General features: G+C 37.5%; 1 long non-coding RNA gene across 1 annotated transcript; it reads right to left on the bottom strand.

Annotated features, from left to right (window-relative positions):
• Positions 1 to 45,237: 45,237 nt before the first annotated feature.
• On the bottom strand, positions 45,238 to 46,431 carry LOC117244920. The gene is made up of 4 exons (XR_004498889.1): positions 46,277 to 46,431; positions 45,829 to 46,020; positions 45,537 to 45,724; positions 45,238 to 45,348 (listed from the first exon to the last, which is right to left on the bottom strand). It is a non-coding gene; the product is annotated as an uncharacterized LOC117244920 (long non-coding RNA).
• Between the last annotated feature and the right edge of the window lie 25,658 nt (positions 46,432 to 72,089).

The following is a 72,089-nucleotide window of genomic DNA, read 5'->3' as shown; positions in this document are numbered from 1 at the left end:
TGGTGTCTCTGATCTCCCAGAACAGGTAGACTGAAAGGAGTACCTGGTTTACTTTTTATGAGTATGGGTCTTGCAACAACTAATACTATTCAAAGCTATTATGTTTGGATTGTGTGCTAAAAATACTATATTCCTTGTGTCTGTTCCCAAATTTGGAATTCTTAATGCATACACATTAAACTCTGAACCTAACTTGGTTAACTTGAATTTTAGGAGTGATGCATGCCCAGAAATCCCAAAACAATTAGAGGTACTTCAGGTACTTGACAACTTGGGAAACATAGCTTCTTCTATCTAGATGTGGATGCATGAGATAGAACCTACATTTAGGTAACCATGTTCAAAAATGCTCCTATTATTGAGGTTACCATCCGCACATCAGTGTAAAACATGCACAGTCTTTTAATACCAGGTCTATAGAATGTCCAGTTTTCATAATTATCAAAATGTATTGGCAGATCTCCATGAAAATTAGACTAAAAAAATTCCCATCTTCTCAAGGTTTTAAAAACTGCTTAAAGTCAGTAACTCCAGAGAACTCTCTGTCTAGCTGAAAGCTTGCCTGCTTTTGAAATTGTGAGATGGAATCTCCCCCAAAGGGGAATTAATGGGTCTCAGATCTGTTCTAGTCACACTGTCATTGCAGAACCAGCTCTAGAACTGGCAGGACACAGAAGAAGGCTCCTCACCTGTGTTTACAGATTATACCTACATAAACACACACACACACACACATGTGCCTTTATATATGTACACACAAATCAGAAAAAGAGTGTGAGAAAATAGAGATATTTTGCATAGCAATACTTGAAGGAAATATATGTCCACTCAAGTTTAGTATTATGAGTATCCACCCTAAATTATACTAGCCTTGTCCAAAGATCCACCAGCACCACTCAAAGCTCACAGAAACTGAACTGATGAGACCATGACAGTACCTGTATAAAAATATGCAAAGTAATCCACTAATTAGTGTTTGAATGTGTAATCTTTTACTAGGTAAGAAGCAAACTAAAATATGCTCTTTGAATACAGCTACACTATCCTTTAAATAAAAGGATTTTTATGCTATACTTCTATTCATATGTGAAGTATAGGCCCATCATAAAAATAAAGTGTTAATACATAAAAACGCTACAGTTTTTCTAATGAAAGTTGACCCTACTATCTACTAGTAAGTTTTCTAAAAAGTGCTTTCATGATGGATGTAAAGCATGCAACTTTGCAACATGGATTTAAAGATACAGATTTTAGCCTAAGCATGAATAAAACTGTTACATTAAAATATTGAAATCTTTCCTAACCTGCTGCAGCTGCAAAGAGACATTCCAAACCTTGTCCACAACATTTTTTCAAGAAGACAAGGTTAAAGAAATCTGTGTTAAAACTTCTGTAACATCTAATTCATAAAATTAGCTATTTCCCAATTAGACAAGAAAGCAGCTCCAGGAAAAGTGACATGTGAGTGTTTACTTTCTGTTTAAAGAGTTTTTTGATTAAAAGATATAGAAACTGATAACACAACAAAATTAGGTTTTGCTGTGATGGTCAAGTTAAAGTTTATGCTGTTGCTAGGATATACTGCCCTATCACAGCCAATCTTCATGGTGAAAATTGGTGCCTTAATTTCCCAGTGGTCCATGCTACTTCTGACTTAGGCCTCAGTCTGGTTAATCATGCTGTCATTCTCACTGCAGATTGCCTTTTGACATCTTCATCTGCAAAAAGATTCCGTAGTCAAGTCTGACTACAGTGAGTCAATTCAGTGTTTCACTGGTGGTCAAGGCTGAACCAGTGGTCAAGTTTCTTGTGAAAAGAAGAGATTCATGAAAGGATGAGGAATACTGTAATTGAAGTTATTTTGCTTGGCAGCAGCAGGCATGGACCATACTTGAGCAAAATGTAATAGAAGCAATGATCCTGTTTAGGCCCTGGTAGTGCCATGTCAGGAGCCATTGACACTGTTCCAGGAGTCAGGAGACAGAGTCTGACCCTGCTTTAAACAACAAAGCAAAGTGGCTTCTGATTTACACTTGAGAACAGAAGTGAGAATCCTGCTTGGCATTTCCTTATCTCAAATGACAGATCCTGTTGAGGATGTGTGTTTAAACAGTTTAGTTTCATTCCCTAAAAATTACTTTCTCAGATTTTGCTGTGATTTCTATTATAGTGTTCATAATGTGTGATCCATTGGTGTGAAGGATCACCTGTATAAATTCCTTCACAACTTTGTAATTGACTCCCTCAGCTACCTGCAGATTTGCTCCCTCTAAGGGAGTTCCATGGTGTTGTGAGATGTGAGATATGCCCAACAGAGCATACCCTGCAAAGACATGCCTGCTGTCAGTGCTGTTCAAAAGCCTTTCTGAGGATGAGTGACAGGTGTCTTTACCAGAAGAGAAACATGAAAAACTCTGCAAGATTCAAACAAGGTGACTTCTAGGAGGCTGAAAAGCAGGCATCTGTCTGAGGAATAAAACTAACGAGTATGTTATACAAGATAAGAAATTAGTTCAGTTAGAATATCAAAACAGACTGTAATTAACACATAATTATATCCAAACAACATGTTTGTTGTTCTTGTTTTTTTCCTAAACATGTTATTGCTTTCACTGCCATATAAGTTTAATGTGTCCACAAATTACATTAGATCCCCATTTCCACCAGAGAATATGAGCAGATGTCAAAATTATACCAGTGGAGAAATGCAACAAAACACTGCAGTGTTTTGCTATAGGTAGGAATGAACAGGAAGCATTTCAGTATTTTGAATAATTTATTGATGCTTTTGAAAAGCAGATGTGCTCTCATTAACACTGTCTCTCTGCCCTCACCAGCAAGATTTCTTCTGGTGCCAGTATTCTACTATTTTTTCCCACAATTATAAAAGTAGACCACTTACTACAGAAAACTACAGAGAAATAGTACAGTCAGCCTTGCAGAAGATTTCTCAACAAGTACTATTATTTTATTAGACAAGAGCAGAAAGATCATCTTATGCTCTTAGCACTTTCCTTGATACCTGGCAGGTATCCTAGCTGTGAAGATATCAATTACTGGTGAGGGAAAAAATTCCTTATTTGTAGTATATCAAATCAGCAAACTCTGCCATGCTTTCATACAGTGCTAATAGCTTCAGTAAAGGCATCTAAAATGAAAATTATCTTTCTTTCAGAAAGAGGAAATAGCCCTCAACATAATCCATATAAGAATTTGAAGTTTGTAGAAGACAATATAAGCCCAAATGAATGTGCCTAATGTAGGAGCTAAAGCGAAGTACACAGATTTACAGGATACTAGAACAGGAAGGTGAGCATGGGGTTGGCTGGAAGTGTGGCTAATAAAATAACTCAAATTATTTGGAATATATAACCCAAATTCAGAATGAAACCTGAATCTCAGTATAAAGATTCTGCTTTGCAAATACACAAAGTGGCAAATAAAAGCATGCATGTTTAACAAAGCATAGGAAACTGCTTGGCCAAAGAGTTTCCAGAAAGGATTTCCAGTTAATATCATTACAATTCCTTTGCTAATTGGTATAATCTCACTAAAGAGAGAAAGGCACTGCTCTTGTTTAAAGCCAGGCTAACACCAGTATTATCCCTCACATGTAATATTCACACACAGCACATATGCAACAGTGACATACATGTACTAAACTCTGAAACCAAGTGATAAATTGCATTTCTCCAGCACTTCTGATCGCCTCACCTGCACTCTGCCCACTAATCCATCTTTGCCAGGACTACCACTAACCTTCCAAACCTATCAGTCGCTTGCAGACAACCATCATTTTTTTCAGATAATAACCTGCTAAAAAAAAAATGTTTTTTTCCTTCCTACAAATGAGGAATTTGCCCCCAAAATGTATTGGTCTGAGGTTCAGGGCATTCTTGGAGCACTGACAAGTTTAAAGTCCAATATCTCAGAACACTTGAAGGTTAGAGCTGAGTACTTTATATAAATGGGGAAGAGGCACAAATTCACTCCCCTAATTGTTCAGTATAGGCTTGACCAGATGTAAAAGTTTTTATTTCAGCCATGGTTGGTTATAAGATGTCAATTTTTCAATTTGCAGTGCTGTGAAACACAGAATGGCTCTCAGCTCATGTTTAAAACCTCTAAAGTTAATTATTCAGGTTCTCTGCCTTGAAAGGCCTGTAAGATTAAGTTCACAACACTGAAGAAGGTCAATATAAAGGAAGTGAAGAGAAGGGCATACACACACAAAAACCTTAAAAGTTGCAAAATACATGTGCTGCTTTGTGGCCATATGCTTTACCAGTTTGAGTTTATTTACATCAGATCAACTCCAAGTACATCTGAAGTCTGTCACATCCTTGAAACTATTTTTTTTCCTGTGATTTTTTTTTTCCTCTGTGGCATAAACAAAATACCAGGACACACTGCCAATATTTCTAGTAACTGGGTGCATGTACAGAGAACTACTGAAATCAAGGTCTGTGCTCTGCCACTGGAAGGCAGGCATTTTATATTGGGAACCTGGCCTAAGCAGCATTGCTTCCACTGCACAAATAACACCAATGAAACCATTGCCTCCCTTCCACCTCTGGGTAATGTAATGTGATGGAGGGATATAGGACACCATAAAACATCAAACTGCCTTTAAGCACCCCAAAGCTCTTGCACACATTCCCAAGGAAAGCTTTTTCTCTCATCTCCTGATCTATGACCGGTGAGTTAGCACGATCCAGCCAGCTGGACCTGGGGGAGAAGCAGGCTGACACCTGCAGACCTTCTGGCAGATCCTTAGAGCACTGGGACAACAGTACAAGGGATGATGCAATTAACACTATTTATTTAATGACTGAAACAAGAAAATTAAGTGCCAGAATCAAGTTTTCTCATGACAGTATTTCACATCATTCATGGCCAGCATATTTTACCTATATCTGTTTCTACAGAACTCTATGTGAGAGTTAGATACAGGTCAATACCCCCTGAGACAATTCTATGCAGTTCTTTGGTTTTCCACGGAGTTAATTAAAACTAATTTAAATCTCAGAAGAAAGTTAAGGTCCTAGTTGATATACATATAGGTCTTCTTCAGAGGACCTATATGTAGACCTAAATTCTACAGCCCTCGGTCTGTGTTTAATTTTAGTGAGAGTTATATTTTCATAGAACATACATTTCCACAAGATACTGCAAACAGACCTTATTTTATTTATCATATAGGAGTGAGCAGTTAACAGAGCTGGGATTCACACCTTGAGATCAAAGGAACAGAGATATTTGAAACCTGATTCTTATACCATAAAAATATCTGCTCTGGGACATGCGCCGTATGTTTGCCCTCTCTTCTCTCACAAGTTATATTCTGTAATAAAACCTTTATCTTCTCAAGATTTCTGAATATCATAAATTTATCAGAAAACTCTGCTTTAAAAGAAAAAAGCTAATACATTGAACTCTGGATGACATTGATTGACTTTTAACAACCTTTCCTGGGCTTCAGCATGGTAGCAGCATTAAGGTTAGTCATAGGCACAAAGGTATGTTTAGACTCCAAAAAAATGAGTAGGTACCTATGGGCAGACCTAAAGCCAAACAGAAGGAAGGGATAAGAAATCTGTGACAAATAAACATTTTATTTGCTAATTGTTTAAACAGGAGTTGTTTGTAATTACCTAAGTTTTAATGGTTTACTAAAGGAAACAAAAATTCTTAGCTAACACTTTGCTTTATTAGAAGTGAGGAGGGTTGTAAATGCACTGTACTATTATCTGTGCCTTCCTTCATATGTTGTGATCATGTGTTCAGTAAATAGCACCCAGACTAAAAAGACCTTGTTGTGAAATCAAGCAACATTAACTCATTAAGTCAATAATTCATGGATTCTTTTATCTAAAGTGGCAACATCACACCATCAATTCACAAAACAGCCACTTCTCCGAAGTGTATGTGATGATAATAATGGATTTTCTAACAATACACTCTCAGAGCAAGGTCACTGCGCACAGATGCGGTGGACGCCATGATCTGACCTAGGTCAGCAAAACAAGCTTTATTATTGAACCTAATTATGAACTATCAAGATAATGGCCTAGTCTAAACTGTTTCCTTAGGGATTATTTAGAAACTAGTCAGCCATTTTAGGTTCAAATCTACTGTACAGCACTACCTTCCAACACACAGCAAATGCTAGGTACGGTATATGTACAGACACACTGCACACCCGTTTCTGAATGTCCCCATAGCTGCCAAGGACAGCTCAGGTGTGCAAAGCACATATTCAAACCAAACTGAACTCACTTTTTGATGGGGGAAATCTAGTCAAGTGAAAACAGAAAGAAAAAAGCATGTTTACAAATCCTCATGGACATCCACAAAGGGGTAACAATCCAAATTTTGTTTTTGGTTTTGCTTAGGTCTATAATTAAAAGCCTTTTAATACATTCTTATAATAATGCAATACTAATAAGCCAAGAGAAATGAAGCAAAAAACTCTTTGGAATGCCATTAACTGTTTTCAGACCAAACACAGTAACACTCATGATGTTTATAATCTATTTCGAATATATTCCATAAGAGAGGTCACGGATGAAAAGTATTTCATGCATCTTACATTTCCCATAACTTAAAATAATGCACGGGATCAATGCTGCCTAGCGTCATTTTTGCTCAGCTTGAGGGTATTTTTACTTCTTTCCCCCCCACCCCTAGAAAATAAAACATTTCAGCTGAGTTCACTTCTCCAGCCAGAAAAGTCATTAAAATGTTTCCTCCCCTTGTGTGCCTCACACTGTAATTCTCCCAGGTATATAGAACTGACTCATTATTATTTTATATTTCAGTCCATGTAATTATACCCAAGTTTCAGAAAGGAATAGTTCCTTGAGATCAGAGATCTTCTTTTGTTAGAAGTAAAGCCAACCTCTGAGTACTCCTAGCAGGGGAAAATTGATTCCCTCTATGATTCCCTCAATTATTTAAAATTATCTTGTTTTTATTTAAGGTTTTGATTCATATGATAAGAAGAGACCTAGTTTAGAGATGTTTGTTTTTCTAAGATCAGAGTTATGTTGCTGTGATAAACTTCTCACCTTTTCAGCTTCCAGTCCCAGTGAACCAGTCAACCTGTATGAATTAACATGATGTGATTGACCCTGTACCTTGCCTGTGGGTTTGTAATGAGATCCAACCCATGGGAAAACGTGTAGGGAGAAGGGAGGGGGTGGCTCAGCCTGAAACCTTTCCTTTAACTGGTTGGCCTGTGAACCCATGTGAACTGGATCTCCCAAAGAAGTCGTGGTTTGAAAGTAACCCTTTCAAATCACACTTGGAAAGGTTTGCATAGCACTAGTACTAATACACTGGGGCAATTTGCAGAAAATTTAGTATTCCTTCACTCCACACTGACAAAGACTGAATGTTCACAAGCTCTAGGCCAAAAGGAGCCATAAGGGAAAAGCAGTTTTTTTCACAAAAATCAAGGTAAAAGAAAGACTTTGTCATACATTGATGGAGAGTTTTTAGGAATAAATGTAAGATGGAAAGAAGGGAGAAAAAGACTACTTTCACAGGGGCACTGCTAGAAAAGTATATTATTTTTTAAGAAACAGACCTTTCTCCATTTCATATCCTGAATTAGCCAGGCCATGTTTATTCTGTATTATATATAATTCTATAGCAAGGCTTTTGAGTTTTTGTATAATTATTTAATACAGTCTGGAGGAATTTGAGAGTTGGTTATCAATAGCTGCTTAGGAGAACATTCTGAATCATGTGAGTTAAAGGCTTTTTAGCAGCATCTTTTAAAGATTTCTGTAATAATTTATATGCTTTTTCTATTAATATGGCAAGAAGAAAGAGCAGAAACATCCCAATTAGAATTAGAGGCACTGGTAGCAGCATTCTCACATGAAATACAGGTTAGACAGCAGAACTGGACACCAGGTGTATCATGTACCAGCTGAGTTACGGAAAAAATATCAAGCCTTCCTTCCAAGTTCTAAAGGAGCCCAAGCCATTATTTTACAGGAAGTTCAGAAGGAAAAACAAACATCAGTTTAAAAAATAAAAATTCACATAGTTATCAAAATATAGTTTTAGTAACTATAGTAATCTAGTGGTAGGTAAATGAAATTTGAAAACAAAGTTTTTCTGCAATTCAACATTCTGGAGCAATCCTGCTAACTTTCACACCCCTTGCTTTTGTGCCTTTGTTCCTCACCTTGCCACTATAGCACCACTTGCAACAAACAGCTGGAAATGAAAACAGGTGAAAGCTGAGGAATGGCACAGCAGGGAGACAAAGAGCCAATGTTTAATAAAGTTTTTGGGCACAAAAATTTCTTTCCTTCCATAGGAAATTGAATACCTCGGTTTTGCATCCTTGCACCAGCAAGCTGCCTCAATACTTTAGATTTTGAAGACAAGATGATGACTCTCATTCTTTTGCAGTGTCTTACTTTCAGGAAGCTGTACATGGTTTCCCTGCCAAAGGCTGCAGGGAGCGTGGTCTGTGAGCAAAACATCAGAGATATTAACAACAATCTTCTCATTCATTTAATTAGACTTCATTGTTTTCTTTGTGGAGCAATATAAAAACAGAGGGTGTGGAAGTTAGTGCATTGTTAATTAAAATTTCCAGAATCTTTCTACAAAGGTTATATAAAATTGTGATACCAAAGAGAATTTGGTACAGTAAATTTCTAAGATACAAATGATAGTGGGAAGCACTGAGCAGTCTTGAATAAATTTTAAACATATTAGTCAATCTTTTGTGTGTGCCCTCACCACTCTGGTTTTACAGGCACCCCCACCTTTGGGAAGCAGACCAAGGCTTTTCCATAACCTCACGATACACATGTGCTGAATCAGACCAACACATTTCTTCATACGTAAGTGCATGCAACAAAATCAATTGTCTGGAGCATTATCTGATGTAGCCAGCCAGTGGAAGGCACTTTACATTTTGTTTATGCCTATTCCTGCTCACTGTTTTAAAATAAAGCATCTCTAAATGGTGATAGCTTTTCACTATAATTCTGCTACATTTCTAGAGTCCTGATAAGGAAGGAAATGCTGAATAGACATGACTACAAAATGTTAAGAGGCAGAATACTATAAAACATTAAAAACTATGTGTCATTTAAATGAATTTCAAGGAATATATATTCTCTCTCTCCTACCTTGTCTTGACTACAATATTGAAAATAGAGGTAAGATTGAAAGGCATCAGGCCAATCCTTTGATAACAGTAAAGAGAAACTTCTTGACAGACTGGATTATACTTCTAACACTTCTTCCCACCTTCCTACAGTCCTTAGTTATTGCCAGATCCTTGCTGGAATCAACAGTTTTTATCTGATTGTGACTGTAGATAAGTATCAGGATAGTAGAGTTAGCAGCTACAATAAGAGGATACACAGCTTTTGTGCTAATAAGCACTTCTGTTTAAATGTTAAGAGCAATTAGTCCTTTTGTGTCAACTATTGATTATGCAGACTGATAGACAAAAATCCCACACAGCCTCATTCTTCTTTCTCCTGGATTTCTAAAGAGCAAAACGGGCTTAAAGCAATTGTAAAGCAGAGTGATATTCCATCTTTGGAATCAAGAGCAGCTTAGCTGTTTGAAAGAGCAGCAGTGATGGGTTTGACTGTGAGTGAGAAAAGCAATTTCTGATTTCAGTGCTATTTCATGAAAATGCCCAATTTTGATACCAGCTTTCTGGAAGTATGAAGAAGGTTATTTCATAAAAAATTTAAACTCTGAATAATTTTAGTTGTTTCTAATTACAACTTCTTTTGAAATTGACATTTTGGACAGTTATTCTACATGCATTCAATTTAAAAGTTGCTTTCAAAAGAATAAACACGGTTCAAAGTTTGTAGATTTAGAATCATGTTCTGACTTAAGCAAGGGGCACCAGTGTAACATTATCTCCAAATATAACTAACAACTTTATAGAGTGTATATGTGTCAAACTTCTTTATTCGCAAATCACAGAGCATCAATAAAATTATTTTAGAGGGCCTTTTATGAAAAAAAAACAACTTTAAATAAGTAACAACAAGCACATTGCAATAATACAAATGAGCATTCTTTCTAAAAAGTAAAAATGCTCACTTTAAAATGATGATAAAATAAAAAGATAGGGGTAAAATATGGATAAAATGATAAATCAAAATTTATAAAAACATATTATTTCAAAATAGCATTTGGATTTTATTTGCTCAATCACTTCCAGGTTCTAAATGCATTTAAGCCAAATATAAAGAAACACTGAAAGAGCAATTGCTTGGCATAAGAGCCTCAATTTTCATTGGTAGCAACAACAGAGGCAATGGTTACAGCAGGTGTTACAAGCCTATTATTGTATTAACAAAGTGCTTTTTATTCCTATGATTATTCCTTTAGGCATATTTCCATCAAAACATGGGAATCCTTGAAAACCCAGAGCAAGAGAAATTTGGAATTTAGTATATCCAAATTTTCAGCAATTTATTGAAGATTCCTTTTCAAGAGAGAAATATAATGTATATTAAAAGAAAAGCATAACCTCTTAAAATTTCATGTAATTTCAATGCAGCAAGGCATTTAATTTTGTATGTGACTGCTTTTTCATAGTTTTTATATTGCTGCACTGCTGCTTCACACAGAAGTGACTGTGAAGCTATTTCATGAACTACTCATTGATCTCTATGAATTTATTACAAACACTCTGGACCTTATTATAACAGCATCCTTGAAAGACAAGCATTTTGAATGTCACAAGGAGATGTTGCTGTAATAAAGGAGAATGTAATAGGCCTTCATGCACAGTATTTGTGAGCCAGAACATTTTCAAAGAGAATAATGTAAGTAAGTACCTTATAAGGAAGGTGGACCCTATACATATTGCAGTTTGAAGATTTCTTGATATAGTACATTAAATCTATAGAAGGATTCTGTCTTCAGACATACACAAGATCATATCAGCCTGTATCGTATTCATGTTTTGAAGAGAATATACAATTTTCCAAGAAAATTAATGCACTTTTATTACTATTTTACCTGCATCAAGATGAATAAATAGTACAAACATTTGGTGTACATTATCAAAACTGATGTGAGCATTAAATTACTGTGAATGCATAAAGGATTTTTACAAATTGATTGTAATTTAAACTTCTGGGGGTAATGTTATGATACTTCTAATTATATACATGTCTGGAATATCTGCTCTAAATTTGAGATGTCTAAAATCCTCATGTACTCTGGCCAGCATCTGAGCCCATAACACAAGTACTCACAAAAAGGAAATAGAAGAGCTAATTTTCTATTCAGATAGCAAATAAATATCTTCAGGGTTATCAGTATTTGACACATGCAAAATCATTGCCATGTCTTTTGGCAAGTACCTATTAGCACAGTCATTTATGAACTTTAAATGTTTAGTGTTGGGTCATTTACAGCTGCATTTTAAAACCAAGTAATCTAATTATATGACTCTGCCATATCTGATTAATGGTTTATTTTGCCAGGATTTCTTCAGCTTAAAAATACCTTCTCTATTGTTTTTCTTTCCATAAGCACTGTTGATCCCATTAATGAAATCTCTACTCAACCATTAGGTTACTTTTTGTAAGTGCATGCATTGGTTTTGAAAGCTGTTGAACTTCCAGATTTATGACACTGAAAATCTAAGCCATTGATCCACCAGGCAAATACATTACACAGAGCACTGGCAATGTACAGCAGCTACTTTACTGAAGAGCTATTTCAACAGGCTCCAGCCCTGACCTGGGGCCTGTCTCTATAAGGGAAAAAGAGTTGAGACTTCTTGAGTCACTTGCAGTCTGAGCCAGAAAATGTACAAATACCATGTATTGCTACAGTGATGGCAAGTTAGCAGAAGTGTGTACAGCTCCTTATTTAAAAACCTGGTTAGATCCTGGCATTCTCTGCAGCCAGAGTACACAGGACTACATTTGGTATGCTTTAAAAATAGTGTACATTTCCTAGAAATGTGGCAGGCCTTTTCTTGAAGATACACACCACGTAGTCAGAAGCTTGAGCAAGCTTTTAAATAATACATTATTGAGACACAGCTCTGAAAACATACTGGGTTTTGAAACTGGTGCTGAAATGGGATTGTCTGGAAGAAGAACTAATCCTTCAAGGGCAAAACCCAGATATGGTTGCTCTCAAAAATCTTGATGTCAAGTAATGACAAAATATAGGACAATATAGATAAATCAGTCTTGACCCACTGCCACTTTTCAGTGACATTTTTAGTGCTCAGATGGACAGTAATATCTGAAATGCAATAGCTAGCTGAACAGCAAACATTCATTAACTGAAATTGAAAGGCTTCTGCACAGATCCTAAAATACATAGAAAAAGTTGGATACAAGTTGGGTTTTAATAGCTCTTCATAATTTATCCAATGCATAATGGTTCCTGGAAGATATGTGCCTATCAAACTTAGTTTTATTCAGCTGTAACTCAGTGTTCAGAAGGGTACACCTCATGTCTGAAGGAAAGATTCTCTCCCAAGAACAGGCAAGAGATGTAAACATATTACATAACAAAAACCAATTGTACTTAATAGAATATATCTTGGGTGTAGGAATGACAGCTGTAAAGCAACTTGCTTGAAAGCTTTCATTGGGCTGTTTTGTTGGCAGTATCAGCTACATTTGAGACAGTGAAATAATTTCTGCTGGTGCAGGATTGTCCTGATGTTGCACAAGAGATGTGTTTGCTTGCATAAGCATATCCTGCATGAAGAGTCTAGAGCCAAGAAATTACTCTAAGAAAAGCAGAAACTTAACTCCTAAATTTTCATCTTCTCCAAACCACAACACAAATGAGAAAAATGCATGTACTTCCATTTTCTTATTCTGGAAAATCAAGTTAGGAAGGGCTTGGACAATAAATGAGACAGACATGATGCATAATTCTGACTGTCTGGGAAAGGTACAATTCACAACTGAGCTCAAAATAAATAAATAAATAAATTTATAAGCAGATGCCAAGAGCATATTTATAATAAATAAGGAATCAAGAATATTAACATGGCAATTCTGTAAGAGAAACTTCATGGGATATATGTTTATATAGAGTGGTTCTTCAAGAAGAAAATGAAAGATTTCCCACCAAAAAATCCTGATTCCTTATCAAACACTTAAAAAGGTGTTTAACAAAAGAATTATCTGCAGTGAATTCTTGTAGTATTTATTTCTATGTTCTATCTGTTGGAAGGTGATCAGAAAGGAAAAATATAGGATTTAAATTTGCCACTTGAAAGAGATGTATATAAATATTTAGAAAGAAGTATACATCTGTTATTAGACATTAGCTAGGAATGCATTGAAAATTTACTGTAAAAGCAGCAATTACAATTAATAACTTCTACTGAGGGAAGCAGATAAACATATGGCAAGAAATAGACCATTCTTAGATTGGAGACTTTTTTCCCTTGTGAACTTCTTCAAATGTCTGGAATTAGTTTCTTTTTTCTCTTCATTTAATGTAAGTGTTCTCTCACATTTCATGCAATTGCTTTACTAAAGAAAAATAGTAGCTTTTGTATAATGTAATTTAGGACAAATTAGAAGCTTTGAAATATGTTTTTGTCTTGAAAAAATGATCTTAATCAAGGTTTACCACTAATAAATTGGCATTAATCTCTGAAATGTTTTCCTGGAATCAAAGAGAAAAATCCTCATTTTCATAATGTATCATTCAACCAAAAAAAAAAAAGAGTAAATATAATTGCACTACCATTTCTGACTATTACAGTTGTAATGACTTCTGGAGAGTCTTTTACATGCCTACAGTTCCTGATCTCAGTAATGATTAGAGTCCTGTTGCTGTGAGAAGGCTGATTAAGGAGCTCACCTGGAAGTGTCAGGATCTCTCTCCTGTCCTGGCAGCACAGGAAGATCCATTTGTAAATTCCAAGGTTATAAGCACAAGCTTTCAGAAAACCTCATTCACCTTTTCAAATTGGTACAATTTATGAAAGTAAGTTTCTACTTAAGGGCAGAAGAAACTCTGAGTAGTTGTCTTGGAAGCAAGATCTAAGCTCAAATTTCAAGAGCAACTTTTTTTCCTAAAGAATTAATTAAGTTAAAACATTGTTCCTGCAGCCAAAACTTGATACACTGATGCAGAAAGATTAATACAGCTAAGCATCACAGAGATGAAGAATTTCCTTCTAATTAAAACTTTCTGGCAAGATAACTGAATTGCCCTCGTATTAAAGATTAATGCTTTTGATAGCTTTGATGGCTCAATATCCCCTGTAAATCATAAGAGTAAGATGCTTAAAAAATTGATTCAAGCTTATTAATTGCAAAAATAAAATATCACAGCATTTGCAGCAACTATAAAAAGTTGAGTAGCAATCATTGGAAGTTAATTTTTATTTCTTTTTAGCACGCTGCATTAGTGGAGTAACTAAAGCATTGCTGCCTCAGGGCTGCATTTTGCAGCTTCCCCATATGTCTAATATGTCTCTAATAGACAACCATTCACTGACCCATGTGGTTTTATGGAAACTGCTGTGTTTACAAGAATAAACTTTCCCTTCAGCACGTCTGCAGCTGGGCAGTAACCTGTCCTTACCCAGACAGGGTATATGCCAACTGGAAAATCAGCTTCCAGCAGGTGGAAACACAGAATCACTCCAAGGTTAAGCCCTGAGGATTTTTGTGTTCTCATTCCAAACTTTACTCCTTAACTATATTTATTTTGAATTTGTGGACTTTTCCAATGGCTAGCCAATAAAAGCAAATCCTTACTTAACATAAAGGTGTCTTCATTTGAATATGAGCAATATAACTTATTTCAACATGAATTCAGACTTTGCAAAATTTATATCCTGCCCTGCAAGAAGCCTTCCATTAGAAGTGCTTGAATTTGTGTTTGTGCTGAGCTCAATTCTTGGACTTTATGGGACTGTTTGTGGAAAATATTATACATTCTAGAGACTTTTGATTTTTTAGTTTATTGTTTAAGAGAATCATTACAAATCACCTGAAGATCTTCATACAATAAAATTCAAGCTAGAATTTGTTTAAAGCTCCTTCCTAATTTTCTGTCTTTTGACATACATGGTTAAACCAAGAATAGAAGGTGTAGAGGTATCATCAACCTGAACATACTTCCAGTTCACAGTAATTGAGAAACTCCCTAGAACTCTATTTAAATGAATTAAATTAAACTATTTAAATAAAATAAGTAGAAATTTTGTCCTCCTGGAGCAGGTGGTACATAACATTTCCAGGCTTCCTTTTGCAAGTGCCACTGGCTAACAGGTTTTAGAAATTTAAATTTAACAGGAATATTTTTTTATATTCCCTCATACTGCTCTTATTTATCAACTCTGCTCATGGAAAACTTACAGAAGCAATGCCAGGAATGCAATAAAAGCAGTCATTTTTCATCATGCAAATACACCAACTGGAGATAGAACATTTTAACCAACATGCTTTCTCTTTATTCTGGTCCATTTTAGTATTTTTTTTTCCTATATACTCCAGTGTGTTATATGTTTGTAATATTTTATATTATTAAGCATTAGAAGTAAAAGAGAGCAAAATATGCTAAAGAACAGTACAGGAGACATTGTAAAGTTAATTCTCTTGTGCATGATATGGAGAAAGAGAGCAGAGTGTGTGCATCAAGGCATATTCTGATTCCATGACTCACAAGGAAATTAAAGTTTATTGCATTCACAAGAATTAACCCATCGTTTTTACTTACAGAAGATCTTACTAGCTTTTGTCTTCCTCTCCAGTTAAAACAACACAGAATATCTTATTTATTTGTCCAAAGAACTAGTTACTGCATTTTGAAAATAACATATATTTTGGAAGTACTACAGAAGTTTCCTTGGAGTAAAGTTTCTGGTTTTAAGAGACCTAGGGGCCTGAGATAAAGGAAACCAATGAAAATTTTCAAACCTGAACCCAGTAACAGGCACTGATATTTATCTGTACTCGTTTGAGCACTTGATGTTCACAACCATTTCCACATCAGCCATTATAAGGTTGAATTTGAAGGCTGTCTGTATTTAATTGCAGAAGGAACAATAACCTATAGCCTGATCCAATACAGGTGACATTTGCCCTGTTCACTAGGGAGCATCTTTTTAGTGTTTGAAGGAACAACTGTCTGCTGCACTAATTTAATGGCTGCTTTGGAATGAATCTGCAGATGCAGTTATGTACCCCCTGGCCTGGTGCATGAAATAAAAAAAAAGAATCAAAAGGGATTGGCACTAAAAAGTGAATACAGGGAATAACACAAGCACCTGAGTCTTTGTGAAGATGTAGTGAATAGTTCTAGATCCCTAAAACTTGTGCTATAATGTTGTCTCTGCAAATGGGTCAAGGTCTTAAATATGTAAGCACAAAAAAATTGCCTTCAAATTTCATTTCTAATTTGAAAAGGTGACTCCAAATGGCTTAGAGTGAATATTTTCCTATTTTTTGTCTCAAATGCAGATGGAATTTAGCATAGCCCACTTTGACAATACCAGCCTGATCTTGTTTTTCTGGTATTTTTAAAATTTATTTTTAAAATTTCAATACTTGCTTATACATACAGGCATCCCCAGGCACTTCAAAGGTACTGGAGCAACAGGCTACATAATTTAACTTAAAGCAAGTTAGAAAGAGTAAAAATAATCCATAGTACTGCCTACCCTTTGGAAGTTCAGGAATACTTTCTTCAGCCTTTTATATTTATAGTTGGCCTATCCCAGCCTTTGGGGATTTAGATTCTACACTCATTGGATTGAATAAGACTATTTCTTCAATGGGGCCCATATGCCCTTAAAACTGTGGCAAACACCACCCCAAGAGTCCTCCTTGCAGGATAGATCTCCTTCTAATCAGAATTTTATTATCCTAATGCATATTTTTAAAATTAAGGTTTTTTTCTATTTTGGGTGTGGTCATACCACTGTTACAGAGCACACCTGAGAGCACATTAAAAGTCAATGGAGTAACTCCTACTAAATTCACTGGGCTTTGAAATCAATTTCTTCACATTGATTTCAAATGGAGCTGAAAGAGGACTTGTGTGGGCTTTATGAAGTTGGAATGGAGGAAAAAACTACTGCATTTGTTCTTATTATGATAAATAAGGTCAACAGAATGAAAACTGCATCATTTTTACAGCCAATAGCTCAGACTGGATAGTGTCAGCAGAGATTTCCTTATTTTAAATTGAGGGAAACAACAAACACACTTAGATGCCTGAAATACAATGTCCCAAAAACATACATTCAAAGAAGAAATGGAGATGAACTTCACTGTTTGGCTTTTCCTCAGACCAATATTTGAATGCACTGCAAAAGGTGATCAGGAAGAATTTTGCCTGAGAAACTTGGTTGTGCCCTGTAGTGTGAGTGGGGTTATGCTCCTTGTAAAATTCTTCCTTCTGAGAGGTGTGATGTGGATACACAGCATCCATGGAGAAGCAGGGAGATCATGGGTGTCAGTGACATACAAGGTACAAGGTCTGTCCATGCACCTGTCTAAAATTTTGCTTGCCTTAATCATTAGGAGCACCACAAGGTCTCTTAATTGAGTGCTCCAAATTTCTTCTTCTTGGGCTCAGACACCACCCTGTTTTCTCAACATTGCCACCCTTGCCTCACCACAAACCCTCCTTTTGCGATGGGGTGTCATTGCTCAAAAGTGCCACATTGTAAAAGGGGCTGTGTAACCACTGCATTTCCTGATTGAGAGGAGTTAGTCACTATCAAGGAGAACAGATGTAGGAGCCATACCCTGGGAAATGAAGACAATTAAAAGATCTGTCTTAATGTGGTCATTAAAGAGGGAAACACTCCCTGCTTATTGCTTTGAATCATGCAGAAGATATCCCCTGCCAACCCCCTTCCTACCCCTGAAGGAAGATGTGAGGCTGGAGATTATGGCAGGAAGAATATGAGTTCAAACAACAAACAGTGGGAAAGGCAACATTCCCATTATGCTGGCTTTCTAGGGATAGAAGACTTTTTGGAGAAGTGACCTAGATCTATTAGTAACAAGGCATGTTTCTCAAGACCCCAGAAAAGGTAGAAGAGAATGTTTATTTTAAAAAGGTGAAACAATCAAGGAATCTCACATTTTTTATAATTTAATCACAATGTTCTCAATTGGTTGTAGGAATAGCACCAGACACTAAGAACTGAAACATCAGAAAATTTAGCATTTCTCCTTTTTCTAGAAATGTCATGGAATGGTAAAGATTCAAGTGAAGCTAATACTCTGGACTGACAGCCCGTTTTCTTTTAAAAAATAGCCTGATCTGTCTGCAAGAATAGTCCCCAAAACTATATTCTTTTGTGACAGAAAGATTATTATTGTTTCATCTTTATTTCTCTCTAGGAAGAGGCAATTCATCTACAGCCAAAGTTAGAGTAGTGAGGAAAAGCAATCTCTGAAGTATAAACTAGATTCTAAAGTGTCTAAAGTATTAAGCCAAGTAAGGCAAACAGTGATTCTTAACTAAAAGAACTAAAAGTTCACTAAAAGTGAACTTTTTCAGAGTGTAGAATTTCAATGTCTTCAGTCAGACAGAACCCTAAAGACAAGTGGCTTTAGTCCTGTGGGGAAGCTGGAGAGCTCTGGGTCCACCTTACATGCTTAAAAATCTTTCCCTGGAATTCTCTTTTCTCTGTTTTCCTTGGACTCATTGTAATGATTATAATGCAGATTTCACCTGGACTGAACACAGACTAAGAAATTTTGATTATTAGTATTATTTGACACAGGGTCAAAGTACAACAAGGCATATTCATGGCAGGAAAATTTATTGAGAGCTACTGAATAGAAAAGGTACCACAGAAGCCTTTCTAAGCTATAAACCATAGGAGAACATATCCATTTAGTGAAGTATCACCACATGCTTGCTCTGTTCTGGTTCTTTTTCTTAGGTATCTACTTTAGGTTCCACTTGGAGGTCAGATAAAAGGCTCAGAATCACCTCGAGGCCATCTTGGTATGGCCATTATTACATTTCACCATTTCTCAGGTAATCTAAATTAGATACACAAGAAAACTGTATATTCTTCAGTACCAAATTGAAAAGAACCATTTTATTAGCACATAGCTGTGTAAATGAACAGGTTTTGCTGGTAAAGCACTAACAGACCCTTTGATATTATTCACAACTACCATCTAAGGTGAATAATTGTGGAATCAGGCCATCTGCCAGCTGAGAAATTCTGTCACTTTAACTATTACTTTACTTTGCAAGTTGACCTGTAATGAGATTCTGATGGGGACAGATAGAAGCTTTTCATCCAGCCTAACTCAATGATGAAAAATCATGGGTATGAAATTACACTTTTTTCATACCATTCTCCTGCTTCTTCTGCAACCCTGTAGCTTCATTTTTTAAGCTATTCATAAGAATTTTATTACAACTTAGGGTAATAAGTAAAAGGATTACCATCTGAATAGTAAGGCTTGCAGCACTCAATGACACAGGAAGATTCCCCTGCAAGGTTTCCCTTCTGAAAGGCAGTTGTGTTCCATTACCCAGAGTTTCCCACAGCTCATTCAATAACTCAAAGTCTAACACACCATCGCTGCCCAGTGCATAGAGTAAAAGCACACACAGCAAAACTCAGGGACTTTTCACAGAAGATCATTTGCTGGTTGTTGTCCCCTCTGTTTCTGCTCAGGGTCTGGTGGATCTTGATGTTCCCAGCATGAGAAGAGTTGGATGAGCAATGTGAGCTCAGCATGTGCTTCTTGCTTGCAAGGAGTAATCTCAAGAGCAGCCTGACACCACCATCACACTTTGGCACAGCTGATTTTAAGGCCAGCTTCATATTTATTGTCAAGATGGTTTTAAACTGGGAAGGACAGATTTCAGTTCTATCGCAATATTAAACAACGTAGAGGAGAAACATGATTATCAGCAAGAGGCCTAATTAATTTTATTCTAACCCTTACTAAGCAACAGAAGAAGTTGGCTTGGAATGAACTCAGGTGAAAATGTTTGATAGGTATTTTATTTCCACTTCTCTTCCAAAACCTAAAGTAATTATACATACAAATCAGAATATTTCATTTCCATCAGTCTGAAACACACAAATTCTATACTTTTTCTCCATGTATGAGAAGAGATGGTCCACAGACCCCAATACACAGCAGAAGATGAACCATCAGTTCTCAAAAAGTTCCTGCCACAATTGGTGGCTTTTGTAGTTCTTCAGAGGTAATGGTCTGGGTACTGTTTCTCCTGGGCAGTGTTCTCACTACCAGAAGTTGAATAGCATGAGGAGTTATATACACCTTTCTCCTGAGAAATTAGATTCTAAAAGGTACAATAGAAACAAGTGCAAGAAATTAACATAGCTGGTAAGAGGAAACATGCAAGATACAATGTAAACAAATTTATTCAGGTACAATTTTCTGGAAATATAAATACAGGCAATAGATCCATGAAGGTATAAATATTTCCATTAATAATTGTACAAACAGACCTGCTAGCACCTGATTGTCAACTGGGTCATTATTAGCTTTTTGCTTCTGAGCAAAGAGAGGTCTCCAGAAAGAGCAGTGTATGACAAAATTGTGGCCTTTTGTAGGAGGGAAAAAGCAATTTTTTTTTTGAGAAGACCAAGGGATTTTTTGTTTATTTTAAACACAAATTGTCCTTGGTCCCTTTGTTACTTCAGGGTAGTTCTCATACTTCATTCTTTGTTCAAAAGCAATGTTTGGGCTGGCTGCCTTTACGTCTGTTCATCCTCAGCTCTGCCAAAAGTTAGTTTTGAGCTGCAAGCAATTGACCACAGAGGAATAGGCTATCAAATAATTGATTTCTCAGAGCTTGTATGGCCTCAAACAGGTTTAGAGAGTGCTGAAGCAAGACAGAGTTAAAGGCTGTCTCTAATTCTGCAGCTCGTCAAGATGAGAGACAGCTTTATGGGCATTTCCAAAGGTATGGCTCTGCAAGCTGCCAAATGTGTGGGGACTCACAGCTGAGGCCTGGAAGATAATACTCAGTATAGTCACTCTCCACCTTTGCTGGACACAGTTTGCAGCACAGCTTTTGTTGTCTGGGCATTTTCTACTTCCTTTCAAAGCTGAATAAGCAGCGGGATTTTCCTACAACTTCATTGCTTTAAAAACCAAAGTCTGGGTTTATTTAAACACTAGTACAAAACACATTATCATTATGTCTCCAAGACCAATAACTCCTGTGACCAATTTCCATTGTCCGTAGGAAAATGTGACAGAATGGTTCTAAAAATTTCTCAGTGGAGGGAAAAGTGATAGATTTCCTGACCAAGTAACTATTTCAAAAGTTTACCAGTTGATTTAGTGAAGACTTTCAACTTGCTTAGTTAAATGATCTGTGGCTTAGTTTTCTTTAAAAAAAATAAATATCACCCTACTGCCTAAATGCTGTGTTATCATGCTTGCTAGCAACACCATTAGGGGTTGCTCTGACAGTCCTGGCACCATGACTGAAAGGTACCTGAGCTCTGAAGTGTTTTTTTGCAATGCTGAACAGTGAAGAATGCTACAGATTCACCTAAGGAAGCATTTCTTTGTCTATTGCTCAGGGGCATTTCAGAGTACATATCTCAGTATCCTTAGGCTCTTATTCAGCTATTAATGATTTCAGTAAAATGTGAAAAGCTCTGCAAAAGCTCAAGGCTCTTGTGATGGATAGAAATTTTGTTAATGTATGAATTAACTATACATGTGGTTTTTAAATTCAATTTAAGCCTGAAAATCTAACCTTGGGGGTTTGAAATAATGGGACATTAACTTCACTGCCTTTTACAAACTACCATGAAACATAAGTAAATGACAAAGATGAAAAAAATCAAAATGATAAATGTCTTATAGTTGGTATTTTTAAAAAATAATGTTATTGCCATTGAAAACCTAAGTGAAATGAATTCGGTCATTCCATCTTAGTCCCTGGTGGACAATAGTCCACATTTCAAAAGCATCACACATAATTTGGCAAAATTGGCAGCTTTGGCTCAGATGTGGCTTAGGGCTGAGTAAGCATGCAATTCCCCTAGTGAGAGTGCCCCTTTCCTTGAGGGTTAAGGTCAATGGCTAGTCACTGTGGGGTAGGAAGGTTGATATTGTCTGCTTGTATTCATCTCAACTACAGCCCCAGAATTTCAGCTGCTGGTGATGCACAGCCTCCCAGTGCCAGGAAATATATTATACTCCTCCCTTAAATATACATGCACCTTCCCTCACTTCCAGTCTCCCAGATAAAACACATACTTTCCCTTTCCAGGATAGACAGCCTTTCAGTCAGTTTTATAATCTTCCCCCTCCTCCCCTTCCCATCCCATAGTAATATTTCACCTTATACTAGATTTAAAAGATTGCCCATTCTTGACCCAGAATACAGCTGGGCAATATACTAGTTTAATGGCAGGAAAACAGGGGCATCAATGGAAATTATAGAAAATCAAATTGAACAGATGTCAGGAAGCACATCAGGCATTGTAAATGTGAGGGATGCCCATCAGACAAGGTTATGGAGGTGAAAAAACAGAACACGTGAAAAAAGCAGAGCAAGAATAAGAAGGCCAGCCCTCCCCCAGCTGCCAGTGACATGCTTTAACTGATGCATTGAGAAGGTTATTCTGTGCCAGCCTTCAAAGTGACACTGGAATCTACTGGCTTCTGTGATTATAAAATATGACAAACAAGAGTTACAATAACAATGTTGCAAAAAAAAATTAAAAATTAAAAAGTCCTTAGTTTCATTTCAATGGTGATTTATATCCACCCCTGAAAGTGTTGAGACATCTCTGATATCTCAAGAATCTTCCACTGATTTTAACCTACAGAGGGCCAGATTATTTTTTTTCTAAAGGTATTCAGACATTTAACACAGTAGATTGTGTCCACTGGGATTTTAAAAGAGTTAAACATGTAATTCTTACTAGTGACAGTTCTGAAATGCCCAGTGTCATCTCATCAGCATTCTTGGCATTTAAATAACTTTACAGAATTGGTTTAAGTTGAAGACTTTTTGCTTTTAGTATGGCATCTAAGGAAAATTGTAGAATCAGGTGCAAATACTAGTAACATACATGATCTTTCCTTCCAATCAGGCAACTCCACTCATTGAAATGATGTAACACTAGCACAAGTTTTACTTTCTCTCATCTTACTAAATCTAATTTAACTAGAATTGTAGTTGGTTCAGGTTTGGAAAAGAACAAATAGACCTTGTTCCATATTTTGAGACAATGAATGTCTCACTGAAAGTTGTGTTTAAGTCACAAGGTATTTTTTTTCATAAGATTGCCAAATCACATAATATTGTGTTGAATTTTCTGTCACTACCTATGTTTTTTAAAAGACCATGTAATGCACATGAGAATAATTTGCTCAGTCTCTGTCAAGAGCTGTATTAATACACATATATGAGAGACAAATTATTTAAATTGCTTTAGCAAGAAATAGTATCTTGCCCAAGCAGCTTTTAAAACAGCTTCTGTTAATTTACATATTTATTTTAAATAAATGAAAAAATAACTACCATATAGTTTTCCTACTTTGTGCTATTAAAACCTGATCAAATTGCTTCCCAACAGGAGGTCATTTGGGAATGTCATTCCACCCCACACCGGAGTCTCAGGGTGCTCAGATGGAAGGCAGGTACACACAGCTAGGCACAGAGGACTGATGGTCCACACAAACTGAGAGCAAACAGGGCCAGGGTGAATCTCTGCTTACACAGGTCAGGGATGTCTAAATAGATCAGAAAAATTTATGTTCATTTTAGACTACCAATTTGCTCCTGGAGGCTCTGGCATATGACTGTGTGCTGCTTGCAATGAAGTTCAGGCACAAGAGTTTAAAAAGGTCCTGTGGAACTAGGCAGGAATCAAACAGTGTTTGAAAGCAGCACTACTTACCTATATGCACTTAAAAATATGTAAATTATACTTCTGTATGAAAAAGTATCACCAATTAGATACTCTTGCTGAAAAGGCCTTTTAGTTTCCCCACGTATTGAGCAGCACTGTGTCCATGCTACTCATTCTCACTGCGTATTGTCAAGTGCCCTTGACCGTGACTTGGCCAGTCTTAGCTGACAACAGTTCCACAAAATACACATTTTACTAGTTCTGGGTATTTCAGAGTAATGACACACAGAAAATTAAAGGAAAGGACAAATTAGCATAAGAAAAATTGGCAAAAAAGTTTCAAATACAACTGTTTCAAACTTTTCTTTAAAGCCAAAATGTTTTGAAATTAGTAACAGAAGTTTCCCTTAATTGAAGATATAGTCAAGCAACATGCAGCTCAGATCTCAGTAGGAAGTTATGGTACAGAAATTCTTAAGTTTTAAGTGCACTAAATCATCCCAGAGCATTTTCCTTTCCACTAGCCAAATCTACCTCCTTGCTAGAAATGAGACTTGTCAAAATTGGGATGTCTGACAAATGACATCTCTGAGATCAACACGAGGAATTGCTCTCAAGAACACAGCTTTTTCTGCCCACTAAGTTCAAAAATCTGCTAAAAGATCTGGTTACTATCCCAAGGTTGAAGGTTGCTATCCACCTTGTTCATCATTTTGTTCATTACTTCCAGTTCTTAATTGTTTGGACCAAGTCAGGCCAGCTCATCTTTAATGGGAATAAAGAGTTAATCTTTTATACAAAGGACCCAGCTGAGTCTTTGTATGTGTTTGAATGTGTAAAGGGCTTTTGGCAGTTTAGAGTGTGTGTGGTGTTAGCAGGATTTAGCTCATTAGCAAACCACAAAGGCTCTGCTGACACTGTACTCTGGGTAAAATACATGAGGCCAACCTACACCCTGTGGACATGTACAGCATAACTACATAATAAACAGGCATTTATTAATAATTTTATCTGTCACACATGTAGAAGGAGAGGGTGAGAAGTCAAAAGCTGTCATATGTTGCAACTAAAGAGGCATAATTAAAATGATAAGTGTCATGTGATTATAACCCTTGAAGAATTAATCTAGCATGAAACAACAATGGTATAAATACAACAGCATATGTTCCAAAAATTAATTTCACATAATAGGCAGCTGATGTAAGCACTTAGACCCAATTATGTATGGTCATACAATAGCAGCTGATGCATGGAAAATCCCTTCTATAGTATATACTAGAATAATCCCATTATAAATGAATGAATGGAAAGACTCCTTTAGAGTCTTTGCCCTAGTGTGCACTTACAGACAAATCAGAATTTATGGAAATATTGTGTAGCTTTAAGTTCTCACTGATTTGTTTTCAAGGTTTAATTTTTCAAACCAGATACTTCTTCCTCAGTATCTTAGACCTTTTGCTGTTATGCAGAAGGTGGATTTGTGGTGACAGCAGTTACAACCTACATATTTATTTAGCCTCAAATTTAAACAATTTAAGCAAATTGATTTCCAAATTCCTACTTTATACAAATTAGACTTCATTCCTAATATTGTTCTACCCAATTCTCCCTCTGAAGCTGGATCAAACAGAATACTGTGAACTGCAGAAGTCAGAATTGAAGAGAATAACAACCAATGAATATTGTAGGATAAATCTTGAATATGGTTGCTGTGCTTATATTAGCATTTGCTTTAGTGCTATGATTAGGATTTTTCCTCAAAGTGAAAGTGTGAACAGTTTATACATATATCAAGCATGTTTGTGTTTCAGTTTACACTGATCATGTGCACACAGGCTTTGCTCTGTTTCTCTATTGACCTCAGCTCTGCTTGCGTGCAATGCAATGTCGCATCCCCAGTTTCAGCTTGAGAGCACAATGTGCATCCAAAGTTTTCAACCTGGAAGCACTAACAAGAATTCAGATGCACACAGATTACCTCCTGACAATGACAGAAATAAACTTATTCTAGAGAGAAACTAAATTTATCGATTAAGTTTTGGCCCTGAAATCACTTTGAATGCTTGTAAGGTCAATCACAATGACCTACCATATGTTTCAATAGCCTTCTGTTCTCTTTTGAATTACACAAGTTTTAGTTATGAAGCTGTGAACATTTCTACTACGACCACTGACCAATGACACTTCTTATGTTTCTGCTTAGAAAAGGTAGAAGCAAATTATATTCACTGTGTCTCTAGAGTCATATATTAAACAAGAGAAGAAACAATGGAAGTATTATAGTACCGTGACAAGTAAACAGTGTTATCTGCTCCCTGGAATTAATGTTGAACTGTAAAGCAACAGTAGTCTGGATGCCATCCTAAGCAAAAGAAATTCAGAGGTAGAAACAGACATGGAATTATCCATCCAGTTGATCACATACAAGTGTATCTGACAAATAAAGAAAAAGACAACACTAAATGAATGAGGTCTTCAGTAAAGAGGAGAAAAATTTAACTTGTCTCCAAGAATTCATTTACAATATATGCTAGTAGATGTTTTCACTTGGATACATATTTTGTTCTTTCAATGTGCTGAAGAATGAAAATGAATACATACAGTTCATTAAGCTGATTATTAACACAGTTCTTAGGGACTAAAAGCCCATCTGGACTTTAAATAAAAGCAGCAAGAGGTGGCCAGAACTAACACCAAACTATTTTTTTGTAGACAAACTCAATGACAGAAGTGCAAGTCCTTTTTGGGAAAGTAAATAAAATTCTGTATCTCTGGGGAATGCAACATTTTGTTGGCATCAGTGAATTTCCAGGTGAAAGCTGCAGCCAGGACCCAGGTGTGCTTTCATCTGTTACCTAAGTAGAGCTAACCCTAAAGGTTCCATAATGAAGAAGCAAGACTTGCACTCAGGGGGGTGCACTGAACCACAGGGGAGTGGCTTACTACTTTGGGGACTTGTGGATGGAGAGTGAAATGAGCAAGATGAAATAAAACACAAAAGTACCACAGCTCAAACCAAACCAGCAAAAACCACCAAAAAAATCCACCATGATATATTGCCTAATAATAAAAATTATTAATAAAAAATACATATTAGGGGAGAAAAAAAAACACTTGAGAGAAAAACAAAATCAGAGAAAGCCAGACACTTATTGTTTACCCTGAATAGGAAAGGACAATGTCTGTTTAAAGTTAATGCATTTACCCAGATTTTGAAATTTCACTTGACATTTCATTTCAGCCATTTGTAAACTACTGATTAAATTAAAGTTCTAAAAATATTGACAAAAGCAAATGACATAATACTACTTTAAGAGACTACTAGTCACAAAACCAGCCCTAGTTCCTGAAGGTTAGCACCTACCTTCTCTTGCTAGAATACCCTAAAAATGACACTTGTTTCCAATACAAAAGTGTTTCAACATACTACTTCTGGCAATCTGTGCAAGCTGTGCTCAGGCAAAAAGCCACACACAGGGTTTGTAGCCAAGACTCACAAGGTGCTCACAAGAGAAGATCTTTAAGATATCATCTCTGTACAGAACAGGCGAGGCAGCCCCCAACACACACCCACCAGGCTGCTGGGCTCTGCAGCCTTATAAAACATGAGATGAACCAGGGAACTGGTCCCATATACACCAGCTGGATTGCCCTTGTGAGGACCCATTCTGCCAGGAAGGGATTATTGGACTTTGCTTACTACTTTATCCTTTCTACTCCTGGACATGCCTTTAAAGAGAAAACCTCCACAAGGGTTCATGTACTAATACAGACATAAGATGGGTCCTATTCCTGTAAAGAGAGAAGTTAATGGAAGTCCCCATGAATGGGATGAGAAAATTCCCTTCAGCCAAGGATCTATTTTAACTCCTTCAATTTTCAGCTAATTTTTTTTTCAATAGACACAAAATAGGTCATTACCAAAGGGTAAAGGGAGTTTTTCCTATTTTACCCTGCCCCACTCAGGATTTGATGTGTGTGATGATGCACTGGGGGGCTGCGAGTGAATGGTGAGTACAAGTGACCTGGCATTTAAGTGCCTCTGCCTCAAAGTTAAGGAGACATTGCACATCAGTACTCCTGAACGAAATCTTATCTTTATCAAACAAGGCCACACATTTGGACCTGGAACTAGTAACAGCTGTACCTAAGCGAATGTTATTAAGAAAGGAAATAACGAATTGGGAAGTATTTGAAGTTCTGACCTTTCACCCCCAGCACTATGATTCAAGCTAACCCTGAAGACCTGACTATGATCTATCAATGATTTCTGGTTTAGATCCCCAATAGTTAATTTGTTTCACGCTGGGAGAAGTGGCTGATACATTTTAAAAACTGGACTATTAGTAATGGCACATTACCTATTTGTGCAAAATCATGCACACGAGCTTGCATTAAGCACTGAATAAAATAGCAATATATACAAGACTCTGGAAACACTAAATTGAAAAACAGATAAGAATTTTGAGAATATGAGTTAGATTAAATTATTTTTTCTCAGTAGAAAAGTCTGGAGCAAATGAGTAACAAAGTATCACTGGACTTCATGCCATTAAAATTAAAGTAATATCTAATGAATTTACAAGTAGCAGACACTTCAAAGGCCACTTTATTGCATCTTTCAAAAATATTGCTCCATTAGAGATGGATTTTACCAGTTAGAAGGGTGACATTACTCAGTATTAATGAAATATAGCAGAACACTTGACGATGTACATATTTAATTTTAAATGAAATATTTTTTTATGTTTTCATGGATAATAAAGAACATTCCCTTTGAGTGGAGAAAAATGCTAAGGAGCCAGAGGTTATGGGAGGACCATTTAGTGATGTTGTAAAATCTTGGCAGCACCAAAGTGGTAATAAGTATTACATGTTCCCTTCTTAATAATTGTAGAAAGACTACACACCAGAGCTTTATTCATGCAGTTCACTTGATCTCCTTTTAAACTGAATAGATTTTTTTCCTTGCTTCTCCTTAAATTTGGATGTTAAGTAAATATTTAAATTTTTTTTGTCCATGTCATAAAAACTTAACAAATTATCTAAACAAGTAGCCAAGATGAAGAGATAATATTTTGCCAGCAGCTTTCACCCTCTTAACTGTTGTTTAAAAAGAATACTGAGATAAAAAGGAAAGGTTATTACACTTGGACAACCTTAATTCTTCAGGGAAAGATGCAGAGTTTAATAACAGCAGTCAGCCATCTGCTGCTCCCAAGGTTTGCATGCAGATGGAGCAGCCTTGCAATTGTGTCAGCTCAGAGACAGCAGATATCCCTTCCAGGACTGTGAAAAAACCCTGCCAGGACCTAATCCCTTCTCACCAGCAGTCCAGGCTCAAGGAGTGCTGGGACTCTGGGTGCCGCTGCTGTGGACCTTTAATCTCCCCTTCACTAATATGGCTGCAGCAAGGCTGTAATCTCACGTTCTAAAGGATAGAATAAGTTGGAGTCTCATTTTAATGCCAATAGTTTAAAGAAAAGTTAACAGATTAAAGGTTCTTATTGCCTTCTTAAGTTTAAAAAGTAACTTCACACGTCACACAGCGTGACAGTTGGGAATGGAATGCTATAGGAGACACGTGTACCTGAATTGTTTTCCTACAATTATATTGGTTGTTAACAAGGAAAAGAGGTGGCAGGCTGGAAGCCCAGACATGGGGTGTAGACCCAGATCTTGGCCAAGGCTCCAGGAATTGACAAAGAGATGTGGATACATTTGAGATAGTCCAACAAAGGGTTCCAAAAGTGATCAAGAGTTAGAAAGGGCAGGATCTCTTCTCTAAGGAAAGGCTGAGAGATCTGGGGCTGTTTAGCCTAGAGAAGAGGAGGGTTGGGGGGATCTTATCAATGTATCTAAATACCAGAAGGGACTGCACAAGCAGGACTGAGCCAGGCTCTTTCCAGTGGTGCCCAGTGGCAGGACATGAGGAAATGGACAAAAACAGAAACACAGGAGGTTCTGTATGAACATCAGAAAATACTTCTTTATTGTGAGTGTGACCACTCATACAGATTGCTCTGGAGATTAAGGGATCTCCATTCATGGAGATATTCCAAAGCCACCTGGACACTGTCCTGGGAAACTGGCTCTAGATGGCCTCGCCTGAGCAGGGTGATTGAACAAGACACTTCCAGAGGCCCCTTTCAACCTGAACCATTCTACGATTCCAAGATTAATAAAGCTTCCTTAAAAAAGTGATAAAAGTTTATATTCATTGGGAATTTGGTTTTCAGGAGCAGAGTCTTACACACTGGATGACAGTTTCAGAAAGTGCTTTACCCAAGGAGGCATTGCACATTTCCTCATACAACCTCTCAGAGCTTTTTGATACCAATATTTCCAGCAAAGAGATCTCTGTAGACCATGGATAGAAAGAGGTGGAAATGTGTTTTTTTTTCCTGAAAGTTTTCTGCTGAAGTCAGTATATATTTTTGAGAACATTAAGCTGAGGGTCACAGTGCTGATCTATTTATTTCCACTTCCCATAGATTTTGCACAGAAATACTGGAAACATTTTTTCTTCAGGTTTACACATAGTGTGAACTCTTCCAGAGCAACAGCTAAAATGACCAGTGCAGTGTGGGAAACTGGAGCCAAGTCTATCCCTTCTCTTATGGAGCTCCCACACAAGCTATTCATTTCAGCAGCAGCAACACTGTTGGGGATGCTAAGGGAGCAATAAGAAATTTTCTGGTTTTTTTACACCTTTGCATCAGTACAAATGACACTGTGTATAGTATCATTCAAAGGCAAAGAAACTCAGGAATGTCAGAATTCCAAGGACAACTCATAGGAAAGGGGAGTAAATAAGTTATTATCATCCTTTTTTTTTTTATAAAGGTTACCATAGAAATGCAGAATTTGAATCTGAATTGACTGAGGTAACAATGAGAACCTCTGATATTTTAACTTGAGTTTTTCTAAGGTTTTCTCTAAGCCACACTGGTGTTCTGTAAAGAGGATTTGGAACATCCTACTGCGTTTTCACTTGCTGCTTGTAATAAAAACACATAAGTAAATGTCTCTTTTCAAAGTGTGGATGCCAACAAAAAATCTCACTCTGCAACAGATGAAAAACCAGTTGCTGTATACAACATGAAACAGAATTATTTTTCAATACTGAGACAGAAATTGTGATTCTACACACTTAGGGAACAGCAAGCACAGGGCTCCAGGAGTAACAGAAGCTAGTGAAAGGGTTGCAATTCAGTATTTCTCCAAACCCTTGACAAAGCACTGAGGCAGCATCCTCCTGGAGATTTGGGAAAGGAGTAAATACAATCTCTATTCATTTTGGGCTGTTGGTCTATGAAGTGCAGATGATTACCATTGCCTTCTGTAAGCCAGAGAGATATGTACTTCATCTGACATTCCGAGATAGTTTAAGTCAATATTATCATTGAATGAGACCCATTGATCAACCAAGTGAAGCAGCAAAAAATGGATTCCAGCTTTAGGAAAAATTCGCTTGGGAAACTGCAAGCCTGGCTTGACCTGGCTTGGCAAAACTGAATTCTTTGTGCTGGCTTATGACTGCAGCCTGCACAGCCAAATGCAGACAACTACAGCCCAGATTTAGAAGAATACACAGTTAAAATAGCTTCCTGACCAATATTTCACTTAGTCAGGTCAGTAGTTGAAGCTTGACCTGGCTTGAGTGGACTGAGCCAATAATAAGGTTTGATATAGCTATGTGGTCAGACAAAACACTAATTAATTACAGCCCTGCCAGAAGCTTGACTTTCTAATGAGAGGTTGGTTGTAGCATTACTGTTTCCCTAATCTCTCTTGCTTTTTGGTTTATCACACTTTAATGGAGAAGAAAAACAGATTAGAAGTAAGGAGGGGAAAGCGAAGGATGGAACTGAATCCCAGCTGGTCCAGAGAGCTCTACAGTGGTAGAAGTACCTTCTAAACCAAGAGCTGCTCTTTGTACTGACTGCCCAGGTCTGCCTCACAGACAACACTGTAAAGCTTTTTAAAGTACCTTTATGGTACACAGATGGCTTATTCCTTGAAGCAGCAGGGAAAAAGGTCTATAATAAATCATCACACAGGGCTCCTTTAAGGTATGTGATAAGTATGGTGAACTAGGACAGAATTCTGGATAATAGTAGTGAGACAGAAAACAAAAATAATGGTTGCATAGCTCAAATTAATGTATCCCTTTCTAATTAATGTAACCAAAAGTGCACTATGATAATTCTCTAGAAACATGAATATTTTTTTAAATTTCTTTCCTGCTGCACCTATGAAGATGACTACTATTGATCAAGGGCTGTCCTCAAGTGAAGCTATTTATTCATGTCCCACTAAAAAATATTGTAAGCCATTTATTACTAGTTAATCAAATGAACTTCTGTAAACTTCCAGTAATTTTATCCCCACCTAAAATAAGTGTTCTATTTTCAGCTTTCTTTTGACTCTGCTGAACAGCAGAGGGAGATTTCAAGCATTATCAATAGTGTGGGTCCCTAGCTGTAACAAATAACTACCACCAATAAAGCTATTTTTATACAACAGGCACTGGAATAGAGGTGTTTTTTCCATTTGGTACATGTTATATATTGCCTTCATTACCACAGCATCCAGGCAGCTTTCATTAATACATGAACTAACACCACTAAGTTGCCACATGCAGTTGGCTCCCCTGAGCATCTCCCAAGAGAAAATTGTGTATTCAACATGTGCATGCAACAAGAGTTTTTCTTTGTTCATTATTGACTCTCTTTACCAAGATGGTAACAATAAGCTATCAGCCTGCAATCTTACATATTCATAATCAAGTGTTTTATCACAATTACATCCCATTATAATCTTAGCTTTAGAAACTGAAAGAAAATTCAAATGCATTTTCTAATCATGCCCACTGTTCAAAGATATTCTCCCAAAATTTAACTTGTTCCTCAGTCAGCTGACATGTCCTAGACTCGTCTTTAGATGTTTCTTGTAGTGCAATAATTGCAGTAACAATCTCTACAGAGAGGAGAGCCCATTATTCACATTTACAGGCTATTTAAACATTGTTAGCATTAGATAAATGACAGCATGTGCTCGCTGCTGTACATGAGCCCCAATCCTGCATAAGGGGCCTAAGTCTCACTCTCTGACTCTGCTTCAAGTCTAAGCACTGCTCTGCTGACTTAATCCAGAAAAAATATTTAAAACATACATTTCAATTTTGGGCACTTTATTCAAATCTGAAGGCAACTAGTGACAAACACCCTAGAAGATTGATACGGTTTGAAGCGTGTTATGTATGGCTTTGCTCTTCAACTTGCAAGTAATTTGTAAAGCGGGTCTGTCCTGACTATGAAACATTGTATCAGTGTGATTGGAATCAATAGTTCCTGCACTGTCATTTGTCACATATTTACAAGCCTGAAAAATAGTTCATTTTGTCCTGATCCTATAACTCAAAAGATTGAATCAGAACCCTGGAGGGACCTTCGAGTGCGACACATTCATTACTGGTCACTAGTCTTTGGTGACGCTGCGAACACCACCACACCAGAAAGGGAACACGACTTAAAATTGAACCAGGGATGCTCCTGTATGTGTTATCTGTCCCAGTACATTAAAAACCTGTTGTTACGTTGTATCTCCACTTGTTTATTGTAGTGAACTTAAGAAACAAAGTTATTTGTACTGTAGTTGCTTTTAAGTTTTAACTGCCCTTTTTAGAGGAACTTCCAGAATTTTTACCTCAGCCTTTTAACATATTCCAGCTCCTGCAGTAGTTTTAGGAACAAGCCTTAGCCATGACATACTCAAACTCACTTAAAAGTTCTCTTTAAGCTTCCTTTGCGCTCTTGAAATCAGTTTTTTATGGGAAAAAAAAATTTGTTTGAAACTTTCTTTCTCTAAAGGTTTTTACCATTCACTGTGCATCTCCCCCTAATGCTGTACTTTGAAAGCTTGGCCGAGCAGCTGAATTTCCTCTTCAATCTCAAAGGCTAAAAAATAATTTATAGCCCTCAAGATAGTGTGGTACAAGTTCACTGCCATGAGGTAACACTCACTTTGCTGCAGGAACAACCTCAGATTCACTTTTACAGATCATCTACATGTTCTGAGAACTGCCAGGATCTCTGTGCTGTAGCTCTGAGCAGGAGGCAGAGATATTCTGTACCAACCTTATGTTAAAATGTGAACCCTGATACCCTCAGGGATACCTCCATCCACCTCCTGCTGCTTAGCCTGGAAGCCACCCTCTGCCATGTTCAAGCACACAGAACAGGAGGGATCACTAAGTGGTGCTCCTTGAAGATGGGGACGGCTTCTCACGTTTATACAGCTAACCCAGCTTCCAGGGAGCACACTTCCATTTCTCCCAGCCCTCTCTCACTCTGCATATTTGGCAAAGTATTGCTTGTTTGGGAAGAAATGCCCTTAGCATGGTCAAAAATTTGAATATCAAGGTTATCAAAACATGAAAGGCAATACTGGGAGCCTGTGCTCAATCATTGTATACACATATGGTCTGCAAATACACATGTGGCCAAGGGTGTTGTGTAGTTTTCTGGTAAACCACATTTTCTGATAAAATGTTAATTTTAATACATTCCATCAGATCTAGTAACTTAAGTGTAATACAGTAAGACAAAGTATGACCTGCACCTAGGAAAAAAAAACCAAACAAAAACAGAGTATTAGCTCTTGGATCAGATCTAAAATGTGAGTCCAACTCTTTGTATCAACAAAGAATTCAGTCACCATTTCAGCAAAAAGTTTTCTTGAAGTTATTATCTCTGCAAATTAACAAAACCATCAGAGTAACTTTTCAGAGTATGAAGCATACTATGTAAGAACCTCAGTTACAATAATTCTGCTTCCCAATTAATGAGTCACAAAGACAAGAGAAGAGGCAGTATCTGGAGAGGCTGAATTAATAGAACCTAAAATACAATTTCAGTAGAAAGAGGAAAGATTTATTAAAAATACAATTTCAGAAAAGCATCGCTTCACTTCTGACGCATATCTGATCATCTTCAAAAATGAAGCAACCATTCCAGTGGTGTCCCAGGAGAAAAACCCCTCTAATCAGAACTGTGAGCCAGGATTCCCTGGGCAGACTTTGCTGGGGCACTCTCAAGTTAGGTTATACTGGTGGAAAAGAGCTTTTTCCAGCTCTAACTTTTAAAATACATTGATAACAGTAGTACTTAACATTGCCTCAAAAAATTTTGAGATTTCAGTAATAACAATCACTTTGGTTTTCAACTTTTACTTGTGGTAATCAAGGGGTGCACAAGGCTGTTTAACATTTTTTACAGTATTCTATAGCACTGTAGTAGTATTTTGAGTGCAAAAAGAAGAGTAAGCAGAAGTTTCCACATGAAAACTACAAGAGGACAACACCTTTGATGGCTCACACAAATTTGATTCACTTTGCATTTTCACAGATACAAAAAGACTCTTCAGGCATGTTGGGGGCAAAAATGAATATAACACCTTATGACTAAGAAAATAGAAAAAAGCCAAAGAAATTCCTGGACCTTTACCAAGCAAGGAAAATTATCCAGACTTGAAATGGAATAGAGAAAGAAACCATCATGAAAACCGGGTTTACCATTTTACTCAACTCTTTCCCTCCCATAAGTATAGGGGAGGGTGGCCACAACTTCTCCTCTTTCCTCAACATTTTATCCTGCCTTGGAGGTGTTTATTCTTTCACCAAAACAGCATCCAATAATCTAGAATTTACTGCATCTCCAGCCCTGATATGGGATTTCCCCCTGTCCCTCTTCTCAGCAAGATTTCCCAACCAGTGCCAGCCAGCACTATACTGCCACCAACTCCTTCCCACTTCCTTCAGGATAATTGCCAGCTCCCTGCTTGCAGCTGCCTCTCTTACCTTTTCAGTCTTTTAACTCCAGGCTTGGTGGAGAGTAGATAAAATTCCTCTTGCCACATACCTTCTGTTTCTCTCTTTTATTTCAGCCTTTTTATCTCCAAGCACACATGCTTGCCCTTCTTCCTCCCCCAAAACTTCCAAAAATCTTTTTCTTTCAGCCCTTCTAGTTTTTGATAGGTTTCAGACACACTCCTCATAACATCTCCCCCACCTTTGAGGTGCCATCTGTATGGGTCAGCCTTCTCCTTTTGTTTTGCTCCAAGAAGTGATAAAGCAGGTCACAAATAAAAAGACAAGGTGACTGTTACCAAATATAAATTGTAAGAGTTCTTAGGTACTAAGATGTTTTTAGCTCAAGAGGTAAAAATATAACTTTCCAACATAGAAATCTTTGTATTTCTGCTAATTCTGTAAAACTTCTGCCATATTTTACACTGACTATAACCATTTGGTCAAAACTCCATATGTCCACAATAAAAGCTCTTTTTCTTGCAGCTGAAGTAGTAATGGAGTGCCAGGATAAGGTCTATTTGTTATTTATAAACCAGACAGCCCAGGTTTGCCTTTCAAGTCTGACTTGTGCAGTCTTAGTCAAACAAGTAACAACCTGCAGGCCACAGAGTGCTTCTCAGTACTGTGCAACCACTGCTAGACATGTACTGCACAAATTCAGAGCTGGTAGGTCACAGAAAGAGGGTAAATTAGAGGTATCTAAAGAGCTGAGAGTGTGTCAAAGTTAATTTTCTCCTTACAATGATGTTCAGAGCCCAAAATCAAATCAAATTGTCCTTGCTCTACCTGTTTCCAGAGTCAGTTTTGCCTGTTTCCAAGGTCTTCCTCACCCCTTGAAACTACATTTATGCATATCCTTCTTGTATCACTTGTCATTTGTCAAAAACATTAATAGGATTTCGAGCCTGTAAGCTTTTCTTAATCATCACTCGTGTTAATCTGCACACTTCCTAATTCTTCATCTGTTAGCCTTAAACATCTGATGCAGTTAAAGTAAATCTCCTCCATCTTCATTTGTAAAACCAGATGCAAAACAGTTAATAACTCTGCTGTTTAATGTCTTATCCCTTAATCTGTACTATAGCATCAACCCCTAAGAAGATCAGGTTTTTTAATATTTCTCTCCTGACTTTACAGCAAACAAGAACTCTAGCAACAGGTGAAATGCCTTACTTTAATTATACTTCATTACTTCTGAATTCCTGAGCCTTTACTTTTCATAAGAAACATCCAAGAATATAAAAATGAAGAAACCAAAGCAGGAGAAGGGTACTGCAGCCAGGGATGTGGAAACACAGGCCTGCTCCCTGTATTTCCACTACATTTCTCTGTATTAAATATTTTTTGTCATCGATTGCCTCACTCTGTTTCATCATGGAGCTTCACACTCCTTCAGTCCAGGAGGATTCAATTATATGAAGCAAATCAAGGGTGAGCACCCCCAGCACCCAACAGATCTCTTACCTGTGTTTCTGCCGCTCTCCTCAGACAGCCCAGCAGGCACCGCACACCACTCTGGCTTTCAAGGGTCCTTCTGCAGTCCACCATGGAAAGGCATATGATGGCATATTATCCTTTTATCCTTCTTTGTCAGTACAGCTCCTTGAAGTATTTCTTTTTCTGTCCCAGAGTCATTATGGTCACTAAGCTCATAAGCTACACAGAGAGAACTCTGTCTGGAGGATGGAGGAGACAAGAGGCTGCTGCTCACTTCAGTCATGATGGCCTCAGTCAGATGAGGAGCCTCAGCCATCATGCAGCCCTATGGCCCAGCAGAAACAGCCAGGAAAAGCTGTGCAGTCCTCCTTAGCAAAACCTTTGGCTTCTCCGTGGCGGGGCACAGCAGCCAGCCCTCAGTCTGGGACCCACCGAGGCCGGCCCCACACAGCTGCAGCAGGGCTGTCACACAGGGCCTGCACACACAAACCATTCCTGCAGAGCACAAACCAGCTCCCCAGTGCCTCTGTCAGCCCTGCCACTGTGGCACCTCTGCCCTCATGCATTTTGGCAGCCTCAGGAGCACACAAATGCCCACACTGCATTGCCAGGTCCCAGTCTCATCCCCCTGAGGGGATCCTCCTTGTCATCTCCCTCAGGGGCTCATCAATGCTGAACATTTTGTTCAACAACAACAACACTGTTCCAAGGGGAACACCTTTGGAGGCCCGTCAGCTCATTGGCACTTCCTAACAAGGTCTGTAGGAGAAGGATTGTGACCCCAGTGCCCAAAGCCCAGTTCTGAGGTGTCCCACAGGGCCTCAAGGTGTGTTCAGGGTGGCCATGGGCCTTGGGGTGAGTGTGGGCCATGGCTGTGTCCCCATAGTGTGTCTGCACCATGTGCTGGTACAAGATATAACAGTTCATCCACCAGGGAAACCATCTCTTCCTAGGTATGGCAACATAGGTAGCTGTCTTTAATCACTGTTTGTTCTTGTTTTATTTTTTTAAATTTTCTTTAAAGAAATTTGTGTTTTGAAAATATTTGAAATGTAGAAGTGTGATAGTGGGGATGGTACCAGCCCTGTCGACTGGTGAGGCCGATGAACACGCAGCAAGTCTGGGTGTCCCAGCAAGGAATGTTCTATCTTGTGCATTGCTTTCATGAGCCAAGATTCTCTGTTATACCTTCCTTAAGAATGGAATTTTTTAAAGTCACTGTTTGTCATCATTGTGGGACAATATAAGCAGCTGTTGCAAAACTGTTTTAAAAATAGCTGAAGATGGCTGTTAATATTCTCTTGGCACATTCAGAAAGAATTTCTTTTTCCATACTCTTTTCTCTTAGTTGGTATCACTCAATAGTAAACTAAGAAAGTAGAAAAGAATATTAGTTTTGTCTGAAATTGTCAAGAAACATGAAGATTCTTGACATGAGAAGTAGTCTAATAGATCTATACACACATATCCCCATAGAAAAATGTCATCAATTCCTGACACAGGAAAGGAAATATTAATAATGTTAGTTAAAAATAGCTTCTCAGAGTTATTACAGACATAGAAGTGACCTACTAACTTTTTTTCCAGTTGAAAAGTGTTTTCAGTAATTTCTGTTCTAATATTTTGGACAGCAGATGTACTGGGGAAAAAAACCTACCAATAATGTCCCATGGCACTAATGTATCTGCATAAAACTTCATTTTATGGAGAAGTAGAGCACCCACTTAATTCATCAAGTCACAAATAGTTGACATGTCTTAACAATGGCAATCACACAGCCAGACAGCCAGAAATTCAACACCCCCAAGCAAGCTAACACCAACCCATGAGTAAGATGTATTACTTACATCAGTGCTTTCTCTCAGTGTGAACTATTTTCTTTTACTAGCTTTAGCTGTGATTTCCTGTTCTTCACGTCTGTGGAAGATTTTATAAAGTATTTAATGAAATCAGAAGCAGTGGAACTGCTGTCCCATGCCCACACTTAGTCTGGGTGGGGAAGGAGGGTTTGCTGAACCTTGGTTGATGGGAGGAGGCTGTGACCACTCCTTCACTGCAGTCCTCCCTGACTTTAGATTCTGGTCACAAGCAGCCCCTCAAGGGTGCCAGCAAGGTGTATTTTGCTTGCACTTACTGAACCTCCATTATTTTCTTGTGACCACAGTGATAAGGCTGTGATCACTGTCATCATGGTATAATTACAAATGACATGATGCTTGCTATGGGATGGCTAGGATTTGCAGAAGTAAAAAAAGAGGGTTTTTTTGAGATGACCAGATTAAAACCATTCAGATATTTTTTCTTTCCTTTCAACTTCAATAAAAACAGATCCAATGGGTTCCAAACCTAAATTTTGTAATGTGTCCTGACTGAATGAGCAAAGGCCATTTTCAGTAACAAAGGTCAATGAGATTGAGTGGCCTATGGCCACCTGGGTAGATAAGGAACTGTGGTCAAGGTCCACGGCCACAGTGCTAAACTTAAGTGTAAACCCTGAGGTTTTAGAAAATGGATGGACTGTTTCAAGACAGTGTCCATCCATGGTCAGAAAATGCCATGACCTGCTCAGTTCAGCCAGCCTACAGAGGAGTGGTACCTGCTGAGATTTGAGCAGCATCTTCTACACGTATCTGACTTCCAGACAAGGCCAAGTGTCATGGCAAAGCTCACACTACATATTGCACCTAACAAATTCCCAGTCATAGCTTCCAAATTATGGATTTAGATAGAAAATTCAACAAGTCAAGTGGAGGGAGAGGACAGGAGGTGACTGGGTGTATGAATGTCAGGACTAAAAAGCAATTTCTTTTCATATGCAGTAAACCAGATAGGAAAACATCCTGGGGACAAAGCAAGCAGGAGTGTACTCCACACATTGAGTGATGAGGAGTGTACAACACCTTGGGAAGCAAAACAGATATGCCACCTCCTGATCATCACTCAGTCACACAAATACACTGCATCAGCCAGAGACTTGAGCCAACAGCAAAATGATTATCAATAGAGAAAGGGAAAGAAGAGCTTATCAAATCAAGAGCACAGCAAAGAACTTCACAGGTTGTGCTTGATTCCATTGTGTATATAACCCCATCCATTCAGCTATTTGTGAAACAGAAGCTTTCTTAGCTTGAACAGTGATTTCTCAGAAAGTCTTTGATAGGGCAAGCTCTCCAAAAGGAAGCAAACAGAAAGGAGAGGACATGAAGAAACAAGAATTCATGCCAAGCTCTATTAAAGGAGCTGAATGAAAGCTGGACAAAGCTTTATCATCTAAAACAATAATTCTTAACCTTATTTACTCCTGTATTATCTAAGCATTACTACACTGTAACTTGAAGCAGGAAAAGAGAACTCCCTGTGCTATATAGGTTTATTAACTGCCAGTCCTCAGGAGTAAGTTGTGACAGAGCCAGCATTCACATCAAGGCTTGCTTAGCTCCCAGGCAATGGCTTCTTCTCAGGATTGTGTTTCTAGTGCCACTGAAGGAAGAAAACCTGATTTTCCTGTTTCCCTCTTCTTTGCAGCCTTCTTTTAGAGTTTGCATTTCTCATGTAATCATATTGGTTGCACAGTAGCTTGCATTTGTACAGCAGGGAGAGATTCAGACTTTTTACTGTGCTGATTGTCTGTTAGTGAAACTGCCTCTCTGAGCCAGAACCCCTGCCCATGGGATGTTTGCTGCTGATGAGATGCCCTTCTCATGACTAGATCTATGACAAAGGTGAGAGAGATCCTTGGATTGTATAATCAGTAATGTGAAAGATGCCTTAGATGCAGGAGTTCATGGATTAGTTTTTATGTAGAGCTCATACATCTGCAATACCAGGGTGTTTAATAATAACACGTTATTATGTTTCTCCTGAGAAAATAACATAGGAGAGAGATGAGGTATACCTTCCCCTCCATGAGGTATATCTTCCACCTACACTCCATTTAACATTTTCCAAACACATTCAAAGGGGCCTAGCACTCCTGTTTATACACGGTTCCCCACTTTAATATTTGTCACTTGACTATTCACAGTGGGGATTTTGATACAAATAGCGATGCTAAACAACACATGTGTTTTAAATAGAGATGTGCTCCCAACAGAGTTGCAGCTAGGAAACTGCAGAGACCCTGTTAACTGAATTTTTATAAGCACATATCTCAGCTGAACAAAACTACAAGGTCAGTTATCTACTGTTTCTGAATGTCCTCAGTCTTCAAGTTAGCCACTTACTGTTCAGATCACAAATGCAGTGGCAGCATCTGTATGCACCAGCTCTCTCTCTCTCTCTCCTCGTGGATCAGACTTCAACACACTGTTTCTCAGCCAACTATATTTTTTCACAGGAAAAAATACTAAATATTCGAATAAAAATATTATTTCTCCCAAATATATGTGAAGAATTTAATGAATTTATAATAATTATGGCAAAATAATTGGAAAAAATTAGTTTTTGTAAAAATGAAAATGCTAAAGCCCCTTAAAGCCAATCATTTCAGTTTAAATCAAAATAGAAATCTTCACCATGCAGAAAAATGACAAAAGCCTCTAAATCTCTTCAGTAAAATCTGCTTCCACATTTTGACCGAAAAGTGCCACATCCAAACCAGTATATCTTTTTCATTCCAGTCGTTGTTTTGTTGTCTCCAATCTGCAGTGATGTAACGCTTCAGTGTACCAGCTCAGGCCTGGGCCTCACCTAATAGGAACTGCCAAATATGCCAAATAGTGGCAATTACCTGATGGCTTTGTGATGTGGACCATTGCCCATTAGGGACTCATCTTTGACAACCAAACTGATTTAACTTAGAATCTGAGGATGGATTATACAGAGCTTCCAAATACAAAGGTCTCTGCTGTTAACACAGTTTAATTGCTGCCATAAACATAAATACAGGCTTAAACTTATATTTTCTTATGGCTCATATGCAGGATGCAAAATATCTTGAATATCATGTTTATTAAACTTACAAAAAAACCCAAATTATATTTATTGTTAACATTTTTTTATATTTACTATCACATAGAAAAAAAAATTAATTGGGTAAGATATTTACTGCTTTCCCTCTTTATTTGATGTGTTATTTAGCTAGACACATATAATCTCCTCTCTTGCAGAAGCCCTGAACATCCCAGCACTCAGCCATGGACTGCTAGGATGAAGTTCCTCACAGAATGCACCCTGGGTTTTCTAGTTGTCGCATATGTTTAATTTAATTACAATTAATGAGTTACAATTTACCCTAAGGGAAAACTAGCTTTTGTTGACAAAGAGGTGTTTAGTGAATGGCATTCAAATTCTTGACCTAGACCTCAAATTAACAGGCTGTCCATTAAGAATGCATGAGTAGCTTTAAAGACTGCATTTATCTGTCATAGTCCTTTAAGTCCTGTGATGTCTTAAAAAAAGACAATCCTAACCATTCAGTACTACTAAAATAGATTCAAACTTTACTTTTGATGGTACTTTTTTCACTGCAGAATGTGGTTGAGTTCTATTGGATTACAGTCCATAAAGACATCACAATGAATTAAGTTCTTACTTTTAAACCCTGCTCTGTTTCTATTGCTGCACATCTAAATACTGATGCCACTTTCCTTCATGCAAGAAATAAAATAGAAGGACTCCAGTGAAGCAAATTATCAGCCACACTCTTGCCTATTACCTAAGCAGTGGGAAACTGCATTGATGTATTTTGAAGAGGAAGTGTGGGATCAAGTGCAATAAAATGATGGGTCAAATTTCACAGCTAAGTTAAGCAAACAATTAAAATTACATATCCTCAGAGATTCTCATTCTAACTACTGTAGCACAAAACAGTTTTTAAATCTAGTTTTTAAAATGTTAACTGGGTATAAAACTCAAGAATTCCAATTCCAAATGAAAGGGGAAAATTTTTTTTTACGGCATTTCAGAAATCTGTATGGTCAAATAACAATGTTTGAGTCTTTCTGTGATGTAGTAAAAAGATACAGTCTAGTTCAGCTTACATTTAGTTAAACAATACTTGTTTCACTCATGTATTATTTTCTTATTTCAGGGTAAAACACAAAATATCGGTTTGATTTTGCCAGATATAAAGTTGATCCTAAACTTTCAGGAAAGAAAAAAAAAATGTTTTGGGAAGAAGATTTGGGAAGAAATTCCTTTCAACCTGCATAATTTCAAAGGGTTTTACAATCCAGAAAGCTTTCATGCAACTCAGATATATTCAAGTCAAATTTTCCAAATGAGGAAAGCTGAAATGATTTATATCAAGTGCTCAGCATATGGTATTTTTGCACCAATATTTATTCATAAGTATCCAGATTTTCCCTTTATTTTGAAATGACTTTAACAGTATTAACTAGAAGTTAGTTTTTGGTAGTAAAAATCAAGCTAATGATGGATAAAAGTAAAAATGCAGACACTTGAAAAAGATGACAAAGTATTAGTCTTTAACAGCAGAGTACACATCTTCTACCAATATGTAGATCTTCAAGTACTCTATTAAGCCTGTGAATGAAGTGTAATAATAATGCAGGAAAATGAAATTATAATCACCCTGGGCTAACTGTAAAGAGGCAAACAAAACCCCAGCAATTTGTGATGTACAGTATGCAGGAATTTATGTTCAGCAAACTCCTATATCTGATATGTCACATCTTTCCCACATTCTTTAACTGGAAACTCCCTCATGTTTCATTGGCTTGTTAAAATGCATTACCTCATTTGGATTTTGTAGGCTATTTGGTAAGAGAGATCTAGGGAACAGAAGTCCATCAGTTTACCTCTATTTCCTACATATTCTTGCTTAGAGCACTACAGATTAAAAAGGAAGTTCAGGAATGGTTGGGTGTGAAATTACCAGTCTGTGAGGGTGCATTGTGTTTTAAGCTCACACACGTACAAATCTCCTGTCTATATTGGGAACCATTCTGAGAAAGCTCAGTTAACTGCTCTCTCAAGATATCCACTAAGAATCTCTAAGTGTTTGAATGGGAGCCCTTTGCTATTTAGATAGTGAGAGATAAGATTTCTTCTTTAAATATTAGCTGTCAAACTGTGTTATGTCTTATTATGTTTCATCAGATTGGCATTCAGCATGATGAGGTTTAACAGCACATGCTGATAATGCTCAAATAGTGTAACATAACTTAGGAATAAAATTAAAGGACAGAAGACTATTTTCAGCTCAGACACCTGCTTATCCATGTTTCAAGAGAGAATACAATTCAACCACAATAGGAAATTTAATTAATGTTCACAAAACTGGCAAGTTCTTTCTCACCAGCCAGCTAGTTTTGAACAGCATCCATAAAGACTATATTGGGGTTTGTGAATATTTTTAATCAACACAGTAATGGCACAGTATTTTCAAGGTGTGTATGTTCTGTAGCTCCCCAAAAAAAATACTGTCACCTGAGACAGATTCTTTAGGTTACTGTTTTGGGTGAGTACATAAGGGATGTGTTCTGTGTCCAGTACAAATAACAACAGTTTGAGAAGAAGTCAAGAAATGTTTCTAAACAGTTCAAACAGCCTACACAATCTCTCTTTTATTCTCCATTCTATGCATTACACTTATGATCATACAGCTATACACCCTTTTCATCAAGAAGGAAAGTTAGCAGTCCACAGAAATAACCTTTGAAAGTGGAAGAGACAGACTGCTGATTTTAATAGGTTACTCAAGCCTGTAGTCAAATTCTTCCCTAAACCTTGTTCCAGAGTTGTAAGAACTCAGTTGGACCTCAATTTTTACTATACTACTTCCATGCTAAATTTTATTTTCTTCTAGTTTTGACTGCTAATTTATTAATGTCAGGTATTTTTTTATTGCCCTCCCTTTTCCTTCTAAACCTCAATTACAGGTTGCATTCCAAAAGATGAATATTTGTGCATGGTTGGGAATTAAAACGCTGACCTTCGGTATATTTTTTTTTCCCTCAGTGTTTTTCCGACTATCTGCTCTGTACCTGACAAATGAGGCAGTGAGGACCCTCCATATTCTGTTTGGGGTCTATTGGCTGAGGAACTCTTGGTCATCCTACCTGCCTGACGTCTAGGATCATGATGAATTGTCTCCAACTCCAGCCTCAGATTGTTTTTTAACATTTAATTTAGTTTCTTCCTGTGCTTGGATGAACATGGCCATGTTATGGATTTCTGCTCTAATGTACACCAGCAGGTTGGAAGAACAAGCCTCAGCAAGCTGTGGAAATAAGAGAGGCTGGATCAATAGTCAAGGTCATGACCCTGGCTCTGATTCTGTACACTGTCCTGAGATTTTCTCCCCTTAAAAGCCTCTGACTGCTTCTAATGTGGATCCAAGTGCATATTGAAAGAGAAATTCTCAAAAATCAACCCCCCAAAAGAGTAGGTGTAGCAGGATCCTCTTACCTTCTGTATCTTAGACACAGAGCTGACAAGGAGTGTGTCTCTCTGAATTCGGTCTAAAAATAATGTCTCATTTTAAGTATCTTCCCATACAATCATTTTGATAAAAAGATAGGTCATTGCAAATTTTGTCATCTGGTGCTGCAAAAACATTCATTTATTCCTTCATTCATGGAGTGATTCTGATCCTCCTAAAACAATTACAGATGTTATTAATTATAATATGGTATTTCAATGAAGAGACAGAATTTAAATATAAAATAAAGTGTAAAAAATACTAATTTCACAAGTGTACCTTGTACCAAGTAGAAATGCTGCCATAAAGTGTTGTGATAAAGGATCAAAGATGCTAAGTCATTTGTTGAGCCTGCCTTTGTGCTGCAGATAGAGCTTTGAGTCTTCAAATATACAACCGTAATGCAGCAAGGCACATTTCTGAATGGTAGTAATTTTCCACTGCAGGATATAGTCATGCTGAGATTTAGTACTTAAAAAAAAAAGAAAGAGAGAAAGAAAGATAAGAAGAAAAAAAATAAAAAAGATTGCAAAGGTATTTAATGTATCACAACAGCACCCCCCCCATCCTTGATACAGATAAATTGTCATATCTGTTAAAACCCAGCCCACAATGATGGGCAGTCAATACAATAAACAATTCAGTCTCCAGTAGAGATGAGCAAAAGAATTTCTCATCTTCAGAAGCAACCTTTTTGTTGTTTCTGCAAAAGAGTGAAAAGAATTACTTTTCAGTTGGCCCCTGTTTCTGACTTTCACTTAGCAGAACAGAAAGCTGTATATTGCCACGGAGGGGGAAGGCTGAAGGTCAGTCAAGAAATTCAGCTTGTTGCATCCCACTGCCCTGGTCTGAATCTGATCCACATGCAGCAGCAGGGTGACTGCAGAGAACTGCAACAAATATTCAAAAAAAAAAAAAAAAAAAAAAAAAGAAAAAGAAAGAAAGAAAAAGGAAAAAAAAAAGAAGAAAGCATCGTTTACAAAGGTTTCCCTTAATAGCTGAAAATTGTTCACATGTAAACTTGGCATCCTAATCAAGGGAACAGGAATTTATAATTCACAGGGTAAAAATCAGGAGTTTGCTCAGTGTGAGAAAGAGGAAGATAAGTGAGCTTTATGAATTGCCACAGTAAGGTTGTCCAGAGGTATTTAGGTGTCTCATGGGATTTTCAGTCAATGTAAATTAGATGTGTAATGGTTTTGAAAAATCTCACTCTATGCCTATTGCATGTTGAAGTGCCAAATCTCTTCTAATAATAATCTGTGAGGCCTGTTACCCATTAAAAAGGAAAGGTAAAGAGCTCTGTTTGAGCTCTGGAATTGTCTCTTTGGTTCCAACTTCCAACTGTGAATTTAGGAATTTCTCTCCTAATATGTTGATGTGTAAGAAATCAGACTTGTCTCTTGAATGAGACTTTGTACCCACATCCCTGATGGTGGGACCACCAGTCTGTGCTCCTTCAGCAGTAATTTAACATTTTACTTACAAGTATGCACTAATATTCAACCAAATCTGATGTTACAGGATTATGAGGTATATCTGAATGAGGTGACTGAGGAGAAGCATGGAGAAATTAATTAAATATCATGAAAGAAATAAAGCCTTATTCTTATAAAAGGTACCAAATTCTGCACTATTTAAAACAGATGAACAAGAAACACTATAGAATCTGCAATATTCTAGTAGGATACAAAGACAGCTATAACATTGTTACTGCTATGGAGTTAAAGTTTCTCCTCCACTGTGTCCCAGTTATACTGCTCCCTCAGCAGACAGGGCTTAGTAACATCATAGATATAACAGGAAATAATTTACATGGATTTACATGGATGTGCAATGCAATTTCCTGTCCTGGACCTGTGTCACAGGTGGAGCACTCTGCTGCAGCAAAGGACACCCCTGGAAGAGATCTGGAATAAACTTTGCCCCAGTCATTCAAATGTTTTCTGAGGCATCTCTTGATTCTTACCTTGGCTGTGCCAACCTCCTCTCCACCATTGTTCAGGGCAGCTCTTGTCTGCCTTGTGATTTCTTTCTTATTTGCCAATGTATTTTGTTTCAGTGGTTCACTTGCCTGCTAAGAGAAATATGTCTTGGTAACATTATCCCATACTGGCAAACTGCCAACTACGAAATATATCTGGAAGAACTGAGCATAAAATAGGGGCAGTTTTGTTCCTTGATTCTGTCTTGGATGATCTATACTCTAGTGAAACTCAGATTTTCATAAGAAACCCTGTTGGTTGGGTCTTAGTTTTGCATATTCTGTGTTTGATTTTCAGGACTTAATTTTCCACCATTCTTGAAAACTTGAAAATATCTGCAGATGTTAGTAAAGCAGCATCATCCTTGTGTCCTCATGGGATTATCAAATTACCACCATATAGGTGTGAATTGGATCCTTAAGAAATAGCATATTTGATGATGGAAAAAGTATCTGAGAGAAACAGTGGGATCTAACGAATTCTAAATCTGTAGAGATTCAGGGAAATATAAAGGAAAAGAAAGGACAAATAACCTTAGACTAACAAAAACAATCAAGGATTAGAGAATGTAGATTCCCTAAGGAAATAACAGGCAAATGGTAAAGATGACAATGGCAAATATTTTCACCTTCCTTTACAAGCATAGTATAGAATGTGCACTGAAATATAGTAAATCAGCATTTTCACAAGTATTTTTTTGCATGAGCATGTATGAAAATGGTTTTTACTTTTCCAGAATGTTAGTTTCTTACTCTTTCAATTCAGACTTTGTTTTCAATGCATTTTGTCCCATTTTGACTATGAATACCAGTTATTAATATCTCAGTTTTATTCAAAGAAACAATGCCTTTTGTAAAATATTTGCTACTTGAAATTTTCCTCCCATAAGAGCTGTTGGAATTTGGTCAGACAAATGTGGAATCTAGGTGATATATAGGTGATTTAAGGTGATAATTTTGAGAATTAGGAATTCAATGGTAGTGTTATTGTTTAATAAGGTACATATACATCATGTTTATTGATCTGCATACACGAGATGGTCCAGGTTCCTTTCTGTTCCTGTGTGTGAGCTCTCTGAAGTGGCCAGTACTGCTCAGATGCAGCTCCTGCTAAGACCTGCCCCACTCAGTCCTGAGAACAATTGCACAATGCTACATGCTGCCCCTAAATGGTTTTACAGCAATAAAAGATGCTGAGGAGCCTCCCTTAAGAAGTCTGGGAATTAAAGCATAGGGAGTGTGTATTATGCATAACCACGTACCCTAAGATTTCTAAGCATATCTATCTGCCATGTACTTTTTTTTTATAATTTCAGCATCCCAGCAGACACAGCTCCTCTTTGATATCCCACTCTCAGCTGCAGTGGATGATTGCTCCCAGTGTTCCATAAACCCCAACTCCCAATTCCAAACACTTAACAAAGGTTTGCAAAACACAGTGCATGTAAAACATGTCAGTCTCCAAGATCAAACCAGGTATTGGCTATCCAGGAATTTCAGTGTGTTTGAGCTTTTCCTTTCACTGAGAGAGGACAGCAGAAGGCACCGATAATGTCACTCCTGGTGAGCCAGAGCCAAACTTTTTCATTCTTATACTATTTTCTGAATTAGTATTAAAGAAGAGAGTGCAAAAGTGTGTCTATTCTAGGAAGAAAAAGAAAAGCCCCATTCTAGCATCTGCTTCTGTCTCTCAAGTCCTTTTTATGCTACAGAGCTGGTTCTATCTGATGAGACATAATGTCATAATAAATCTGTCTAGCTCTCACTCACTCCACCAGAAAGTAGATCTTGCTTTTGACTGTATATGTTCTTTCCACTTTTTGGGTGACTTTTTTCCAATACTTCTAAGCAAAGTGCAGAAGTCCTTTTGGTCTTAAGATGTACTTCCCTTGACACTAGTTCTGCCTGTGAATTACATGCACAGGGGAACTTCTGTGCTGTACCTCAATAAAAAACAAAATAAAACTCAGCAGCAACCTCAGAAAATTTGTCCAATCTACCCTCTCATATACCATGCAGAGAACACAAAATGCAAAATTCTTCTTTTAACTAAGCTGTCCCAACACCAGCTGTGCATGGCCTTTTTGCTGCAATCTAATCCACTGTGGTTAAAAAGAAATATTAGAATGATGTTTTTATTAATATCGTATTAATAAAAAATACCTTCCAAGTAAAAGGGAAAGAATCACCTTTCTTGGGTGTGGATAAATTACTACCTCAAAAAAAACTCTTGTGATTTTTTTCCCAGCATTTTATCCTTGTTTCATGACTTACTGCCTCCTGTTTATGTCCCTGGTGAAACAATCAGAACCTGTGTATCTGAACTGACCTCCATCTCTCTCCTCTTGAGTACAGATGAAATAAGTGAAGAGATCACAAGATTAACTCTTCTGTCAAATGCACATCTTCTGGATGTTGTGAACAATATATACACAACATGCAAGGCACTTCTAAATCATTACTCTCTTTTGCTGTTAACATCATCTCAGTATCTTAATTAAAGTTTGCACTCTCATATTCCTTAGGTGCTGAGTTCTTGCAACATTTTCCTATTTATAAGCAAAGAAAAGTCAGGAAAAAGGCCTTGTATGAAGAAATGCAGCCAAGGAAAAACCACCAAGCCATCAAACTGAGAAAACTCTGTCTCACTTCTATGAAAGTAAGAGAAAACTTCTTATTTACCTGATACTGTATTTCTGTCAAAATAACAGCTATTCTTTATGTCTGTCTTCAGGTACCAGACTTAGATCAGACTCCTATAGGGAAAAGACTGTTCATGCTTTGTCTCTAGCTCCTTGTCTCCTTCACTGTAAATTCTGGAAACACACCTTTGATTGGGCACAATTCCCTTGCCACTCCACAAACCAAACTGAGATGAGGCCAATTATGGGAGTCTTTCATCTTGTAGAAGTGAGATATCAAAGAGTGTAGTTTGATAGAGGCAAAAACTTCTAGTGAGACATTATCACATGCATTACACTCACACATGGGACTATGGACATAAAGGATCAATGCAGAAAAGTACCAAAAGGTCAGTTTTCAAGATTTCCTGAATATTCAAGGATTCAGCATAGATTTCTTTCTGACTATTGAACAAAACCAATTTAAATGAAAAACCCTGCTTGTGGATTGCCTGGCCAACTTCCCAGACCTTCCACACTTGCTTTCATCTCATCAGCCAATAGTTCCTATATTTTCCCTGAAGTAGTAGTTTAATAAACATAGCTACAGGATTGTTTAAGGATAAAAGAGATCCTCTTTCAAAAAACAAAACTAAACCAAACCAACAACAGAAAAAAACCACAAAAAACACAAGAAACAAACAAACAAATGAACAAAAACAAAACAACAATGAAAAACAACCAAAAAAACCCCAAAAAACAAAACCAAAAAACCAAAAGATATAAGAGATCCTTCTTTAAGGGAGAAAAAAAGTTCATTTACTTTAAATTTTTGGGTCTACTGTAATTATGGCCTCTTAGGAAATATAAATTTTTGCAACTTTAGTTATATAAATAATTTCCAAACCTATTTTTCAAAATCATACAAGAAAATTAGGGAGTCATACATAAAAAAAGATGATTGTGAAGGGTGGCTTTACCTAGAGAAATTTTTGAAAAGGATAAACTTGACTGAAAATTAAAAATAGAGCACTAAGTCTTCCCTGAGAAGACGAACAGTTGTGTCCAGGAAGAATTTGTAGATTTGCAGAACTTCTTAAAGCAACTTTGGTCTTTCCAAAAGCTGCTTTTTGCCTCCTTTCTCTCTCCTTTTCCTATCCAGAAACACACACACAGAACAGACAGGGAGATGTTTGTGAAAACTGCCGTTTCCACAATCAAAAGTACAACATTTACTATGGCTTTTATCAAAGATTTCAATTCCCTCATCTTAAGGAAAATGACCCTTTTATTTTGTTGTGGACATAAAATTATGGCTCAGGGAAAATTGGAAGCATTTCTGTTGAGGGAAATCAATTTTCTCACTGCCATATATGATCAACATGTCACAGCCATCACCTAGATAATAATAGTAAAGTACAAGTAAAATGGCTGGTAATACTGGCTTCAGGAAAAAAAAAGAGCAAGATAACACCTTTTTTTCCTCCAACATGTTTTCAATAAAAAAAAAGAAGAAAGAACGCAAAGGTTTCTCCTGTGATCATAGCCTTTCAGAAAGAAAATGTTTTATTTTGTTTATTGATAGGCTGAAGTGTTGATGAATCTGATGAGAAATTTGGTCTTCCTGGAAAATAGTCAGCTCTTTGTGTAAGCTGTGCTGGGCCCTTTTCAATCAGCTTGTTAATGGGTGGCTAATGGTAAGGAGAAGTGACCAGCCTGAGATTACCCAGGAGTATGTTTATGTAGAGGCAACACTCAAAGCAGAGAAGCATCTTCTTAATTTGGATACTACAAACAAAGGAAACATCAAATTTGACCTTGCTGGGGAAATGTTAATGGCTTCTGCTCATCCTCCTTCTGCCACTTAGCATCTCTTGTACCCCACCTTGGGAAGCTTCCCGGCAGAAGTGTGCATTAGCAGAACTCTACCCTTACAAAACACTGGCCCAGGCAAGGAAAAAACATTACAAGTGATTAAATGGTCTTTTGATGTTCACTTCAACAGATGTAACAGGTCACCACAGCTAAGCACATCTTCAGTGATGCCATAATAGTATATACAAGGTAAATCAGAACTCTGTGAACAGTAGGAAATAGTTTCATGTTTCAGGCTGAATTTTCAGTGTTGTCAAGTGAAAATCAAGAAGTTACAGTTGCAAAGGTTAAGGACTGCAACACTGGAAATGAGAACACATGCCAACACTGATTTTAATTCATTGAAGAAATGTAAATGTGACGGAATCATTCAAACCTTGGTGGCAACTAAGAGTAAATAAATTCTAGGATATAAAATAATAATAATAATATCTGCTCTTCCATGTCTGTTGTACTTTGAACTTTACAAAATTTAGAGGAGATGATGTCATTCATATCATGTTTCCAGAATGGCAGTGGGATTACAGAACAAGCTGAAAAATTAGTGTAATAACTTGTAATGACCCATGCCCTCAGACTACCCGCTCCAATTATGTCCAAAGTATTATGATTATGTAGGGTGGTGTTAACTGGGATGATTACATATCAGGATATGGAAAAGAAATGACAGCATCAGACTTTGGTCAGTGTAAAGTACAGCTTTTTCTGACATACCTCTGCCAATAGTTTCTTTTAGAGAAGCCTCCATTTCCACTCAACATAAGTGAAACTTGTGCTTTGGCTGATAGATTCCCATGAGAATTCCTGTGAGAGGCAGTCAGAGAAAGGACCTGATTTGTATTCTTATTAATGACAAAACTGAGGAAGAGTTTTTCCACTTGGGTTTTCAGGCAGCAAAAACATCTAATTTAAACACTCTTTTAGTTAAATTCTTCACTAAACTGCATAAAAGCATTTATATTTTTGAAGGACTTCTTGTAAATTTCACGACAGTCTACTATGTCCTTGACTTAGCAAAATGTTTAAGAATAAAATTAATGTGACTCCTAAATACTTAAAATCAAGCATCTGCTTACTTAGGTGAGGAGCTCTGTGTAATAATTGATGAAGGTTAAACATTAAATCTTCCAAGTCTATCTGATCATTTTAAGAATATGCAGTGTCATGACATGCTTCAAATTTAAATACAGTCTGGAAATGCGTGTCTAAGGAGTAAAAAGTATAACTGAAATGTGCTAAAAATACGGTGAAGACCTTTCAAATCCTTTTTTAGCCTTTAATCCATTATTTAGCACTTCATTCTTTAAAAGAAACCTGCAGAGCTATATCCTCAGAAGCACAACCTTGAAACAAAGTGTTTTTAGACATGCACAGAAAGCATTAGCAGCTTTCATTGCAAAATGACACCTGTGTGCCTGTATGTCCTGATCCCCGAAGTCATACTTCACACTATAGACTTATTCATTCAAAAACACTTCATCTGATTTATATCAAAATACCTGCTCCTGCCTACACATATTAAGTAAATGTCCAGCTCAGACAGCAAACATTATTGTCTTGAAATCTTTCATTCTGGTATATTATCATACATTTATCATTATGTTGTTTCATACCCACATACCCATAAATATTTGGTTTTGGTTGTAGGCAGACCTGAGTGTCATGGAAAGCTGACCTGCAAGTAAGTAAGAGAAAAATCTTATCTTTGGCCTTGGAGAAAGGGAGATAAAAATGAAGGGAAAGTTTGAGCAGTGTGAGCAAAACTTTTTTTAAAGGTAAATTAAGTAAATGTCCCGTAGTCAGTTATTAACTTCACATGGTTAATGCTGCTGTTTGGTCTAGTAAGGTTATCTGCTGTAACATTTCTTAACATTTTCATAATGTTATCAAGAATTAAAAAGGTAACATTTATCAAACATTCACAGTGTCTGTGAGTCAGAACAAAGAGCAGCCACACAGTTGTGATAACGTCAGGCTGTCAGTTAGAAGCGAGTCCAAATACCTTGGAGATATTTGCTTTTGGATGATGCATTCTCTGTCATGTAAAAATGTAACTTTTCAAAGTACACATGTTACTGATTAAGTTAAAGACAGAAAATCTTATTTCCTTCTAATTACTTCTAAAGCCATATGCAAAAGATGGAGAAGGATAATCAACGGGATGATCCAGATAAAGGAGCCTTAACATGAAGAGAAATCAGAGGGTCCAATCCTCCAAATCCTTCTATGATTAGTCTTTAATCTGCAGTGAGATTGCTCATGTGAAACAGAAGTTACAGGACCAGATCTTAAATCTCCCAACTGCATCTTCCTAAGAGAAGAGGCAGATTAAAATCCAGACCTAATGTCTCATTGTGTCTGGCAGTATTAGAGAAACAATGGCAGCAACCACAACCATTGACTCTAAAAGACTTGTACCATTCCAGAAGGCTCTGATTTGGACAGTTAGGACTAATCCTCAATGCTGAGAAGGGAAAATTTTGATTACAGCACTTTGTGTTAAAACCCTTACCAATGAAGAAATTGAACCCATGCAAGTGATAATGCCAAAGACAGGCAAAAAGCTAGGACTCACAAACATTTTCACTTCAGCAAAGAGCATAATCTCTGATTGAAAATCTATAATTTTAAAGTAAGTGGGAAAAAAGAAAAAAAAAGAAAAAAAGAGAAAAAAGCTCTGCCAGTTTCTCTGCCTTCTTTTTCTAACATTTGCATCAATGGCTACCATTGCTGCCAGAGTGCTGGAAGTGTCCTGGGGCTAAGACTAAGACATTGTGTGCTGATTCACATTTTACATTTACAATTATACATGTGGAGGCTATTCCAAGAAACAGCAGTATGCAAGTTAGGGGATGGAGAGGCTTGGAAAACATGGAACTAAACAGCCTTGACTACAATTCAGATCTGTTTTAGGCTCACATCCAACCATTCATTCCCCCTTCAGGTCTGGGCAGATCCTGGTACTTCTGTATTAACAGCTCTCATCCAGATTTATTTCTGGTCAATAATAAATAACTTGGGAAGAGTAAATAGGTGAATAGAATTGCTAGTTACAATCTCTATCAAATTAAAAGGCATCAAATCAATATTATGTTTCAGTGGGACTCCACACTTTCCAATTCACTCAATACTTCCTAAAATTATAATTTCACTAGTTAATCAGGGATTATTTAAATTATATGTTAACAGTGGCTTTACTGTCAGTGTGTCTTCCAATATGTCCAGTAAATCCTGCATCAGGAACTGGGACTAGAAGGATGAGAGACACCTGCTGGTGTTCCTGCTGGTTGGATTCTTCACATCTCACCTTGGCTGGCAGACCCTCTTATGGCAGGAACCAGTAACCAGGTTAGCTCTGCTTCTGCCTCAGTAGGACAGGGGCCATGGATAAAGGGAGAAGCATAGGACAGCTCCTAATACTTCTAGCTGTAGAGCTCCCTAAGACCCACAAATATCCCCACTTCTCAGGAAGGAGAATGTACTTCTGCTCTACATTTTTCTTATTTCCCAGATTTGCTAAAATTTTAATGTAAAATACATGAAAATTATAGATAGCTCAGTGTCTTCTTTCTGCTTTGGCAAGATGTTACCAAGACTTCTTGATGTCCTGACTCATCTGTGGAATATAACAGGTCCTAGAATAAACCTACTACTCAGACCTGTAGACATTACCAATTCTGGTTCTGTTCCTTATAGGCACAACACAATATCCCTGCCCAAAATACATTGTGGGTTTTGTAGCAAAATGCAAAATAGTAGAACACCTTTGTAAATTTATTGGGTTTTCTAATGATGGAATTGAAAATATTTGCTATTTTATTTAATATTTGGTATTAATTACAATCATCTATATTCTCCTTTGAGAAGTCTTAGTCCAGGATGAACAATCGATTCCAGGCCAAATTCAGATCCTGGTTACACCAGCAAGTACAGGATAATATTTTGATTTCAGTGACATTGCTCTAGATTTACTCTAATCTAACCAAGATCATTACCAGGCTTTCTTTAAAGACATTGTTCTCTCAGATGCCTTTCCAGATTAATTGGCACAATTACATCCATCTTTCTCTCTTCCCCTCAGGTCGATCTGTTTGTCAGAGGGCTACAAGCTCTGTTGATTCAGAGCTGAATGAGTCCTGTAGGGAAACGAGTTACAATGCTCCTCCTCATCTCTAAAGGCCTAAACTCTTTTGGTTCTGATGTAGCAGTCACAAAAACACAGTAATCTTTCACTCACCCAGACTTTCTTTTCTTCATTTGAAGGGCAAGAGACACTTCCAGGATACACTGGGCTGTCTCTTCACATGTGAAGCCCTTCGTGAAACCCTCACATGCATTTACTACTTCTTCAGCTTCCAGAATAAAAAGACTATTGGCATTTACAGTCAGAAGCTAATCTTTCAATAGAGAATTGCTAGGCCAGAGGGGATAGATTAGTGATCTGAACATCGGGATCAAATTAAGCCTTGGTGCAAGAGAAAGCAACTCATCTGACTTCAATGGATCTGAGCACATTTACATCAGAGGTGAATTTGTCCTGAGAGTCTGCATGGCAGCAGAGATTAAAATCCCAGCAGCCACAGATAAGTGAGAAGTGGATTGTCAACTCAGCAATCTGAGAGAATGAGAAACATTCCTAGGAATGCTATCTTAGGAATGGCCACCGTGAAAAAACCTCAACTAAGCAACATGAAATATAAGGAGACATTTACAGTTTGCCATGTGTTTACCTAAGTCCAAATAACAGCAACCAGAGAGATACTTCTGTTAACTTCTCCTGAAATCTGTTAGTAATGGGCTTGTGATGATTGTATTTTTTCCTGTTCTATTTTATCATTCAAACTCATTTGCCAAATAGCTGACAAATTTTCATCAGAACAGAAAATGCTGCTAGATGTATTTCAGTTGACCATCCCAGGTGGGCTGTGAATAATGTCAATTAAAAATCCATTAAATAAGCACTTCTGTATATCCCCCACTTTTCTGCACAATTTTTCTGCTGTTGTTTCCCTTATGCTAAAAAATTAAATAAAATCTTTTTTATACCATTAGGGAGCAATTAATACTGCTTTTTTTTTTTTTTCCACTGCACTTTGACTATGACTATTCATTATTTCATCAAGGCTAAGTAATCAATATTTTCATTTAAAAATAAAGACAAAAATCTTTTTATTAAGAACATAAATGCCATTTTCAGACCTGCTGTATGAGACATTCTCAGGGAAAGCAGAAGAAATCAACAGCGGTTTCTATTCTCTCCTCTGTTGTTTAAATTTCCAGGGGAAAAGGCTGTGGGTTAGTAGCATTCAAAGACAATGTTCCAATATTAGAAATCTCCCAACCAGAAAGTTTTATTTTGGGCTTGTGTTTCCCAGACCTCTGCAGTAGAAAAATCCCTCATTGCTCTTAGATGGCAATTACACTTTAAGCAAAAAGATATTGCAGATCATTGATTCCTGCAAATCTCTTCTCCTTTGAAGTAGCAGCACTTGCTTATGAATGAAGATACACACACTTTCACCTTGAAATCACATCAGCCTATTTTCTGCATTTAGTCCTGGAAGCACATGAATTAGTTGTGCCAAACTGGATACATCTCATCAGAAGAAAAGAGGTTTGGTCCTGAGAGCCTCCCTTTAGGCAGGAAAGACATTTGTGTGAGGAGTCTTAGCAGTATGACTGACACTGTTTGTGGGAGTAAGAATTAAGAACAGGAACTTATCTTGAACACTCACAGCTCCCCTCAGGTGAGGAAGATCCAAGTCCTGCTGAAGCTTTGTGTCTGAATGTTTGTGTGTGCAAGGATTCCTTGCTGGAGGAAGGCTTGCACAACTCCACTGCAGGAAACTACGCAATTGATTGACAGAGAAAAAATAGTTGAATTAAGCTCTTCTTTGATTTTACAGAACATTGACTTCTGCAAATGTGACCTTAAATTCAAATTGATTTGATCTTAAATGCAGGAGATTTCATCTACCTTCCAGGCAAATATGCTCCATATGTTAAATACCAGTAAACATAGTTAAGTTCTCCATTGTCTATGAGTAGAATACAGAACAGCTTTTCTGTAAAGACCAGATTCTCCCTTAGCAGCAGAAGATTTAAAAGGTCAGAACTGGTAATGATCAGCTGAAAACAAGGGCTTGCCTGAAAGCTGTTAGTGTTTGTATTTCCAGTAGGTCCTAAAGACCTTATAGAAAAAAATCAGGTGAAATAGCTCCTTGTGGATTTTTTTTGTCCTGGTGATGATTCTTTCTTCTTTACCTTCTGGTGGTGAACAAGAAAACTTGAATGCTGTTTTAGGACATATCATCAAAATTCAGGTATTTCCTCTAAGAAACTGCCACAGGTGCAGTATTTAAACTGACCACTACTGCAAGGGGTAAGGAAATAACTTTTAATTTAGTTATCTCATAAGTGCTTCCTGTAAGGTTTTGTAATTTTTCTTAAGGATATTGTACTGCTTGATACCCGAAGAAGATTTCTTCAACAATTTTGGCTGCTTATTTGTTATGCAGCCCTCTGATATTGTTCTGGATAGCCTCTATTTTTAGCTCTTGGATCATACATCCTGGGAGAGTGATTCTATTCTTTCTCCCAAAGATAGATTGCCCCTGAGTGCCAAAAGCTGGCAATGGAAAAAAACAAAAACAGCAGTGAAGTGCTCATGGCAGAAAGCTTGATGGAAGCTTTAGGGGACTAATTCTGATATGTTTACTTTATTTTCTTTTTAATGGGTTGTCAGCTGAGGAGAACAAACAGCTCTTCCTGCATCCAGAAGCATCAGCATTTATTGGTCCAGATAAAGCGCAGGGAAGAAAAATTGTTCAGGGTGGACTATAAGTCATCACCATGTCTCTTCAGGTAAAATGCCAAAGTATTTCTGCTGTACAGTTTTCACTGTGCTGCTCTGTGCAGCACAGATTGGTACCAGAATGTACCATGGCCATTGGAACAATGCAGAGCTGAATACTGAATATAACTTCTGTATCTCACCCTGAAACAGCATTGGTGGCATCATTACCAGAAAAAGCAGTTCCCTTGGGAATGATTTGTGTGTACTTTCAGGAGAAGGGTACACACATTCAGAGCCCTCCTAAAGCTGGGAGGGGTTTGGGAAGGCTTGAAGAGTCAAGGATTGCAGTGTCCCAGCTCTTACTGACCTATTCTGGGAAGGCCTACATTCTTCATGCTGTTAAACCAGTCCTTCCTTTGCAAATGGAACTTGCTATATTTTTTTGTTCTTCACAATCCATATCACCAGTAAAGCCTTGATTTTTCACACTGGCACTGGATTGAGAAAATAGTACATGTGAAAATCATTTTCCTAACTTTTCAGGGTAAGGATCTTAGTTAAAACATAGGGGATTGTTTTCAAAATGCCTGTGAAAGAAAACCACATTGATATTGTTTAGCTGTGTTTCAGAATATTGTCAGTAAAAGGGCAAAATTACATTTCCCCATGCCCACACTGGAGGTGTCTGGTAAATGTACTGCTGAGCTGACATTCAGTGTCCTTGTAATGAATCAAGTCTATGTCTTTACAGAACCTGGGGTTTACAGCAGTGCTCTGAGTTTATAGCTGAGGGTAGTCTTAAAGATCCATGTTTCTTTTATGTATTTCAAATTGATTTGAACCATAAGCCTTTCTTTGCAAAGAATTCTCTAGAAAGTAACCCTCCTAATCACCTTGTATATTCTGGACTAGGACCTCAGCTCCCTCAATAGGTTTCATTACAACTGCACCTGTGTTGCTGTGTAAAACTGCCTAGAGGGAGACCAGAATGGCAAATAAATCTCATTTCCCCAAATGACTGTTCTTCTGGTCAGCTTTAGTGTGGTTCTCTTGAGCTGGCCAGTTCTGAAACTTGTGGACACTGGTTCTTTTTAACAACTATTATTGTCCATGTCAATGAGTCAAACACTGAGCAGCCTTTAGCTATCTGATGTGCCTTTGTGGTGACAATGACATTACCCTCAAAGGCACCCAAGGACATTCCCAGACTGTTTTGATGATAGCCTAAACATATGTTGGTGCCAGGCTCTCAGAAGGAGCAGTGATGTCAGGTGTCAGCATACAGGGAACCCAGGGAATTGCTGGAACCCTGTCAGACACAGGAAGAATACAGCCAACAGGGATCAGCAAAACCAAAAGCTGGCTGGGTAATTCTTGAATTCCACTGTTTTAGGGATGTGAGAAAGGTAAGGTTTCATACTTTATCAACAGTATGTCCAATAATTCCAGTCCCTGATTCTGCTCAGGCATAATCATTCATCTATATCTGTTAATGACAATTTAATTGCATATCCTTATCTCATAAATACGGAAATATTTGTATATAGTAATATGTGCTAAAGAACACATTGATTTTCAGTTTGCCATCAATTTCAGTTTGCTATTTATATACAGCATATGGACTTCAGTTTTCCCTTGACACTGGCATTGTTGAAACAATCACTTGATCTATTAAATTTTTTGAGTAGCTCTTTAAATTATAAATAGTGCCCAGTTGTTTATTTCAAGTGCTTTCAGTACTCCAAATGTGGTTTAATTGTATTTGAAAACTGCCAAATATCAATGGAGATCAATCCTGTCCCATTGATCTGTTTATGCAGTTAAACATGTAGAATATCAGATTCAGGCTCTAACATATTTAAATACTCCTCTATTGATCAGCTGCTGCCATGATCCAGCACAGATGATGGCATAGATGATTGCAGGAAACTGCCTGCTCTGGTTTGCTCAACTGATACCTCCATCTTTCAAAAGGCATCATGGAAAAACTGACCCACAGCTCAAAACCAGAGGGTGAGTCAGATGGATACACAAACTTGCCATATAAAAATGTTTAATATCCATGGAAAGATTTTAGCACCTGATGTGGGGAAAAAACCCAACATGCTGAAAAGCAAAGGACATTAAAATCCTGCAACTTTCTGCCTTAATGGAGTAAGAGATGAGTTAGGGAGCTCAGACAATCTTTGTTCCTTCCCAAAAACAGACAAATACCCTCCAGGGCTGCTCGTCCAGCTACAGGATAAAGGTCTAAACTTATGATGTAGAACTGTCCTCTTTAGAACATATGGCAGAAAATGCAGTAATGCCAGATCTGGCAATGATGGTACTTCAGTACTTCAGGATGACTATGTGATCCTGATTAGAGAGCTCTACAAGCAAGGGAAAAATACTTTGTTTCAACCCAAAACTATTATGAACAGATTTTCTACAGCTAAGTAAATGTCCCTTTTATTTGTTAGCTATTTTGATTATCCATGAAAAGGCTGACCAGGAAACTCTGACCCGTTGTATTTGTAGTTCAGAACTAACAGGGCACAGAACTAACAGAGTGAATGAATGGGTAAAGACAAAGTGTTTGTTCCCAAAACCATGTACAGATCAGGGCCAGGTATCAGAGGAAAATCATTCCCTGACCAGTGGTGAGGCTTCAGTGGAGCAGAGAGTTCTGTGCTGGTATCTCTCAGTCAGCAGAGACATCCAGAGAGCTAAATGAAAGCTGCAAAAGGCAGAGGAACATGAGGGTTTGGATCTTGGGAAAAGAGGAGGAGGGGGATGGATTGAAGAGCAAAATTGTTCTAAAGGACTGGAAGAACCTTTCTGATAAGAAGAAAAAAGGAATCTCATTTATAGTTCCATAAAGTACCCCATGCATATGACAATATTGCAGAGAGAGGAGTGATGCCAGGAAATGCCAGGAGTGTGGTTCTCCCATTCCTAAGCACAGGGCCTCAGAAAAAAACCAGCATTGCTGTGGATGAATGAGCAGAGTTCAGGCAGTTCAGTAGATCTTTCTGAAAGAGAAATGTTTTATTTCTTTGGTTTATTTTGAAATTCCAGCTAGCTGTGTAATACTGTGGTGAGAGCAAAAAACAAATACATATAAATTGCTCTGTGGTGTTTCAGGCGAGTGAAATGCTTGGAATGCAACCACCCATCATTATTATTATTGTGCTTTGTCTGCTAGTTAAGGTAAGTAAGAAATTGTCCTTGTCAAGTTTTCTTCAAAACTGACCCTTGCTTCAGGCCTTAAGTAAACAGCCTTCTCTGGGAAAGCTGCACGTGGTACTGTCCTTATCAGATAGGTACTTTTTTCTGAATTGTACACAAGACAGTGTTTGAACAAACTCTAAATGTTTGCAACTCTAAAATTCTCTTCACAGTCCAAAGTAAGACTAAATCTAATTTAAGGTAACTTACATACCCGTTGTGACATCCTATTAACTGGTTCTGAAATTAATTAATATGGTCTCAGATAGGAAGCAAAATACTTTTTCATTATTAGAGAGAACTATTGTTTTATTTACAGCAAGTTTTGAAGACACTACTGCATCTGCTTTAGACACAGGACTCCATAGCTGATGATTGTCTTTGGCAGGATTTAAATATTTCAGCAGCTAGTGAAAATGAATTTTATCAGAGATAAAATACTAAAATTATCTTGCACATTAAAATATGAAAAAAGGAAGTAGAGTTTAGTAGACTTCTTATCAGGAATCAAGCATTGCAGGAAATACCCTGCTGGTAGCAACAACTTGAACTAGCACTCATCAATGTTTCTAAATTACTAAGAAGAATCTAGTTAATCTTTAGTTTCTTTACACCTCCTGGCAACCTTTCAAAGATTGCTATGAGTTAATATAAATCCCATAAAGTTCAAAAATGTCCTATGACTACTAGAACTTTGTGGGAAACTCTAATAACCAACCTAGGGGTTACACTACTGAACGTTTGTTGAGGGTACCTTGGTATCTGCATGACTGACAGGGTGATGAATGATGATTGCTGGCTTTGAACCAGTGTTCTTCCTCCAGCAAAGTCAAACAGACCTTGCAGAGGAAGTTACAGAATTTGCTTTCTGTTGAGGCAACTCAGAGATTGAAATCCATATGCCAAAAATTGAAAACTTGGAATCCAGCTTCAGGAGTGGATGATTCCTCTCCAAAGAATCTCCCTGGAGCTCTCTTATCACTGCTATATACTGGCTAAAGACTCTGATACCCCTGTGCTCACTGGCAGAAACATCGCCTGCAGAGCCCAGAACAGCAGTCAGAGAACAGATGCTGCTTTATCCTGTCTGCCAGGCAAATGCAAAATACCTGCCCAGGATTGGTATAAATAATATTTGACTGTGTGTGCTCAGCAGATTCTTTACTGAGAGCTTCAAAGCAGGCAGAGAGAGCAGTAAATGTTGTCTTTGTATGTATGAATCTGAAAGCCTCAGTTAAAATTCACCATTTATGTTTAAAGGGTTAAGAGTCAAATGATCTCTCCTAACACAGCCAACACATATTATAGCATTCATTCATAAATGCAAGCAGAATGTCATAGAAACTGGAAAACATAAAGATGGAAGAGGGCAAAATATGCAGAAAGCTCTCCTATCCCCCTATGGCCTGAAATTTGCTCAGGGTATTATACATGTGATTAGCAACTGTCTGTCAACTAAAGGAAAAAAAACTTGGGAAATTTAAGAAGGATATGGTTTTTACTGAAGATGCAGTAGTCAAATATTAATGAAATATAAAAAACAGCATTGTAAATTTCAGCCTGAAAGATGAAGACTTTGAAGAAGAAAATAGGGAAAATGAGTGTTAGGATTCTTCTATCTTTTTTTTGTTGGCATGTTTGCTAAGACCTGCCTCATAATGGGTTAACATTTCAAATGTGAAGCCAAGTCTATCAATTGTATTGTTGTGGTCTGATCACCAGGACCAAAATGAGACACATTTATCTTTAAAACACCTCTATGAGTGCTAAGCATATGTGTGTATATGAAAGAATAGAAGAGTTTGATGAGGCAATAGTATTGATTATGAATGGACATGGGCTAATACACATAAAAAGATTGGTGTGCAATACATATGTGCAGAGGGAAGAGTTAGGCATTGCCACAACCATTCTTTCTGCAGCCCTAGAGCTGACATATCCTAATATAACTGCAATCTTCACTCTTAAAATAGGACTTAATATGGAATATACAGTAGTGGATACAAATAAATGCCTGCACATACACATGCTGTACACATATACAAAGCATGACCCAAATACTTTGGAATCAGCAAACCTGTTTTAGTGGGGCCACGGCAAATAAATGTGATGTTCTTATTATAAATTTGCAATTTTAAATTTTAATGCATTTTAAAAACTTAGTAAATATTTTCATTTAGTATCTCTAATAGGATATATTTCACACCTTCACATATAAGTTTCATAAACCAGACATTCATCATAAGCATGCATAATTTTGTCTCTCTGGCCACAGGATTTTCTGGATTTATGTGCAGGATAAACTCTGATAGTCTATTCACACCCTGCATTCTTAAGATGCCACTCAGAATATCTCATAGTGAATTCACAGTTATTGCTGTTTCTTTAGACTTCACTCTACAGCTTATTTCAAAAGCACAATGAAACTTCTTAGGAGAAGGAAAATAACATTTAATCTCTTAATATAATGAGCAGGTATATGAATCAGTTTACCAGCATTTGTCCCATTAAAGAAATATAGGAGCTTAGTTTCGAAAGGTCAGTAAGTTCTGAAACACTCTTGATTCTCTTCCTTGTCTGTAGCTGAGGAAGAGCAGAGACCACTTTATTCTCAGCAGTAAAGTAGTTCTCTCTACTTAGCTAATTTCCCCCCACACTCTGTAGTTCACTGGTGACATATGCTCAATGCTTCCCCAGGTTTAAAGAAAAAGGAACTCACATTTTTCCAAAGAGCCAAGACCACAGAGGAGATGAAATATAAGATAAAGTAGTAACATTGCAGTGGAGTGAACCCAAATGGGACCTTGATTTTTTTAAGGTGACATATTACAGACATAAACCTGAGTTGGAGAGATCAAATCTGTATCAGCAGCAAGAGCTAAGCTCTCCAAAATCTAGCACGGCTCAGATCTCCTGGCTGGGCTTGCTCACATCCTTCTGTGAGAAGAAAACGTAATAGGAAACTCTAGGAAGAACATGTATTTTCAGCTCCATGATTTGATTAATATTGGTAGAGCACTTTCTACATTACTCATATTGCATAGCATGCATTTCTCTTGAAAAGGATTCAATCCACTTTTATACTGACTTTTATCACATTCAGGAATGCAGGAGTACTATGCTTTTCATACATTCCATCATCCTGTGCATACCCTTTGTTTATATATCTGTAATAGCAATGTCCCTCAGACAGTTTTCTGGCAATAAAGCCAACTGCCAGTAGAACTGAAAGTAAATTTGAGTGAAAAATTATTTTACCCTCCAGAAAAGCACGGGCATGTTCAAACACTTCCTATCAGGCATGGTCATCAGGAGTGTATTAGTTGTTGTAGGTCAAGAACATGGAGATTGTTCCATCATTTTATCAATTTATGTAATTTTCCATACCTGAGAATGTTACCTCACTCTAATTTACCAGTTCAGATACAGCATCTGTTTCTACAGTCAACTTACAGTGAGTCATATCTGCTCATATAAATACATAGCTATAGTACTAAAACCATGAAAAAGAATACCTCATAAATAGCTCATAAGGAAAAATAGATTAGTACTTAATTTCACAGTGTTGGGCTCAATAGACCAAGGTTGTCAGAGAAGCGCAGTTATAGATTAGTTACGCCCATTTTTCTCCTATAAAATTTTAAGCATTTTATTTTCATTATTACTTATTTTCTAAGGATAACTCCAGACAGCAAGGTTTACTAGTGTGATTTAATTAGTAGAATTTCATTCATTGGTAGCATTTCAACTGATAGCTCTGAGAACAGAAAGAGAATAGAAGTGCTCTTGCTGGGAAGGAAGTGTCTGAGGGCAGAGGAGGATGAAGTATCTGCTGGGCTTTTTCTCTGGATGCCACTGCAAAGTTTTAGCCATGGACTGCCACAGAGGACCTTGTGATAGCTTTCACAAGAACAGTTCAATGCATTTCACTTAGTTGTCACTTTTTTCAGAAACAGTGTTGTGCAATGGCAGTGGTGTGGAATAGAAGCTGAATTTCACTGTAGAGATAGCTACATTTCAGTGGTGGGTGAAGTGATCCCAGCAGACTTTGTAAAGCACTTTGAGATTCTTACAGATGAAAGGTGCTATATAAATGTCAGGTATTGTTATACACCACTTAGGAAAAATGTTCCCATTATTCGTCTGGATTTACTGTTGAGCATTTAGAGATAATCGTCATTGCTGATAATAATAGTAAGAACAGTATCTTGAACACTGCAGACACTGCAGATTGTCCTGTATTCTACTGGCCTGTAGCAGGAGGTTGCATACTGATAAGAAGGAGGAATTTTTTGATAATGTGATTATAGAGAACAAGCTATTTTTCATATTATATGGTCAAAGTGCAGCAGTCAGTTATTTACATGGCTGCATCATTTACAGCCCAGGACTATTGAAAAGACTCAGCTGAAAGGTAAGCTGCTTTCATGATGATATTCAAAACAATATAGTATAACATCTCTCTGTAGAAGGGCCATTTGTTTTACTGTATAACCTCTCTATACTTGTCTAAGTTCTGCTCATTCATTTTATTAATAGATTTTATTTAAATGCATGATGGATGTTTCTAACAATGCTTACCCAAGCTCTGATTAGAATTTGTTAGAGGGATTTCAGTGTTTATCTTAACATGAGCACCTTTGGATTTTGGTGTTTTGTTTAGGGTTGGGGGGATCACTTCATTTTAGCATAACGGAGTTCCAGATGTAGTTCAGTATGAATTTTAACAAGAGTGTAAAAGGCAGATGGCATTTGCCAGGTAATTTCAGCAGTGCACTAACAGATCAAATGATCTTTATAGTACTGGAAAACAAACCTGCCCCAGCAATTCTCTTAACTGAGTAATACCTGAATATAAAGAAACTCACATTTCCCTTTCCTCTTCTGCTTCCCAGTCTCTCCTCTCAGATTTCTGTCTTCCAGTTGGGGTATGTCATTAACCTGCAGGCTCTGTCCCTGCCTCATTATCTTCTCCTGAACATCTGACGGAGGCAGAAGTGAGGCTGTATTAACCCACTGATTGCTGCTGACCGACTGATGCCCCTGAGCCCTTTTGGAAGCAGCTTTGGATGAATAAAAGCTGCTGGAGAATGTGGTCCAGGACTGACTACTGGCTAAGTATAGGAACAATCTACAGTGGGGATTCCTTTTATTAAAACCTTGGCAAAACCTTTGTGTGGAAGGGAGCTGAATCTATCTCGGAAAAAGGCGTGCAAGCTTCCCTGCTATTCCCAATGTCTTTTAGTCTTTACAGAAGCTGTAAAAACATTAAAATGCATAGAACTACCTCCTCTCCTTCCTGCTAGCCAGCAAAGGCATTTTCCCAGCTAATCCAGAAAAATTACCCCCTGGAGAAAGACTAAATGCTAAAGAAAACTTAATGTTGCTGAGATTCCTTTTACAGTCCCATACCCTTATTAAAAATGCTACATGAGAGCTAAATGCTCACATCAGTGTGAGTACTGTACCCAATACCTGCAGGATTGTATTTATGGCTCTATATATCCTATGCAAATTCCCAGAAATTCCCAGTCTTCCTAGAGTATTGACATTTACACCCACCTTGAGAGCACTGTTCAGAATTATCATAAAAGATCAGAGTGCAGCTTGGAGGCCAGTGTTAATCATAATTTGACCATGCTTGTATATTTACTCTAGATAATAGAGTTTATTTCTTCTTATTTTTCCTTTTGTTGCTTTTACCTTGGTCTCTCCCTGTGGAAGTTTAACTATCTACACTGACTATCATGGGAGGAAGAAAAAAACTCAAAATTCTGGAAAAAGTCTGCTAGATTTTTCCCACACACAAAGGAAAACCAGCCAAATAGGAGGAACAGAGATTAGCATCTATAGATTAAGGGGAGTAACACAGGATGCTACATGTTCCATGGGCTAAGCAAAAATTTAACACCAATTATATGTGATTAAGGACTTACACAAGAGAAGGCATTTTAAAATGAAAAATCTAGAATGAAACCTGTGAAGTACTTATGCAATTGGTCAGACATGTGACTTATGAGGAAAGACATTTCTAAAATCTCATGCAAAAAAATCCACAGAGCTTAAGGTTTACTCTAACAGTATCATAAATTCTCCTCACACACAGGGTTAGTACAGGAGAAACCAAAAGCATGGCATGTCTTTCAAATATTGACTCTATTCAAATGAAGTAATATTTAGTCAAATAAACATATATACAGAGTAGGACACATGCTCATCGTATGATAGGTGGTAGATCCATCTAACTCTTCCCAGAGATTTCTTTGTGGAAACCACCAAAGAACCTCTGTAATTTAATCACTGGCTGCTGCAACTGGCTGCCTGCCTGTTAATTGCTTGGACAATACCCAAATTGTCAGACCAAAAGACCACCCAGTGATTCATTGGGCTGTCACTTCATATAACCAAAGCAACAAATATAAGAAAGAGAGCCCGAAATGAGTCTTGTGATGTCTTCTCTGATATTTTCTCAGTATCCAATCTGTTAAAATTGTTCATCACCTTCTTTAAAAAGCTTGAAATGTTATTGCTGCAAATCTCAAGTTCCTAAGGAGCAGTTATACTCCAAAGTGATTCTGCAAAAATATGTCTAAGGAAAGCCTTTAGTTCTAAGAGTTTCTATATCATATTACTCAGGTGATTTTGCTGCTTAAGCCTAGTAAGTTTGGGCAGGGATAACGAAAATCTACCAACATTTTTATTATGGAATTTTGCTTTTGTATTAACTTACAAAATGCCATGACCATCCTCTTATACAAAACTGCTCCAGTGTACTACACAGAGATAACACTAACACTGTGACAGTTATTTTAAGGTCCTAGGAACTTTTAAAATATATTTTCATTATAGGTTATGAATAATCAGCACTGACTTGAATTCTAAATGTATCCTTGGTTGCAATGCATAGAACTGTCCCATAACTACACTGAGTATATTTACCAGTGAGCTAGAGGGAAGGTGAAAAGATATTTTTTATTACCTAATCAGTGGCATAATTTTAAAAATATAGGACAAATAGTGGATTTGAGAGACATTGAAGCAGCTTTCTGACAAATATCTGCTCAGTGAAATGAAATCTAAGATTGATTTAATGGATGCTATGAAGTGAGAAGTAAAACCCATCAAATCTTCAAACTATATCCTAAAAGCAGCAAGAATATATTTGCTTTCAGCCTGCATTAGTCTGGAAGACATTTAAGAAGAGAAGTGCTTTTCCCATTAAAAATGTCCAAGGCATTGTACTCAACAAATGTAGGAGAGACAAAAGCTAGCTGCCCCAGTGCCTTGATGCAACACATGCCCAGTTCCTGCTCTTTTCTCATCACTCATCTACTTTTACTGTTGTCACACATTTTCTCAGCCAAGAATTCCTGCTTTCCCTTTGTAAATCCTTTTCCTAAAGCAGTAGTTGAAGAGTGCTGTCACTCCAGGACATGTATCACATCCATACCATAGCCCCATTAGACATTAGAGGATTGTTTGGTCAGAGCCCATCCACTGAGGCAGGGTGACAGAGCCTCCCATGTGGAATCCTGGCCTTTGCAGACTGCCTGACAAGCAGAGGATGATCCCCTGTGCCAAGAGTTTCTATTTCTCTCCACAGAGCAAGGGCATCACAGGGATATCAGTTCCCTTTTCTCTCCCAGCTTCTGCAGAGGGTTAGAACAGACCTGCCCAAATCTGCAGCTGTGGCAGTTGGATGAGATGGCTCAGTGCCACAGTCTGCCCACTTTCCCAGTTATTTTAGCTGATCCCACACTCAGTGTGGATTAAACTTCCACTCAATGCACCCTCAGACAGGATCCTATGGAATCAGATATGTTGTCCATAGGATATTTCATCTTCCCCTTCAGCTGCTACTCATTTAGAAGTATTGAGGGAGCTAGTGCTGGTGTACTTTGTATGACAGCTCACTGTAACACTACTGTTTGCCCCCAGCATTTAAACAGCATTTATTTTCTAGTTCAGGGCACTAACATCATTATGCTTTCTTGTGCTAGTCTTCCCTCTGTGCACAGTTCCATGTGTAACACCTGTTTTTATCTCTGAGGGCCTGGAGATGATCCCTCAAAGTCTCCCTGAGGTTTCAGCTGATGCTGCAGAGACTAAGACTGCTAGACAGCTTTGACTCTGGGTCTGTTTTGCTGCTTCTCTTTCAAAATCTCTCTACTTCTTGGCCAAAGTAAATGTCAGTGCAGACAGTTCTATACTATGCAGAGATGAAGATATTTGGACCCTCAAAATATTTTTTTCCAGATAATTCATGTCACTTTCTGCAATTGCACTGCAATTAGTAAAACCTATAGCACAAAATCCTACACTGTGTATCCCACTACCTTTATCTGTCCTTTCTCTTTGTATCTTTGACATGGATGTCCACAGTCAACAGCTTTCCTACCCATGCTGCTGCTCATTCTGCAAGGAAATACAATTTTGAACTTTCTGAGTGTCTTGCAACCTAGTGCAATAGGAAGAATTCTAGAAATTAAATATACAGGGGAAAAAAAGTCAAAATGTAGAGAAAAATAATAGTGACAATTATACTAATACACACAGCTATGACTTACTGTCTTTTGAACACTGATATTATGAAGATTAAAGCTTCTTTAGAGACATATGTTACTAAACTGATATCCATCTTTAATCAGGCTCTGAGTTTTGTCTCAGCAATAATATTCTTAAACATGTTTTTTTTGAACAAACTGAAGAAAAAGCTGAAGTGAATTTCAAGGCTTGAGTGCTGCTGCCATCTACATGGCAGGAAGACTATAAACCAAAACAAACAACAAAAATCTGTATGTTACATTTACTGGTCAGAGCTATAAGTCTGCAGATCAGTGTGATGATAGAAAATACAGATCTGAAACTGAACAGGATCTTTTACTACCTTCAGTTTCTGTGTGGAAAATTCATGATGGTTTTGGATATGATTTCCCCACATCCTTATTATGAAAAAGATCACACATTATTTAGATAAAATTTAAGAATAAATAAGGAAAATATCACTATTTCACTAGTTTTGGATATTATTAATATTTTTCTGATGAATATTATGTTTTCAAATGCCAAAAAAAAAACAAAGCAAACGAGAAAGAAAGAAAATCTGCCAGCTGATGTAAAACTGGAGGCACTAAGATACTAAATGAAACAACATATACTACTTATATATACTACTTACTCCAGAGAGGCTATTTTTCACAACTGTCATATTGAGAGTATTGCAGAGGAAGAAACACGGTTTTTATTGCTATATTTGCACTGCACAATGTAAATTCAGGCAGCAGAACTCTGTACTCTGAAGTTAAACCTTCTTGAAATACATGAAAGAAAAAGATAAATGTAATTAAATTTGTACTGCTTAGAAATTTTGTCAAATGCAGTCTGCTCTAAAAAAACTTTGCAGATATTTGCTAAGTTTCATAATCTTTGACATTGTTTAGCAACTTGCAGTGCTTCACCTTGGCAGCTCTGTTTGTACTCACCCATCACAGCCACATCCATCAGAAGACAGGGAAGGTGTTCTTGCTGTGACGTGCCTCTGTCCCACAGCACAGCTCTCAGACACACTTTAGACTTTCCAGCAGGTGTCATTCAAGAAACAAACTTCCCGTGGGCGCCAGTAAGACAATCTTGGGTTATTGTGTGAATTTTATGTTGCAATCAAGATCAGAACTACTTCTCCAAAAGTAAAATAGATGCATTTTCAGTTTGGGGATCTATAAATTCAAATGATACCCCAACTCAAATGCTAAGAGTAGTGCTAAGATCTTTGTCTAGCAGTTCAGTCTATATATTCAGTGAGGAAGGAAAAAGGGGAAAACCAGTCCTTGAAATTCCTCTGCATCCTTTTCTCATCCAAGAAGCATGGCCAACAAAATCCAGAATCCATTTCAAGAAGCAGGACTTAGTCTTCACAGATGTGGGTGCAATATTCAACATGGCTCTGGGATTTGTGCTGGAGCTCACTGTCCTGTCTGCCTTCAGAGAACTTGATATTTCAAAAGGAGTAAAATCCTGGGCAGAGGTAATGCTGCTTACTGAACTGTCCCCTTCT

The sequence above is a fragment of the Parus major genome, chromosome 10 (genome assembly GCF_001522545.3).
Source record: "Parus major isolate Abel chromosome 10, Parus_major1.1, whole genome shotgun sequence".
NCBI lineage: Eukaryota > Metazoa > Chordata > Aves > Passeriformes > Paridae > Parus > Parus major.
Note: the sequence above shows the minus strand (reverse complement) of the source record. Positions and strands in the feature narration are given on the sequence as shown.